Source organism: Carcharhinus amblyrhynchos, chromosome 4 (genome assembly GCF_965287045.1).
Source record: "Carcharhinus amblyrhynchos chromosome 4, sCarAmb.v2.hapA, whole genome shotgun sequence".
Taxonomy (NCBI): domain Eukaryota; kingdom Metazoa; phylum Chordata; class Chondrichthyes; order Carcharhiniformes; family Carcharhinidae; genus Carcharhinus; species Carcharhinus amblyrhynchos.
Genome location: NC_137327.1, coordinates 15,887,713 through 15,959,801, shown reverse-complemented (window position 1 = coordinate 15,959,801; position 72,089 = coordinate 15,887,713). Strand labels below are relative to the sequence as shown.

Genomic DNA, 72,089 nt, shown 5'->3' with positions numbered 1-72,089 from the left:
TTGTATACGTGGCATTGCCACCAACTGCAGTCTTCCCCTGAAGAAACATTTCAAAGCTCTTGGGGCAGGGGGTAACATATCAGCACAGATAGAAAATCATTTCCTGTTAGCTAGCCAGAACTGGCATAAATGGGCTTTTGACAGGTTGGCAGGATGTAACAAGTGATGTGCCATAGGGATCAATGCTGGGGACTCAACTTTTTACAATTTTACAAGATGATTCGGATGATGTGACCAGATGGTTGCTAAATTTACTGATGACAAAGATAGGTAGGGAAGTAAAAAATGTGAAGCGAACATAAAGAGGATACAAAGGAATATTAAATCAGTGAAGATCTGGCAAATAGAGTATATTTTCGGAAAATTAGAAATTCTCCACTTAGAAACACAAGTTTAATATTAAATGGCGAAAAGTTGCAGAGGCCAAAAATTCAGAGGGATCTACTGCATAAATAACAAAAAGGTTAGTATGTGAGGGGAAGTGATCACAAAAGTAGTGAAGTTATGCTTCAGTTGTACAGGGCATTGATGAGATCACATGTGGAGTACCGTGTACAGCACTGGTCTCCTTACTTAAAGGAAGGATATGAATCTCTTGGAAGCAGCTCAGGAAATGGTTTACTCGATTAGTACCTAAAATGGGAAGATTGTCCTATTGGGAAAAGTTGGACAGTCTAGTCTTGTGTCTGTTAGAGTTTAGAAGGGTGCGGTGGTGGATGTGGAGACGATATTTCCTCTGTTGGGAGAAGCTAAAACCAGGGGTCACTGTTTAAAAATAAGGGGTCACCCGTTTAGGACAGATTAGGAGAAATTTTCTCTGAGGGTTGTGGGTCTTTGGAAATCTTCCTCAAAAAGCAGCAGCAGAGCCTTTGAATATTTTTAAAGCCAAGTTAGATGAATTGATTGACAAGTTATCTGGTAAGCAGGAATGTGGGATCAAGATTACAGTCAGACCAGCCATAATCTAATTGAATGGTAGAGCAAACAAGAAGAGCCAAGTGGCCTACTCCTAATTCATGTGTACGTTCGTAACATGAAGGATAACTGCACCAGGTGTACAATGGAATTCAATCCCCATTTTGTCAGAAATAGCACAAGAGCCAATTTGGCCCATCACGTCGAGGTCCATTCTCTGGAGAGCAATCCAACCAGTCTTACTTACCCATCCTATTCGTGTAGTCCAGCAAGTTTATTTCACTCAAGTATCCAAGGTGTACTTTGACAACACCTTCCAAACCTAGGCCGCTACCTTTTAGAAGGCCATGTGCAGCTGATAAATGGGAACATCAACACCTGGAAACTTCCCTCCAAGCCATACACAATTCTGACTTGGAACTTTATTGCCATCCCTTCACCGTCACTGGATTAGAATCCTAGAACTCCAGTTTTAACAGCATTGTGGGTGTTTCTACAACATAGATTGCAGCTGTGCAAGAAGGCAACTCATCACCACCTTCTCAACAGCAATTACAGATGGGTAATGAATGCTGGCCTAGCCGGTGATGCCCACATCCTGTAAATGAATTTTTTAAATGATCCTTTTGAAATCATTCAGTCTTTACAGTTCCACCACTCCCAGGTCATTACCATCCACTGTGCAAAGATTACCCTCACATCTCAACTAAATCTGTGCCCCCTCGTCTTTGTAATATCAGCTAACAGGAACAGTCTTTCTTTGTCTACCTTATCAAAATCAGTCATCATTTTGTCCACTTTGATCAAATCTTTCCTTATTCTCCTTTCCTCCGCATAGAGCCAGCCCAGCTTCTACAACTTAATCTTGTAGCTAAAATGCCTCTTGGAATGCCTCTCCTTTGCACCCTCAAGCACCTTCACATCCTCCCTGAAAAGTTATGCAGGACTGGACACAATATTGTGGTAGAGTTCTAATCAGAGTCAGGTAACTTTGCTGCTTTTGTACTTAATAGCTCTATTCATGAAGAGCAAGATCCCATATGTTTTGCTACAACTTTCTCCACATGTTCTGCCACCTTCAAAGAACAATGCACATGAACCCCCACTCCCTGTCCATGATTTAGAATTGTGCCATTTAGTCAACACTGTCTTTCCCTATCCTTACAGGGATATAAAGATATATCCCTATCCTTCTGCCAAAGTACATCCCTTCACATTTCATCAGCTACTTGTCTGTTCACTCTTCTTGCCAAAGTCCTGCTGCAGTTGACTTTCAACCATACCTCCAAGTTTGGTGTTGTCAGAAAATTGAAATTTTGCTGTAATATATCCAAGTCATTTCTATCTAAAAAGGCAAAAGCTTCAAGGACTGAGAAATATCACCACTAACATCCTCCAGTCTGAAAAACAACCATTTACCACAACTATTTTTAGTTGTTAAACCATTTTTTAAAATCTAAACTAGCATTGTTCCTCCTCTGAGTCCTAATTTTGTTAACCAGCCTTTCACATGGTACTTTGTTAAAGGCTCTTAAAATCTATATAGACAACATCCAGTGCATTTTCTTCAACCACATTATGTTACTTCATCAAAAAAAAATTATACTAGTAAAGCACCATCCACTATTACAAATTCATGCTGGGTCTTAATTAATCGACCTTCTACAAGAACCTGTTGATCATTTTCCTGGATTAGTCAAACATTGCAAACATCTTTTCTTGAATTTCTTGTCACTTTACAATCCTCTGACATTTCCTCCAAACTAGGGGAGACTAGAGAATTATTCTGCTACTTCCTTTAGTGACCTGGGAAGTAAGCCATCTGGATCAGGTGAGTTATCCACTTAAACAGAGCCAGTTTTTCCATATATCCTTCATATCAATGTTTCACCTCCTCTGTTACTTCCACCATTTCCATTTTACTAATATTTTGTCCGCATCCTCTGTGTCTCTAAGCATAGATCATGCTCTCTGTTCCCAATAGGCCCTCACTCCATCTCTTACTATTGATATGCAAGGTGATTTTTAGGTTACCTTCATGTTAACCATCATTCTATTCTCATTTTTGACAGTGCCTTAATTTTCCTTCTTAATTTATTATATCCGATCTGGATCTTAGCTGAATTCATCAAACAACATGAACCATGCATTCTCTTTTTTTGTTTCATCATGTTCTCCATTTTGCTCATCATCCAAGGAGCCCTAGCATTGATTTCCTTGTTAGGGCCTATATAGCTTGTACCTGAAGTATCTCCTCTTTGAAGATCACCCATTGTCGCATCAGTTTTTCTCATCAATCTTTGGTTCAATTTTACCTGGCTTGATCCTTACTCATACCATTGAAATTAGCTTTCTTCCAATTAGAATAGATCATAGAATCATTACAGTGCAGTAGGAGGCCATTCGGCCCATCAAGCCTGCACCAACAACAATCCCACCCACACCCTATTTCCGTAACTCCATGTATTTATTCAGCTAGTCCCTGATACTGGGGGGCAAATTAGCATGGCTAATCCACCTAACCTGCACATCTTTGGACTGTGGGAGGAAACTGGAGAACCCAGAGGAAATCCACTCAGACATGGCAAAAATGTGCAAACTACGGACCCAAGACCGTAACTGAACCCGGGTCCCTGGCACTGTGAGGTGCAGTGCTAATCACTGAGAGGTGCAGTGCTAATCACTGTGCCACTGTGCTGCCCCAATGCCACCCGAATTGGGATGTTCTACTTTAGATTGCTCCTTGCTATTCTTCATTGGTAATCTCAATCTTATGATACGATGACCACAAGTTCAATTGTTTCCAAACAGGTATTGGTACTTAGCTGGATATAGTACAGAGAAATTTGATGGGCCATGTCTCCTCCCTGGTTAGGCCCAGATTAAGAAAGTTCTCTCTAAACTAATTTCACAACTTCCTCTCCCTTCACATATCACAATCAGTAAAGCTTACAAATGTCATAATTATAATTCTTGCACATTTGCTCCTCTTTGTCTAACTATTGGAGGATTATCGACTATCCCCAGTATGGTGATCATACCCTTTTTTGTTTCTCAGCTCTAACCAAACGGATTCTGTCTCTGTCCCCTCTAAGGACATCCTTAACTGTTGAACACCACACTTTCCCTAATGAGTACTGATAACTCCACCTCTCTTTTTCCTTCTTCCTTTTAATCACTTTGTAGTCTTGAATATTAGACACATTACTCACCAATTTCAAGCCACAATTTTATTATTGCCATGCATTCCATATGGCTATTTACCCATGTGGTTCACCAGCCTCATTCACCCACTTTGCACTTTTAGATACAGGCATAATAAAGTTCTGTAATCCTCTTGATGGGTGGCATGGTGGCACAGTTTTTAGCACTGCTGCCTCACAGCACCAGGGACCCGGGTTTGATTACCAGCTTGGGTTCTTGTCTGTGCAGCGTTTGGACATTTTCCCCGTGTCAGCGTGGGTTTTCCCCGGATGCTCCGGTTTCCTCCCACAGTCCGAAAGATGAGTTGGTTAGGTGCATTGGCTATGCTCCCTCAAAGTACCCAAACAGGTGCTGGAGTGTCACAATTCGGGGATTTTCACAGTAACTTCATTGCACTGTTAATGTAAGCCTACTTGGGACACTAATGAAATAAACTTTAAAAACTTTAAAACTTTGAGCTGCTCCTATGTAATATCACTGTTTCCTTCTCTAACACTATGCAATGTTTGCTCCTTCATGCAACTTTTTTTTCCTCTACTTCTACATGCTGTTGCTCATTCCAAGTCCCTACCAATTTAGTTTAAATCCTCCATAATCACACTTGGTGAACCTTGCCATGAGGACACTTAGTCCCACTCTTGTTGAGATGTGACATGTCCCTTCTGAATAGATGCCTCCTGCCCCAATTGCTAAGAATCTAAAGCCTTCCTTCCAGCAGCATGCAAACCATACATCAATCTTATTTATACTCTCACTAATTCTTCCTTAAAATATATTTCTATATTCATTCTAACACCTACATAAACATCTCATGTTGTAATTACGTCCTATCATTGATGGGTCAGTGTAATGCCTCCACAGCCATAAGGATATCCCTTACTGTATTGTTGCCTATTTTTCTCAGAACCCCTTGCTTCAATTCCTGCAATCAGGTTACGGTCCCTGCCATTTTCCATGTTCCATACATTCCATGTTGCTGTGGCAAATTTTCCTTTCTCACCCTTTTTGCTTATCTGCAACTTCTGGCACAGTTGACCATACCGTTTTTCTCCAGCTGAGCTGCACTCATCCAATTCCAGTTTTATCTAACTAGTCACAGACAGAGAATAACATGCAATGATTTTCCTTCCTGCCTGGTTGCCTTCAATATTCCTCAAGGATCTATCATTGGCTTTCACCTATTCCTCAACGACATGCTATCCTTTGGCAACATTATTTGAAGCGCCCAGTTCTACTTCACGATCATCACCCCTCCCTACCCTTCCATTGTTGCTATAGTATCGAGGGATTTTCTGCTCACAGCGCTGGATGTCTAAGTAAAATTGGGAAGAACAAAGCCACTGAGATTTTCGGTCTCCGCTCCAACCTCTGGTCCTAACCAGCAATTCTATCCCATTCCCTGGGAACAGTCTGAGATCAGCTGTTCAAAATCTTGGTGTCACATAAGACCCCAAAAGAACTCCTAACCTAATGTTCCTGCCATCACACCTGTTTCCACCTCTGTAACATTGCCTGGTTTTGCTCCGGCTCAGTTCACCTGCTGTAGAAGCCCTCATTCATGCCTTTGATACATCAACACTCTCTATTCCAGCATTCTCCTGACTGGTCACTCATATTCTACAATGGTGCTGGAGGGAGAGCATGTCGAAAGTAATGGATGGGGTGCCAATCGCTTGGATTGATTTGTCCTGGGTGGTACCAAGCTTCTGGGCGTTATTGGAGCTGCACTGATCCAGGAAACTGAAGGGCATTCCATCACAGTCTGGACTCACTGCATGTCCACTATCTACAAACATGAATTATTCTTCAGAATTTCCAGACTCTGATCTGCTCTTTAACCATGGTATTTATATGGTTGGTCCAGTTAAGTTCCAACTCAATAGTAACTTACAAGGTATTGGGGTGGGGATTCAGCAATGGTAATACCATTGAATGACAAGGGGCAATGATTAGATTCTCTCTCACTTTAGATGGCCCTGGCCTGACATTTATATGGTGCACTGCAGCAGGCGACGGTGCAGAGGGACCTCGGGGTCCTTGTGCATGAGTCGCAAAAACCCAGCCTGCAGGTGCTGCAGGTGGTCAGGAAGGCGAATGGGATGCTGGCCTTCACAGCGAGGGGGATTGAATATAAAAGTAGGGAGGTCTTGCTGCGGCTGTATAGGGCATTGGTGAGGCCGCAGCTGGAGTACTGTGTGCGGTTTTGGGCGCCGCACTTACGCAAGGATATTTTGGCCTTGGAGGGAGTGCAGAGGAGGTTTACTAGGCTGATACCGAAGTTGAGGGGGTTGAGCTATGAGGAGAGGCTGAATAAACTAGGCTTGTACTTGTTAGAGTTCAGAAGAATGAGGGGAGATCTCATTGAGACGTATAAGATGATGAATGGGATGGATAGGATAGAGGTGGAGAGACTCTTCCCGCTCAGAAAGGACAGTAGGACTAGGGGGCACAGCCTCAAGATAAAGGGGGGGCAGTTTAGAACGGAGTTGAGGAGGAACTTCTTCACCCAAAGGGTGGTGAATCTCTGGAATTCTCTGCCCGTTGAGGTGGTGGAGGCTGCCTCGCTAAATATTTTTAAGACGCGGATTGATGGGTTTTTGATAAGCGAGGGGATTAAGGGTTATGGGGAGAGGGCGGGAATGTGGAACTGAGCCACGACAGATCAGCCATGATCTTATTGAATGGCGGGGCTGACTCGAAAGGCTAGATGGCCTACTCCTACTCCTATTTCTTAAGTTCTTATGTTCAAATGTTGCTGGTTACTTCCCAGCTCTAGCCTGAATGAAGTCTTGCTGACTCTGAGGAATCACAAATGGTGCTGAACATTAATGTCAGACTTTATAATGGCGGGCAGGTCACTGATTAAATGGCTGACGATGGTTGGGGTTAAGACTCTATTCTGAGGAACTTCTGCAATGATATCCTGGAGCTGAGGAAATGTCCTCCACTTTCCTGGATCAGTGCAGCTCCAATAACACTCTGAAGCTTGATACCACCCAGGACAAATCAATCCAAGTGATTGGCACCCCATCCACTACTTTCAACATGTTCTCCCTCCAGCACCATTTGAGTGACCAGCCAGGAGAATGTTGAAATAGAGAGTGTTGACGTATCAAAGGCATGAATGAGGGCTTCTACAGCAGGTGAACTGAGCCGGGGCAAAATCAGGCAATGTTACAGAGGTGGAAACAGGTGTGATGGCAGGAACATTAGGTTCGGAGTTCTTTTGGGGTCTTACGTGACACCAAGGTTTTGAACAGCTAATCTCAGACTGTTCCCAGGGATTGACTGCCAACAACCACAATCATCTTCCTTTGCGAGAGGTTTGACTCCATCTTTGGAGAGTTTTCCCCCGATTCCCATTGACTTCAATTTTGCTAAGGCTTCCTTAACGCCACATTTGATCAAACGTCACCTTGATGTCAAAGACAATCACATTCTCATCATGGATTCAGCTCTTTTGTCTATGTTTTCCTTCACCATTAGTTTCAATTCTGTTCCCTGCAGATTGGATGTATATTTAGACCTGCCCACATGCAGGTAAACAACATTTAACAAACACTGATTAATGTCCCCAAACTCTTTTTTTGAGTTAAACAATTAAACTAAATTAAATAAACTGAGAAATAAAAGGGGCAGCCCCTTAAATGAGAACTGCCAGAAACAATAATAAATCACAAACAAAACTTAAAACATTAAACCAAAAAACGTAAAGAGCAAAGACCCCAACACTGGTTCCTGCAGGGAACCAATGATAATTGGTCAGAAGATAGATCCAAATATGTGAACAACTTTCTGCCTAAAGCCAATTCTTATTGCACTGCAGCAAATTCTTTTCAATTCTACAAAATCAATTTTGCAGACAATCACTTGTAAGAGTACTATATCAACAGGGATGAAGTAGAAAGATTGAGACCTTCAATTTTTTTTAGGTGTCCAGATCACCAACAGCCTGTCCTGGTTCCCCACACTGTCCCCCCCGCCATACCAACGCTATAGTTAAGAAAGCCCATCAACGCCTCTATTTTCTCAGAAGACTAAGGAAATTTGGTATGTCCGCTATGACTCTCACTAGCCTTTACAGATGCACCATAGAAAACATTCTTTCTGGCTGTGTCACATCATGGTGTGACTCCTGCTCTGCCCAAGACTGCAAGAAATTAAAAAGGTCGTGAATGCAGCCCAGTCCACCATGCAAACCAGCCTCCCATCCACTGACTGTCTACAATTCTCGCTGCCTTGAAAAAGCAGCCAGCATAATTAAGGGCACCGTGTACCACAGGCATTCTCTCCTCCACCTTCCTCCGTCAGGAAAAAGATACAAAAGTCTGAGGTCACGTACCAACTGGCTTAAGAACAGCTTCTTCCCTGCTGCCGTCAGACTTTTGAACAGACCCATCTTGCATTAAGTTGGTCTTTCTCTACACCCTAGTTATGACTGTAACACTATATTCTGCACTCTCTCATTTCCTTCTCTATGAACGGTATGCTTTATCTGTATAGCGTTCATGAAACAATACTTTTCACTGTATGTTAACATATGTGACAATAATAAACCAAATCAAAATTCTGAAAGTCCAGGCCAACAATGGCATCTTGTTTAGCCTCCGCCACTAATTTGCCATTTATAACTTCCTTTTCCAGAAGCTATCTACATCCAAGTGCGCATGTAGGCTATCTCGAGAAGATGCTGGAAAAGAGTTTACCCATTCCTGAAGTTATAGTTACTGGTTCTATAATTATATCGACATCCTACCAGTCTAACGAGATGAGTCTGGACTTCAACAAGCTATTGAAGACAAGGGTTCAACAAGATATTAAAGATGCAAGGCTCGCAAAGAATCGATCCCTTTCCTTGGGATCATTTCCTTGGGTGCATTTCTAGGCCAGCTCTCCTTATTCTTCCAAGATATCATTCTCTTCTATTTTGCTAATAATTTTACAGTTAACAGCATAACTTGCATCAGTCTTTATTCTTGAAGACAAAGTAATTATTTAGTATCTCAGCCATTGAATCCAAATTGTCCAAAAGAATCTTTCAGTAGCTGAAAAAGTGCTACAATTTTATTACACTTGTTTAATGATTTTCCAATTGCTGCTACAATTTGTCTGCTATCGTCTTCTAATAATTGTTTAGTTGATATAGCTTTATATATAGCTTTACATAGCTTTACATATAGCTTTACATAGCTGATATAGTTTTACATAGCTGATATAGTTTACAATATAGCCCAATGTCCCTGAGAATGATCCACTTTTAATTTATGAAATCTTTTCAAAAAGTCTTACTTGCTTTCAGTGTATGACCTTAGCTTATTATTGCCAAGCGTCCTTCTCTTAGGAGCATACATGTCTTCTTTATTTTTTAATTTGCTCTTTAAACATATGCTTTGAATATGCAAACATTACCTCCCATTCAGCAGGGTTAATCAGCTGAACTATTTTAAATATTCTACTATCTTACTGAACATGGCCATTTTAAAATCCAGAATTCTCTGTGATTTTCAGTTCTATTAACTAACTGAAACCTTACAAGGGTTATTGCTTTCATAGGCGATTCCCCATACACAAGTTTGGTACCAAGTTGTTTTTTCTGATAGCAAGCCTATTAAACAATTACTCTGGTTTCCTCATATGACCCTGAGTCTTATTTCAACAACTATTTTAGCTGCACTGCACACATCACATTTTGCTACTGAGTACTTGAAAATTAAAGTCACCCAAACAGATCACTTTGTCACCTTCAGGTGCCTGGTCTGGAAGGACAAACACACGGATTCAACCTATTGGTAGTAGTAATGAATGGTAGGTAGGATGCTGGGGAGTGCAGAAGACCAGAGGGACCTTGGGGTGCATGTCCAAAAATCCTTGACGGCAAAATAGGTAGATAAGAAGGCATATGGGATACTTGCCCTTATTAATCCAAGGCATAGAATAAGAGCAGTGGGTTTATGATGGGGCTATATACAACGCTCATTAGGCCACAGCTAGAGTAGTGTGTCTGCAGTTATGATTGCCACATTATAGGAAAGATGTGACTGCACTGGAAAGGATGCAGAGGAGATTTGCCAGAACGTTGCCTGGTTTGGAGCATTTCAACTATGTAGAGAAGCTGACTAGGCCAGGCTTGTTTTCATTAGAGTAGCCAAAGGCTGAAGGGGGACCTGATTGAGGTGTACAAAATTATGAAGGACACAGAAAAGAAAAAAACTTTTTCCCCTTAGTAGAGGGGACAATAAGTAGGGGGGCATAGATTTAAGGTAAGGAGCAGGAGATTTAGAGGGATTTGGGGAAATGCTTTTTCAATCAGTGAATAGTGGGAACCTGGAACTCACAGCCTGCAAAGATGGTAGAGGCGGGAACTCTCAAAATAATGTTCATATTTAGATGAGCACTGGAAACACCACAGCATACAAGGCTACAGGCCAAATGCAGGAAAATGGGATTAGAATGGATAGGTTTGATGGCTGGCATAGACACAATGGGCCAAAGGGCCTCTCTACGCTACAAAACTCATGTACCCAAAATTTCGTCAGGCAAAGTGATAAATGTTTAGATGATCTAGTCAAGCAGAATGGGACTTGTGTATGCTACATTACTATGATGCAATACCAAGTAGGTGAGCAAGTCATACACAAATATTAAAAGACCTCCTGTGTGATTTAAACTTCATTGGATGTGCAAGTCATTGGTTTTAAGATGCGTGGGAGGAGAAAAAAGGAGAAATAAACTTGCATTTATCAAATCAGTGAAGCAATTTTGAACTGCAATCAATACAATTTTCAGAAACTATAATGGGATAAATGACCGAAGAAAACTATTTTGGCTTTGCTCTTTGTTAATACTATACTAGTGGTGAGCCTCAGGGATCAGTGTTGGACCGCAACTGTTTACGATTTATATAGATGATTTGGAGTTGGGGGCCAAGTATAGTGTGTCAAAATTTGCAGATGACACTAAGATGGGTGGAAGAGCAAAGTGCGCAGAGAACACTGAAAATCTGCAAAGGAATATAGAAAATCTAACTGAGTGGGCGAGGTTCGGGCAGATGGAGTACAATGTTGGTAAATGTGACGTCATCCATTTTGGTAGGAATAATAGCAAAATGAACTATTATTTAAATGGTAAAAAATTGTAACATGCTGCTGTGCAGATGGACCTGGGTGAACTTTGTGCAGGAATCTCAAGACGTTGGTTTGCAGGTGCAGCAGATAATTAAAAAGGCAAATAGAATTTTGTCCTTCATTGCTAGAGGGATGGAGTTTAAAAACAATGAGATTATGTTGCAGCTGTATAAGGTACTGCTGAGGCTGTACCTGGATACTGTCTACAGTTTTGGTCTCCTTACTTGAGAAAGGATATACTGGCACGGGAGGGGGTGCAGAGAAGATTCACGAGGTTGATTCCAGATTGAGAGGGTTGGAATATGAGGAGAGACTGAGTAGACTGAGCTATACTCATTGGAATTCGGAAGAATGAGGGGAGGTCTTATCAAAATATATAAGATTATGAAGGGAATAGATAAAATAGAAGCAGGGAAGTTGTTTCCACTGGCAGGTGAAACTAGAACTAGGGGGCATATCCTCAAAACAAGAGGAAGCAGATTTAGGACTGAGTTGAGGAGGAACTTCTTCATACAAAGGGTTGTGAATCCGTGGAATTCCCTGCCCAGTGAAGCAGTTGAGGCTACCTCATTGAATGTTTTTAAGGCAAGGATAGATACATTTTTGAACAGTAAAGGAACTAAGAATTATGGTGAGCGAGCAGGTAAGTGGAGCTGAGTCCACAAAAAAGATCAGCCATGATCTTATTGAATGGCGGAGCAGGCTCAAGGGGCCAGACGGCCTACTTCTGCTCCTAGTTCTTATGTTTTTATACCTTATGTACACAAATAAGGGCACAGAAAATGCAAGAAGAGTTAAATGAATGAAATTGACAACAAACCTTGGAAAACAAATGAAGTCGTTCTTAATCTGTATTTCTAAATTTAAACAAAGTTGGAGTTAGGAGAACAATTATGCTAATCAGCAGAGGATTCATCGTGTAAGGTTGACTGCTGAGCACAAAGATACTGCAGTAGAGCACCAATATTCATTAAAATTCCAGCTGCCACACTTATTTGTAAATTCAAGCCTCAGTTTTTTCACCTTGAAGGCAGCGTGGGCTGTACAATTCAACCAATGTCTTCATGGGGCAGCATGGTGGCACAGTGGTTAGCACTGCTGCCTCATAGCACCAGGGACATGGGTTTGATTCCTGGCTTGGGTCTCTGAATGTGCAGAGTCTGCACGTTCTCCCCGTGGCACATGGGTTTCCTCCGGGTGCTCCAGTTCCCTCCCAGAGTCCGAAAAACATACTGGTTACGTGAATTGGACATGCAAAATTTTCCCTCAGTGTATCCGAACAGGCGAGTGTGGCGACTAGGGGATTTTCACAGTAACTTCATTGCAATGTTAATGTAAGCCTACTTGTGACACTAACAAACAAAATATACATCACGAACAGTGGAGAACAAATCAGCAGCTACCCAAATTGGACAGCAGCTATCCAAATTATACAGGATTCATCACTGAGACAAGAAGGAAGCCAAGTTAAGACTTGCACTTGCCAGAGATATCTTCCAGGAGCACAGATGTCCTCAGGAGTCGTCCAACTTTGCAGCATCATTGTCATTTGCACAACAGGGAAGGAGAATAAGAAATAATGAAAGGGAGCAGAGCTCTCCAACTGAGGCCTACCAGACGCTTTGAGTTGTAACAACTCAATGCTGCCAGAATGCAGGAATTTTCCTTTTCAGAAATAAAAGCTTTCCCTTGTTGAGCATAATTTAAAAAAGGAAGATTCTTTCTCTCCCTTCTGAACACTGAACACCAAACACCAACTAAGCAGCCCTTGCACAAAATTACAGGAAGCTAGCATGTTCCCCTTATTTGCATGCAGTTTATGCAGAGGAGAAAAGGGAAAGTGGGGGGATGGGCAGTTGGAGTGACACCCCTTGATCTGTACCTGCCCCAGCCCTGAAGGAGAAGGCTTACATCAAATTAAAAATTTATTTTAAAACCATTAAAGAGCACAAAGCTCAAGCTAATTGACTTCAACTAGCTGTCTCTCAGAATAAGCTTTCCTTTGTTCATGTCAAGAGTGTGACCAGATTTTGTCCATATTTACAGTGAGACAGAAACTGTATGCAAGGCAATGGCATATTGTTGCTCTTTCTATTAGTGAGACTGCAAATGCCTTTGAATAAAAAAAATCACCATTTATTTAAAAGTTCCCATATCAAATACAGGGAATGGTTTGAATTGTTGGCATTAATCAAGTATGAGATTATAGCTAAAAATACAAGTCACATCATGTTGGCTTTGTTCATGTCCAAAAACACGCAATGCGTTACAAATCACTGAATATTTAAAGTGCAGGAGGATGCTATCTGGCCTGTGTCACCTCTCTACAAGTTCCATTCCCTGCCTTTACCCTGCAACTTCTTCCCCTTCAGGTGGTCAATTCCATTTTGAAAGCAATGATTGGACCTGCTTCCACCACACCCCTTCAGGCAGTGCATTCTAACTCTAAACACCCACTGCATTAATAAGTTGTCCTGGTACATTTTTAGTTCTTTTGCCTAGCGCCTCAAATCAAAGTCTTCTCGTTCTTGTCCTTTCTGCCAATGGGAGCAGCTTCTCTCATACTGTACAGCGCCTTCATAATTTTGAATATCAAACCTCCCATCAAATCTCTCTTCTCCAAGGAGAACAACCTCAGCTTCTCCAATCTATACAATTAACAATGGCTCCACCTCCCCAAAACCACTCAAATCTTATCTGTACCCTCTCTCAAATTTGTCATTCCCTTCCTAACATGTGGCATCAAGAATTATCACAATGTTGCAGTTGAGGCCAAACTGGTGTTTAAAAAAGATTGATCGTAACTTCCTTCCTTTGTAACCAATGCTGCTAACTACAAAGCCCAGAATCCAAATAGCTTTTTAGAACCTTCAGTGACTCATGCACATGTACCCCAGTCTCTCCGTTTCTGCATCCTTATTAGAATTATAGCCTTTATGTTACATCATACCAGCCCTTCCTACCAAAATGTATCACATCCCATTTCTCTACATTAAATTTCATGTGTCCACTCATTCCATTAGACTGTCTTGTGCTCTCGGCATTTATCTCAGTTCACAATTACTCCAAGTTGTCATTTGCTTGTTTTAAAATGTCTCCTTGTACATCCAAGTCACTTAACAAGGCATCAATCCCAATTATTGATCTTTAAAACCCCCGCTGTATATCCTAACAGCCATTCTTTATACACATGCTGCCATCATCTCTTTTATTCCAATGCAAAGCTTTTGTGTGATACTTTATCAAATACTTTTGGAAAGTTCGTATATACCCCAACAATCCCATTATCCTGATCAACCGTCTGTTACCTTATCAAAAACTCAGATGAAGTTAGTTAAACATGATTTGCCTTTTAACAAATCTCTGCTGACTTTCCTTAATTAATCCATACTTGTATCTATTAATTTTGCCCTGACTTCTTGTTTCCAAAAGCTTTCCCACTGTTACGATTAATTGACTGGTTTGTTTTTGCTGTGTTTTTTTTTGGACAAGGGTACAATATGTGTAATTCTCCAATCCTCTGGCACCATCATGTATCCAAGGATTCTGGCCAGTGTCTCCGCAATTTCAACCCTGACTTCCCTCAATATTTTTGAATACCTACCATCCAAAGTTGGCCTCCCTCCAATTAAAGGTTTTCGCTCTTGATTGCTCCTTGTGTTTTCCACAACTAACTTAAACCTCATGATACTTTGATTGCTGTCTCCAGATGCTCCCCAACTGATCCACCTCATTTCAGGAACCAGATCCAGCAATGACTACTTCCTCGTTGGGCCAGAAATGCACCAAAGGAAATTCTCCTACTCACAATTCATAAACTCTTCCTCTCCACAGACCTCTGTTACACAACCTGGAGTTGCCTTTGATCTGATTGGCTTGCTAGGCAATTTCAGAAGGCAGTTAAGAGTCAACCACATTGCTGTGGGTCTAGAGTCACATGGGAGGGCAAGGATGGCAGATCTCTTTCCCCAAAAGGACATTAGTGAATCGTATGGGTTTTTACAACAATATACAATAGCTTTCACTATTAAGGAGACCAGCTTTTAATTGAATTTAAATTCCAGTCTTATCATGGTGGAATTTGAATCCACGCCCCAAGGCTATTAGCTTTGGAGTGACTAGCCCAGTGACATTAGCACTACGCCATCATATAATCATAGACTCCTACAGTGCAGAAGGAGGCCATTTGGCCCATCAAGTCTGCACTGACCACAATCCCACCGAGGCCCTATCCCCATAACTCCACGCATTTACCCTAGCCAGTCCCCCTGACACTAAGAGGCAATTTAGCACGACCAATGCACCTAACCCACACATCTTTGGACTGTGGGAGGAAACTGGAGCACCTAGAGGAAACCCACGCTGATATGGGGAGAATGTGCAAACCCCTCACAAACAGTGACCCAAGCTGGGAATCGAACCCAGGTCCCTGGTGCTGTGAGGTAGCAGTGCTAACCACTGTGCCACCGTGCCACCCACCTCCTCCTTATTTAGTATCAAGTCATGCCATTTTGAGCTGGGTCTCTGTTACGACTGTAAAGTCATATTCCCATGTGGCCATCTTTGCCTTCAGCTCACCAACCTTATTTACCACTTTCTGCATTGATATACATGCAGTGGTTTGACTTCCATTTCTCACTCATTGCAGTCATCTCTTCCAATCTTTTGTACAACTCATCTTTCCTTTCTAATATTATGTCCTGGTCCTTACTTCGCTGAAAAATTAGTTTAAACTTTTGCCAACAACACTAGCAATCCACTCTGTGGGATTTGTTCTCAGCAAGAAGTCTGACAACACCAGGTTTAAGTCCAACCAATTTATTTGATAGTAAACTCACAAGCTTTCAGGGTTTGTCCCTTCGTCAGGTGAATGAAGAGTTCTGGCCTCAGACAGAGCATATAACAGCACAGACAATTTACAGATTACTGATTAGAATGCGAGTCTTTGCAACTAACCTGCTATTCAAGTCTTAAAGATGCTGACAATGTGAGTGGAAAGAGCATTAGGCATAGGTTAAGGAGATGTGTATTGTCTTCAGGCAGTACAGTAAGTGAGGTTTTGCAAACCCATGCAAGTCATGGGGGTTACAGATAGTGCAACATGAACCCAAGATCCCGGTTGAGACCATCCTCATGTGTGTGGAACTTGGCTATCAGTCTCTGCTCAGTGACTCTGCGCTGTCGTGTGTCGTGAAGGCCGCTTTGGAGAATGCTCACCCGAAGGTCAGACCTTCAGCATTCTCCAAGGCGGCCTTCACGACACATGACGTTGCAGAGTTGCTGAGCAGAGACTGACAGCCAAGTTCCGCACGTGAGGACGGTCTCAACCGGGATCTTGGGTTCATGTTGCACTACCTGTAACCCCCATGACTTGCCTGGGTTTGCAAAACCTCACTTACTGTACTGTCTGAAGACAATACACATCTCCTTAACCTATGCCTAATGCCCTTTCCACTCACATTGTCAGCATCTTTAAGACTTGAATAGCAGGTTAGTTGTAAAGACTCGCAATCTAATCAGTAATCTGTGAACTGTCTGTGCTGTTATACGCTCTGTCTGAGGCCAGAACTCTCCATTCACCTGACAAAGGGGCAAACCCCGAAAGCTTGTGAGTTTACTATCAAATAAATTGGTTGGACTTTCTGGTGTTGTCAGACTTCTTATTGTGTTTACCCCAGTCGAACGCTGGCATCTCCACATCATGACTACATTTGTTCCCAGCAACAGTGAAGTCTCACTTTCCCAGAACCAATCACCATTTCCCAGGAATGAAAAACCTTTCCTTCTGTACCATCTCTCCAGCCTCACACTCATTTATCTGCTCCATCCTCCTACTTCTACACTCATTAGCGCACAACACCAGCAGCAATCTGGATTGCTAGCTTGGATGTCCTGTTTATTAGAGCTCTTCCTAGATGCCCAAGATTTGCTCGCAGCGCCTCTACCTATGTCATTGGTGTCAACATGAGCCACAGCCTCGGGCTGTTAACCCTTTCCCCTCAAGATATTCTGCCACTGCTTGGCAACATCGTTGACCCTAGCACTGGGGTGGGAGGGGGCAGGGGGAGAGGGCAGGGGGTTGGGGGGGTTATGTGGTGGTGGTTATGTGGTGGAGGAAGTGCAATCCCCATCAGAACCCTCTCAATACTGGTTAGAGAGTGAGATGCACTTGGGGGCCTCCTGCACCACCTAATTCAATTGTCCAGAGGTCGCCCTTTCCCTCTCTCCCTTCACAGAAAACTTGTGGGGTGACCACCTCTGGGAACATGCAATGCATGAATCTCAGTTAATGCTATGACTTGAGTCAGAAGAGGAGGGGGTAGAATGAGCGGGTGGACTAACCAATATAAAAGAATGGAATTAAATGGGCAATAGTTTTCCACCACCTATACTGATTTTTATTTAAAATCACTAAGCTGCTCTTGTGACACATTAACTGCTCAATGATGAGACATGCTTGTGGTCAGTGCTATTTTCTTTGATAAATTGACAATTCTTTATTCAAAATTTTCTTGGGCAACCATGTACTACACACTTTTAATCACATTAAGCACACTGTTTATATAATACACACTATAAATTCTTGATCTAATGCATGGGATAGCAATTGGAAGTCCACACAGCAAGCCAATCTCCAAAAGCGTTTTTTCAGATTATTAGATAGTGCAATAAATGTATTCTGAAGGTATATATTAATTCTCAGGGCAAATGATCAGTAACTTGGGTGTGCCTGCTTCCATGCAACCATGTTACTTAAAAAATATATCTATTTGTGTTAATCTGAACACAAGTATATAAGACGAGGTGATAAACATTCTATTTCTACCTCCAGTGGGTTACATTATAATGAAAGCTAATTATTATTCCTGTGGCATGCTATCCCACACACAAGATGCACAAGGGAGCAGGTTCTGATTCATTGGAGACTGTCTGCTAATGGAAACTGCCTTTCTTCCATGATACTAGTGCAGTGTTGGGAGAAAGTCTAAATCATAATAACACTTCTACAGCTGAGGATGGGCAACACCACAGAGGGCTTCTTTTTTTAAAAAAAGATTCACTATAGATGACCTTAACCCGCAGGCTGTCATGAATCACAAAATATTAAATTCCATTCATAATTACAGATATGATTTTTGAAGTAAGCAGTACAGTATTTATTACCAAAGTGATTTACTTACTTCCAATGCAGAGCATCCAGGCCATATATTACAAGTGAGAATTTATCCCTCACAAATTACCTCATCCCATATTTATAATAACAGCTTACTGAACAGCTTCAATTTAAAATTGAAGGAATCAAGCAAATTGATTAGCTGGAACCAAGATTTGCAAGGTATTCAAAATGTTTGACTTGATCAACATGCTCATTATACCAATGGTGAGGTCAGTGGGTTTTAGATGCAATATAATAGTACATTATACAGTATATTACGTATGCATTAAGTTCCACTATCATCCCCAAAGTAGGAAGAGACAGTTTGGCAAAACAGCAGAGTGCAGCTGTATTGGAATAGTCCAAATAATTTTCTGGGCTATTCCTTAGCAAATCCTTAATATTTTTATTGTAAACACAACTGCAGAATATTTCGCAATCAATTCTTTCCTGGCAACTACAAATGTTAGAGCATTGTCAATAATATATTGGCATTATGAAGGTTGCTTGCAAAGCCCTACCAGATTCTGGAATAAGCATGACTTTGAATAAAGTATTTTTTTTTAAATAACTGGAAACTAACTAAAAGCATTAGCCACGCCAATTAATAATCTCTCCAATTGTGAACACATCATTTGATTGATTAATGACCTACCTGTACTACTTCCTTTACCAAACTTTTATCAGTGCTGACTTTGGCTCTTTGCAGGACAGTGACTCCGTCTCCAATCCAGGTGATCAGAGCAAACTTAGCACGTTTGCTCATGGCGTCCCCAGTGATGATTCGATGAAACCCAAATAATATACGGTCATCTGCCAAAAGGAATGGCAGTAAATTAGAAGTAAATTCAATTTTGAACATAACCACTTGGGTCACTCAGCATCAACAAGGCTTCTCTCTATAGATTTCTAGCTCAGCTTTAGATTTCTAGTGCCTACGCTTTTTTAGAAAGATTTGGTCCCTATATATCATTGTTTCTGACCCAAATACAAAGTAATTATTTCAATTAATGACCAAAGTGAAGGAGGAGTCTTTTAAGCTGGGGGGTGGGGGGGGGTGGGAGCGAAGTACTAAAATGAGTATATGACAAGTTCAAGCTACGAGCAAGGCAGAATGTCAATGTGCAACAGTGGTAAGGCATTGAGCACATGAGCCAATGCCTGAAATGGAGAAGAAACTGGGCTTTTGTCCTGACTCACCTCTGGCTCAAAAAGCAACGGCACAATCTTACCTTTTCTCCTGACGGGTAAAACACAAGGAAAACCATGCACAAGCAAATAATCAAAATTCAAAATTTAAACATCACAACCGGCTTTTTGGTACAAGAGGAAGATTTAAAACCGACACGTCAGTTCTTCCAAAGAGTGGGAATGCATCCACCCTGAATCTCAAATACAAATATGGTTGGAATTTTGCAAATATTAATCATAGTCTTGAGATTAAGCACAAATGCTTTTATCAAAAACAGCCCCAAAGTTTTCTTTTAAAACAAAATGGTTCCCTTCTTTAGGTGATTGAAGTTGGCCAAGGACAACAGTCAAATCCTGCCTAACGTTTGCAGTACATTGCAGCTAAAGCATTTTAGACTGACAGCCAGTCAAATACTAAAATCCACACTTCGGAATGGGTAGTTTCAAAGCAAGCTGTTTTGATCAGTTGGGACATTTTTTTCCCCTTTATGTCTTAGCCAGATACCAGAGCGAGGGGCGACGTTTAGTATTTACAGAAATGGGGAACCAAAAGTAAGCTGTGAACAGTTCCCCCAGTTGAGTGCCACACCTTAAAAGTTACATTTTAATCGCAAGCATTAAGCTGGCAACACGATATAAGTGAGAGATTTTACAATAAAATGTACATTTCTGCTCAGATGTATTTTTTCCAATGGCGTGGCAGTGGATTGCCTTTCAAATTAGAAAATAATTGTGAAAATTTGTGGTCATGATTAAATGAGTCGTTTGCAACTCGCAGCTGGTGACATGACCAATCGCTTTTAAAATGCTGGGTTACTGCACTATCAATCTGCAAAGCTAAAGAGTCGTTCCAACTCACCTCCCAACCCCTAAAACAAAAGTATGTTAAAAGGGAAGTATAACCTAATTAAATAGTCAAGTTTCCTTTCGTTCGATTAATATTGCGGGGGGGGGGGGGGGGGAGAGAGCTATCGATTTGATCCATCGCAATATATCGACAACCAGGAGACTTTCTACAGGGAATGCAGTACTCCAGATGCAGTCTAAGCACAGCTAGCTTGCACCCTTTCCAGCGAGCTATCATCACATAACGAAGCGATCTCTCACACTGCAGGGGAGAGGATGGAGCGGGGGGCGGGGGGGGGCAGTGTATATGGGGTCTGGCAAGGCAGATTCCTTCCTTCCACTGTACACACCAAACAATAAATCAAAAAAAACAGTGACAGAAGCCCCAAATCTTACTTGTGCATTGAAGTTTAAATTCCTCGTAATCTGTGCCTTGTGAATCGGGAACAATAAGGTTTCCATCGTATTTAAAGATAACCCTGGAAAAGGAGAGAAAGAGACACACGCACACAATGTATGTACACAGTTAGGATCTAAAATGAGGTCGAAGTTGTCTTAATTATAAGAAAGTGGACGATTTGAGCTTAAACAAACCAGTTGATATCGCTGTTATCATCCCGGACCAGGTTATACGATTCCCTGCACGCCTCTTTATCAATCTTCGTGGCCATTTGAGCGATAGGTGAATCAGCTGGCGAACTTCTGTACAATAAATCCCTGCTCCCGAGTATCAAATTGGGCTAATAGGATGAGGCGAGGGGTGGCCGCGGGGGGGGTGGTGTGGGGGGGGATGTGTAAACAAAAGACCAGAAAATAAAATAAGCTCCTGCAGCTGGCCAGAGGGCTGCAGTGGGTGCTTGATTTCAGGTTGGATTGCAAGGCTCCACGATATCTACCAAGAGGTCTCAGACATAGGTTAGGAAGCACCCGCTATGAGGCTGCAGATAAATGACAGCAGCTTTAGCGGATGCATTTCAGCCCCTTTTTACCGGCTCTGGGCGTTGGTGATGTCGTATTTCCGTCTGTCACCATCTATTCACTTTGCCCTCAAGACTGCTCGGAGTGACCGCTCCACACGCTTGTCTCCCCCTGTTGGAATTTGACAGAGACAATGCGGGTTTTTTACTGAGCTGTGGTCCTGTAATCACATCTATAAAGGCTGCAGGGTGATGGCCCAGCTGACATTTTTTTCTTTGCCCCGTTTCCTCGGGCGTTTTCCTCTGTCCTACCTCCAAACCAACTCATGCTTGGGCATCATCGAATCCCTACAGTGCAGAAGAGGCCATTCAGCCCATCGAGTCTGCACCCAATTTTCTCGTCTCACCCAATATGGGAATGGTAGCAGGCGGGACACTGTCCCACGCAAAGGTCCGTTGACCTCAGGTGGGATTTTCAGAGCAAGCGCTGTGGGAGAATACATAGAACATAGAACACTACAGCACAAACAGGCCCTTCGGCCCACAAGTTGCGCCGATCATATCCATCCCTACCAGACCTATAACTCTCAATCCCAGGAAATCCCATGTACTCATCCAAAAGTCTCTTAAAAGACCCCAAAGAGTTTGCCTATACCACCACTGACGGCAGCCGATTCCACTCACTCACGACCCTCTGAGTGAAAAACTTATCCCTGATACAGCTCAGACTATCTTACCCAGGCCCTCTACACTACATTATCCCTGTAACCCCACATGGCTAATCCACCCAAAATCTTTGGACATTAAGGAGCAAGTTAGCATGGTCAGTCTGCCTAATATGCACATCTTTGGAAGAAACTAGAGCACCCAGAGGAAACCCACACAGACACGGGAGAACATGCAAACTCCACACATTTACCCGAGGCCGGAATCGGTCCCTGGTGCTGTGAGGTAACAGTCTTAATCACTGTGCTACCATGCATGGATGACAAACAACAAAGATGGTGCCTCATGGCAATTGCCATGCATGAACACCTGGATGGGGCAGGAATATACCACTCGGTCCCTCCAACCATGAGATCATGGCTTGATCTGTATGGGATTCTCCTTTACAGGCCTTGGTTTCACAGCTCTCGGTATCCTTACATAACACAAATATATCAGTCTCAGGTTCAATTGACCTTGACTCAATGGCTCTCTAGCAAAGAATTCACTTGATTTGAAAACATTCTTGTGGACATTACTTACTGAATGGCCTAGCTCTGGGTTTACAGTTAAAATCACTGTTCCGGATCTCTCCCATCAATGGAAATAATTTTAAGGCAAAAAAACCCCATGAAAATGGGAGTCCTCCACGTTGATCTTTTGGGCATGCTTGGCACTGCAACCTACCAACATGCTGTCAATTGTTTTGACAGCTGGGAGCTTTATGCTGGTACAGGGGGAGGTGGAGTCTAAGTGGGCTGGTGAAGCCAGCTTCAGAGCACTCGGGCACCATTGCGCAGGGCACCCGATCTGCTAATGAACCGGAAGACCTCCTCCAGCACGCCCCCATCCCCTATAAACATTGGGCCTTCCCACCATCATTGGTGGCATCATCACCCCCTCAGCCTCCCCCCAACACCAACATGGGTCGTCAGCATTGGGGCATCAGGATCCTCCCAATGAGTCCCATGGCAGACCCCCAACATGCCCCCTTCCCCTATCAAGGCCCCTTCTGTGGCCCATACCTGCAGGTGCCCCCCATCCCCCACACAACCAGCCCCCCCGCACAATCACCCATCTTGCAGAGCTCCCTCTTTACCAACCACCTCCCTTGCAGAGCTCCCTCCTTGCCAACCACTGTCCCCTTGCAGAGTTCCTGCCTTGCAGAGCTCCCTCCTGCATAAGCCCCTCCCCACTGTCATAGCCCCACAGAGACCCCACCCCGTTTAGGCCCCACCTCCTTGGTCCCATCCCCTTGGCACTGCCCCTGGCACACCTATGGTGCCCAACCAGGCACAGCGGGTGTTCACTAGACTGATGCCAAGTTTGGTAGGACTGTCCAATGCAGAGGGATTGGTTTGACGGGGCTTGTATTCATTAGCGTTTAGAAGGATGTGAAGATTTGATTGAAACTTATAAAATTCTAACAGGGCTGGACTGACTAGATGCAGAAGGGGTGTTTTTCCCTTGTTGGGGAATCTAGAACAAGGGAACATAGTTTCAGGATATGGAATAGACAATTTAGGACTAAGATGAAGAAAAAGTTCTTAACTCAAAGGATAGTGAATGTGTGGAATTTTTTACCACAGAAGGTTGTGATGATCAAGTCACTGAATGTATTCAAGGGGTGTGGAGATGTTGGCATTGGACTGGGGTAAACACAGTAAGAAGTCTCACAACACCAGGTTAGAGTCCAACAGGTTTATTGTTATTTACTCACCTGATGAAGAACATAACAACATAAGAACATAAGAAATAGGAGCAGGAGTAGGCCATCTAGCCCTTCGAGCCTGCCCCGCCATTCAATAAGATCATGGCTGATCTGAAGTGGTTCAGTTCCACCTTCCCGCTTTCCCCCCATAACCCTTAATCCCCTTGCCTACCAAAAACCTATCTACCCGCGTCAAATATATTTAGCAAGTAGCCTCCACCACTTCAACGGGCAGAGAATTCCAGAGATTCACCACCCTTTGAGTGAAGAAGTCCCTCCTCAACTCTGTTCTAAACCGCACCCCCCCCCCCCTTATCTTGAGGCTGTGCCCTCTAGTCCTGCTGTCCTTTCTCAGCGGAAAGAACCTCTCCACCTCTACCCTATCCATCCCTTTCATCATCTTATACGTCTCAATAAGATCCCCCCCTCATCCTTCTAAACTCTAACAAGAGCCCCAAAAGCTAGTGGTCTTTGCTACCAAATAATCCTGTTGGACTTTAACCTGGTGTTGTGATACTTCTTACTGTATTCAAGGGGTACACTGAGAAACGGGAATATGACATTGAGATTGAGAATCAGCCATAATCATATTGAATGGTGGAGTAGGTTCAAGGGGCTGAATGGCCTACGCTTGCTCTTAGTTTCTATGTGTTTATATAAGAACATAAGAACATAAGAAATAGGAGCAGGAGTAGGCCATCTAGCCCTTTGAGCCTGGCCCGCCATTCAATAAGATCACGGCTGATCTGTCGTGGCTCAGTTCCACATTCCCGCCCTCTCCCCATAACCCTTAATCCCTTCTCTTATCAAAAACCCATCAACCTGCGTCTTAAAAATATTTAGCGAGGTAGCCTCCACCACTTCAACGGGCAGAGAATTCCAGAGATTCACCACATCATCATAAAAGCATATATTAGATCATCATTTAATCTTCAATAAGCCAATACATGCCTAATCTATGCAATTCATCTTATAGTGCAACCATTTTAGCCCTGGTACAATCCTTGTGATTCTGAACTGCACACTGCACTCTCAACACCTACCCCCACTACCACCCCACAACCAGTACATCCTTCTTGAGATAAACTGCTTATAACTGAATAACAGTACTCCAGGCATTGTCTAATCGGAGTATTATACAACTATGTTATTTATTTTTCATGGAAGCTAAGAGATGCAAGTTATCTTACCATGGAAAAACATTACAATCTAGCCCAAACACAGCATCACTGATTATCTGAAAATGCGTACTTCCCAGCAGGGGTCACTATATATCAATTAGCCTGGCGTTCTGATGAAAGGTCGTTGCTCTGAAACGTTAACTATTTCTCCCTCCACCGATACTGCTAGATGTTGATCAGTTGCAACACTTTTGCATATGGTCAATATGAAGGAGTCAGTGAGAATTAATAAGTCCCAAATGATTGGGACCAAGTGCCTATTTCCGAGACACAGACATTCCTTTTAAAAATGCTGGCTGGCCAGTGTTTATTGCCCATCCCTAATTACCCATGAGAAGGTGGTAGTGAGCCGCCTTCTTGAATCGCTGTAGTCCTGGAAGTGTAGCTACACCCATTGTGCTGTTAGGGAGGGAGTCCCAGGATTTTGACCCAGCAACAGTGAAGGAAACAGCGATATATTTCCAAGTCGGGATGGTGTGTGACCTAGAGGAGAACTTGCAGGTGGTGGTGTTCCCAGAAATCTGGTGCCCTTGTCCTTCTGGGCGGTAGTTGGCATGGTTTTGGAGAGTGCTGCCTAAGGAATCAAGCCATAAGGTTTTAAGGGTTATGGTGACCGGGTGGGTAAGTGGAGTTGAGTCCACAAAAAGATCAGCCATGATCTTACTGAATGGTGGAGCAGGCTCGAGGGGCCAGATGGCCTACTCCTGCTCCTAGTCCTTATGTTCTTATGTTCTTATGAACCTTGGTGGGTTCCTGCAGTGCACCTTGCACTACCACTGTAGTGGTTGGATCTCAAACAATGATGAGATAGAGTGCAGAAATGAGATTGATAATCTGCTGAACTGGTGCAATGAAAATAACCTCTCCCTCAATGTCAACACGATGAAGGAGATTGTCATTGAATTCAGGAAGCGTAGTGAAGAACATGTTCCTGTCTACATCAACAGGGACAAAGTAGAGATGGTTGAAAGCTTCAAGTTTTTAGTGTCCAGATCACCAACAATCTGTTCTGATCCCCTCATGTTGATACTATAGTTAAGAAAGCCCACCAATGCCTCTATTTTCTCAGAAGACCAAGGAAATTTGGCATGTCAGCTACGACTCTCATCAACTTTTACAAATGCACCATAGAAAGCATTCTTCCTGCTGGTATCACAGCTTGGTATGGGCTCCTGCTCTGCCCAAGTCCGCAAGGAATTACAAAAGGTCGTGAATGTAGCCCAATCCGTCACACAAACCAGCCTTCCATCCATTGACTCTATCTACACTTCCCACTGCCTTGGCAAAGCAACCAGCGTAATTAAGGACCCCAAGCACCCTGGACGTTCTCTCTTCCACCTTCTTCATTTGGGAAAAAGATACAAGTCTGAGGTCACGTACCAACCGACTCAAGAACAGCTTCTTCCCTGCTGCCATCCCAATGGACCTACCTTGCATTAAGTTGATCTTTCTCTACATCCTAGCTGTGACTGTAACATTACATTCTGCACTCTCTCATTTCCTCCTTTATGAACGATATGCTTTGTTTGTATAACGCGCAAGAAACAATACTTTTCACCTGTATACTAATACACGTGACAATAATAAATCAAATAAAATCAAATCAAAATTTGAAGTTTGAGAATAATTGGGTTTTACTGCACTAAAGTTAGTTATGTCTTGAAGATAACATAGCCTAAAGAAAGAGCGTATTCTATCCTGAAAGAGTACCTACTGGAAGTCATTCATGCACAATTTAAGGTTATTTAATAGCCAACTTTAGTGCAGTAAAACCCAATTATACTCAAACTTGCATTGTCCTACATCTTTTATTAAGTATGCTGTAGAGCAACATCAACCCTATCCTAGTAAGGCAACAGACGTTTGAGCTTTTCTCTTGTACTTTGTAAAATCATTTCAATAAATTGAGAGTTAAAAGGTTTGTAATGTCAAACCATTTTACAAACCAGACTTACAAAGGTCATCAGAGCTAAGGTCTTTGTATACCTGATGATTAGTAAGAACTCTGGTCAAGATGCATCGCATTGCCCCTCCCATCCTGGGAGTCGAGGGATTGAATGTTTGTGAAAAGGGGTGGCAACCAAGTGGGCTGCTTTGTCCTGAATGATGTTGAGCTCCTTGAGTGTTGTTGAAGCTGCACTCATCCAGGCAAATGGAGAGTATTCTGTCACCTTCTTGACTTGTGCCTTGTAGATGGTGAACAGGCTTGCAGAGTCAGGAGGTGAGTTACTCGCTGTAAGATTCCTATCCTTTGACCTGCTCTGGTACCCATAGTATTTATATGTCTGATCCAGTTCAGTTTCTGGCCAGTGGTAACCCACTGGATATTGATAATGCGGGATTCAGTGGTGGCAATGCCATTGAATGTCAGTACAAGATGAAATAAGACTTGGAATTATAGTATGAAAGTAGCCGTTCAGCCTATTGCACCTATTCCAGCCCTTTGGTAGACGTATCAAATGAATCCTACAGCTATGTCATTTTTTTTCCTGTTCAAATATTTATCCAATGTCATTTTGAATATTTTTATTGATTTGTTAATGGAATGGAGACGTCACTGGCTAAACCAACATTTTTTGCTAATCCCTAATCGCTCCTGAGAAGAAGTTGGTAAGCCACCTTCTTGAACCTCTACACTCCAAATGCACTCTCCTTATGGCACCCTGCTCTGTCTCAATCCTGTACAAACTTTCCCAACTCTTGTGCTTTTTTTCTTAGACCCATATTCTCTCAGGAAAGGCAAAATATAGTGGATGCTGGAATCTCAGCAGGTCTGAGAGCATCTGTGGAGAGAGAATAGAGCCAACATTTTGAGTCAAGAGAACGCTTCATCAGAGTCCCATACTCTCCCTGGGCTTCAGCACCGGTAATTCACATTCCTTATGCCCGTGATTAAGTCCAAGTCTGGTTGCTTCCTGTTCTTCCTCATGCTTTTCTACACTCCTTTGGTCATTCATGGTGATCTTGGGTTTGAGCTTTTGTTCTAGAGATGGACAGTGTGTTCTCAATCTCCTGCCTATTAGTAACTCTGATGTGAGAAACCATTTTGTAGCAGTGACAAACAATAACTCAGAAGAGCCAGATTAAGGTTATTGTTTTTTAAAATAAATCCTTGATGATTTATATCCCTGTCTCAGCTTTTCTATTCACTTGAGAATTGCAAGGTGAACTGGTTACGTGAACAAAACTATATTTATTTGCAAAATTGTGGAATAATTCACCCATTTTCAGATATTATGAATTTCAGGATATCATGTATTGTTTAAATTCTCTCAAGGGATCGCACGACTACTTCTGCTGTGATACTTAGCAATCAGTTTACCTCTTTCACAGGTTGTCAATGTTTTTGAGTGACAGACAGTTTTGAAGTGAACAATTGTGGCACTCTGCCCCTCAACTTGGATATTCTTCTTGCTTGTGCAGTTAGTTCCCACCACTGAAGACACTTCACAGTGGCAGTGGGTGCCCTTTTCCCTATTTATAGAGACTCCAGCTTTGCATGCTTATACTTTTATGACTGACAAACAGAAGATTATCACTCAATCTTTTCCATGGGACCTCTCCTTCCCATATCATGGTTCAGGTCAGAAACTCCAAAGTGTTTTATGAGGCCTGCCTGGAATTTGGCTAGGATAAGCTTGATATATTTCACCTCAGGTATGATTCAAATGGCCCACGAGGGAGTATTTGTCAAACAAAGTTTATTTAAGAATATAGTTGACATGTATAGTAAGAAAATTAGCAATAACTTTTGTCAATTACAAACAAAACAACCATGATAATATATAACTCTTAACAAAGATGTCGAAGATGTTCTAATCAAATCAATCCCACAAACAAAAAAACCTTCCACAGGTTTAACGCATCAAAGACTAGCGCTTAATATAAAAAAGGATAGCAAGAGTTTTTATAAATATATAAAAAGGAAGAGGCTGGCTAGGGTGAATGTTGGTCCTTTAGAGGATGAGAAAGGGGACCTAGTGGTAGGGGATGGGGATATGGCTAAGGTATTGAATAACTTTTTTGTTTCTGTCTTCACGGAGGAGGACGTGAATAATTTGCCGGGTGTGAACGATGGAAAGGTGGTAGGACTGGAGGGTCTTAATGACATTACTGTTACTAGAGAGGCAGTGCTTGACAGACTGGAGGGGCTGATTGTGGACAAGTCCCCAGGACCGGATGGAATGCATCCGAGGGTTCTGAAAGAAATGGCGGAGGTGATAGTGGATGCCTTGGTGGTTATTTTCCTGACGTCGCTGGATTCCGGGGAAGTGCCGGATGATTGGAAAATGGCTAATGTTACGCCGTTGTTTAAGAAGGGTGCCAGGCAAAAGGCGGGGAATTATAGGCCGGTTAGTTTAACGTCTGTGGAAGGTAAAATGTTAGAATCTGTCATTAAGGAGGAAATTGCGAGGCATCTTGAAGGGAATTGCTTGATAGAGCAGATGCAGCACAGTTTCATCAAAGGGAAGTCGTGTCTGACAAATTTACTGGAGTTCTATGAGGATGTGTCTAGGGCGGTGGATAGAGGAGAGCCGGTGGATGTGGTCTTTCTAGATTTTCAGAAGGCGTTTGACAAAGTGCCTCACAAGAGGTTATTGCAGAAGGTCGAGGGACATGGAGTTGGGGGTAGGATGTTAGCGTGGATAGAGGATTGGTTGTCAAATAGGAGGCAGAGAATGGGGGTCAACGGGTGCTATTTGGATTGGCGGATGGTGACTAGTGGAGTGCCCCAGGGGTCGGTGCTGGGGCCTCAGCTTTTTACCATTTATATAGATGATCTGGAGGAGGGAACCGAGTGTAGAGTGTCGAAATTTGCTGATGACACCAAGATTGGGGGAACGGCAAATTGTGCGGAGGGTGTGGAGAGTCTACAGAAGGATCTAGATAGGCTGGGCGAATGGGCCAGGAAATGGCAAATGGAATTTAATGTTGGCAAGTGTGAGGTGGTCCACTTTGGTAGGAAGAATGGTAGGAAGGACTATTACTTACGGGGCGAAAAACTGCAGCAGGCGACGGTGCAGAGGGACCTCGGGGTCCTTGTGCATGAGTCGCAAAAACCCAGCTTGCAGGTGCAGCAGGTGGTCAGGAAGGCGAATGGGATGCTGGCCTTCATAGCAAGGGGGATTGAATATAAAAGTAGGGAGGTCTTGCTGCAGCTGTATAGGGCATTGGTGAGGCCGCAGCTGGAGTACTGTGTGCAGTTTTGGGCGCCGCACCTGCGCAAAGATATTTTGGCCTTGGAGGGAGTGCAGAGGAGGTTTACTAGGCTGATACCGGAGTTGAGGGGGTTGAGCTATGAGGAGAGGCTGAATAAACTGGGCTTGTACTCGTTAGAGTTTAGAAGAATGAGGGGAGATCTCATTGAGACGTATAAGATGATGAATGGGATGGATAGGATAGAGGTGGAAAGACTCTTCCCGCTCAAAAAAGACAGTAGGACTAGGGGGCACAGCCTCAAGATAAAAGGGGGGCGGTTTAGAACGGAGTTGAGGAGGAACTTCTTCACTCAAAGGGTGGTGAATCTCTGGAATTCTCTGCCCGTTGAAGTGGTGGAGGCTGCCTCGTTAAATATTTTTAAGACACGGGTTGATGGGTTTTTGATAAGAGAGGGGATTAAGGGTTATGGGGAGAGGGCAGGAAAGTGGAACTGAGCAGCGACAGATCAGCCATGATCTTATTGAATGGCGGGGCAGGCTCAAAGGGCTGGATGGCCTACTCCTGCTCCTATTTCCTATTTCTTATGTTCTAAGACTAATGCTCACATGATACTGGAACTGATCCTTTGGATGAACGCTGCAGTTCTCCTGACAGTCTGAAGTCAGAACAACTTTCCAAAACACCAGGGAGAGATTCTGGTCAAACCACAAACAATAGATTTTCTACTATAGAAAGGCTTTCGGCTAACCAGCAGAATTTCCCAAAACTAAGGTGGGGGTGGGGGGTGGGGTGGTGGGGATGGTGGGGAGGGTAGAGAGAGAGGAAGAGACACTGCTTTCATTGATGACAACTTTCTTCTAAAACTAAAATCTGCAGATCACAACTGAAAATGGAACAGCTCCTGTTATCTGACTGCAAACATTCTTCCTCTTGACAATACAGTGTCATAAAACTAATTCCTAAAATAAAAATAAACAACCCCCATTTAAACCACTGAAGGAGCAATAAAAGGACTCCTTGTAGACAGCATGGCAACAATGGCATCAGTCAAGGCTGTGAGCAACAGAGAGCATGATTTTAAAACACTCTTACAGGTGCACTAACATCACACCGTGAACAAACATCCTAATCTGTTTCTTAAGTTCTCATTGCCTCCCAATTTTCACCGCTTTTACTAATGTTAAATAATTAGAATTATAGAATTCATAGAATTCCTATAGTGCAGAAGGAGGCCATTCGGCCCATTAAGGTTTCATGAACTCCCCAACAGAGCATTTCACTCAGGCCCTACCCCCGTAACCCCACGTACTGACCTCCCTAATCTCCCTAACAAACATACCTTGGGATATTAATGGGTAATTCAGATGGCCAATCCACCTAACCTGCACAACTTTGGACTGTAGATGGAAGCCAGAGCACCCAGAGAAAACTCATGCAGTCACGGGGAGAGCATGCAAATTTCACACAGGCAGTCACCCAAGGCCACAATTGAAACCAAGTCCATGGCACTGAGGCAGCAGCGCTAACCACTGTGCCACTATGCCACCCCATCTGTAGGAGATCTCATAATACTTTGTCTAGGACCCCGACTACAATCGTATCATGAATCCTTTAAGATCCCATAATTGTAGTTCCCTGCCAGATTATAGAGACCATTGATGAACAAATTCATGCTTGCACCTGGTTTTTCCTTCCTTTTATTAAATTTATCCCTCTATTATTAAATTCTGACAGATGCTGCAATAAGTGCCAAAAACCTGCAGGATTTCATGGTCAGAAGTTAAAGTCTCACCAATCCACTGCCTTGCTATTGCCTGGTTAGCGTTAGGTCCAGCTGCTTAACGTAGTTTACCGACCTGGTCTTTTTTTGATCTTTTTTGTGTAATCCTGAAGCAATTCTGTAACATGTGCACCTTTTTCTACAATTGTCCCAGTCCTGGGCCTCTTGTGAGACTTCTGCACTCTAAAATGGTGCTGGGAGTGGGTTCTCTGATTGCCTGATTTGTTCTTGACTCTATGCTGCTGCTTTCTGGGTCTGTGGCCACTGTTGCCTGTCTGGATCTCTGTCTCAGCCTACATCCATTGCTTCTGCAGTCTTCTGACGTCTTAATTTTTTTCTTTTATCTTTCCATCATTGATCTCTTACCAGTCCTGTACCATTTGGTTGAGGTTCCCTGGGTGTTCTATGCTCTGCTACCATATTTAGTTGTGTGGTTGGAGCCTAGATGAGGATTTGGGGGATTGTCTAATATTTCAAAGTATGTTGCTCAAGTCTGTAGTTTATCAAAGCCATCCTTCTTTATTTACAGAAAGTAATTACACAGTTGGACCTCGTCACAAGCTTGGATGTTCTCATCCCTCTAAAATCTATCTTTGTTCTCAGTCTTGAGGTTTGATATCAGAATTATGTATGCTTCTGAGTTAATGCTTTATGCTACAAATGCTACCATTGAACCTGTTCCCACCAGCTTTTCAGGCATTGCATTCCATTTTCACAACAACTTAATAAATAAATAAAAAGCGCTCATCCCATCTCTTCTGCAAAATACTTCAGCAAAGATTTAACATTTATATCCATTGTTTACTGACTCATCTGCCATAGGAAAGATGCAAGTGAAAAAGGAGGGGGTGTTAAAGGTGACAAAAAAGAGGTTGAGGGTATCACAGATGTAATGGTCCCTTCAGAATGCTGAAAGGAGTGGGGTGGGTTTGGGGGGGCGTTGTGAAGGAGAAAATATATTTGATGGCAGCATCATCATAAAATTTAAAAAGATGGAGGTTTTGTTCACTTCTTATAAAAAATTTTGAAAACGGGTTTTTAAAAAAGGCTGTTGACAGTCAAGCATCATCTAATTCGTTATGACGGTTGTACTTTCCAGTTTGCGTAGCATGTCACAAGGCTGGATATGTTGGCTGACTAATGGCTGAAATGTGAGGCAAGTCCTGTGATGAAACCTCCAGGAATACATATAAGCACATTAACAAAATAGTGAGAATCATTGAAACACTACAGTGCAGAAGGAGGCCATAGGGCCCATCGAGTCTTCACCAACTTTCTGACAGAGCATCTTACCTAGACCCTATCCCCGTAACCACACACATTTACCCTGCTAATCCCCTTAACCTGCACGTCTTGGAATACTAAGAGACAATTTAGCATGGTCAATCCATCAAAGCTGCATATCTTTGAATTTTGGGAGGTAACCAAAGCAAAGAACAAAGAACAATACAGCATAGGAAAAGGCCCTTCAGTCCACCAAGCCTGGGTCAATACATGGTTTTTAACCCTCTGATCGTCTCCCATTCATGTGGCTATCAAGATACGCTTTGAACATTGCTAATGTGCCTGCTTCCACCACCTACACTGGCAGTGCGTTCCAGGCATTCACCACCCTCTGTGTGAAAAACTTTCCCAAAACATCTCCCCTAAGATTACCACCTCTTACCTTAAACCTGTGCCCTCTTGTAATTGACCCTTTCACCCTGGTAGAAAACTTCTGACTATCCACCCTATCTATGCGTTTCATAATTTTGTAGACTTCTATCAGGTTACCACTCAGCCTCCATCTTTCTAGTGAAAACAACCTGAGTTTATCCAATCTCTACTCATACCTAAAACCCTCCAGATCAGGCAACATCCTGGTGAACCTTCTTGGCACTCTCCCCAAAGCATGCACTTCCTTTTGGTGGCGTGGTGACCAGAACTGCAGATAATATTCCAAATGTGGCCAAGCTGAAGTTTTATACTGCTGTAACATAACTTGTCAACGTTTATACTCGATGCCCCAGCCGATGAAGGCAAGCATGCTATATGCCTTCTTGACCACCTTATCCAGCTGTGTTGCCACTTTCAGGGATCGGTGGGCCTACATGCCCAGATCCCTCTGTATGCCAATGCTCCGAAGGGAGCTATGCACATACTGTACATCTCGCATCTGAATTTGACCTTCCAAAATGCATCACCTCGCATTTGTCTAGATTAAGCTCCATCTGCCATTTCTCTGCCCAAGTTTGCAATCCAACCATATCTTTTGACAATCCTTGTCACGATCTGCAACTCTATCAATTTTTATGTCATCTGCAAACTTACTAATCAGACCACCCACATTCTCCTCCAGATCATTTGTTTATATTACAAACAACAAAGGTTCCAGCCCTGATCCCTGTGGAACACCACTGGTTACTGAGCTCCATTTTGAAAAGCACCTGTCCACCACTACTCTCTGTCTTCTATGACCAAGCCAGTTCTGCTTCCATCTAACCAGCACACCCTAGAACCCATGAGACTTTACCTTTTGAACCAACCTGCCATGAGGAACCATGTCAAATGCCTTATTAAAGTCCATGTAGACAATATTCACAGACTTTCCCTCATCAACCATTCTCATCAGCATCTCAAAAAACTCAATCAAGTCGATGAGACATGACCTTCCCGGGCAGCACAGTGGTTAACACTCCTGCCCAACACCTGGGACCTGGGTTCAATTCCGGCCTCAGGTCATTGTCTGTGTGGACTTTGCACATTCTCCCCACTTTGGCATGGGTTCCTTTTGGGTGCTCCAATTTCCTCCCCACTCCGAAGATGTGCAGGTTAGGTGAATTGGCTATGCTCAATTGCCCCTTCGTGTCAGGGGGACTAGCAGGCTAAAGATGTGGGGTTACGGAGATTGGGTCTGGGTGGGATTGTTGTTGGTGCAGGATCGATGGGCTGAATGTCCTCCTTCTGCACTGTAGGGATTCTATGATTCCCCCCAAAAAAACCATGCTGCCTATCACTAACAAATCCATTCACTTCCAAATGCGAATAAACTCTGTCTACCAGAATCAAAGGCAACAGCTTCCTCATCACTAACGTCAGGCTCATTGGCCTGTAATTACCTGCTAAACCTTGTTAAATAAAGGAACAACATTGGCCATTTTCCAATCATCTGGAACCTTGCCTGTGGCCAAAGAGGATACAAAGATATCAGTAAGACCCCAGCTAATTCCTCCCTTGCCTCACACAGTATTCTGGGATCGATCCCATCCGGCCCTGGGGACTTGTCTACCTTGATGCCATAAGACTATAAGACATAAGAACAAAATTAGGCCACTCGGCCCATCAAGTCTGCTCCCCCACTCAATCATGGCTGATTTTTTTCTTATCCCCATTCTCCTGCCTTTTCCCCATAACCCCTGATCCCCTTATCAATCAAGAACCTATTGATCACTGTCTTAAAAACACTCAATGACCTTACCTCCACAACCTTCTATGGCAAAGAGTTCCACAGAATCACCACACTCTGGCTAAAGAAATTCATCCTCATCTCTGGATTTTAAGACACCCCACAACTCTTCCTTCATTATATTGACCTGCCTGATACATTGGGATTGTCTTTAACCCTGCTGGCCAAAGACATTTCCTAGCCTCTTTTAGCCCTCCTAATTCCCCATTTGACCTCCTTCCCACTTTCTCGATATTCTGTTTTTAGTTGCCTAGATTATACGTTTTTTTTCTTGATTAAGCTGACAATTTCCCCTGCCATCCAAGGTTCCCAAATCTTGCCATTTCTGTCCTTCACTTTCAAAGGAACATGTCTGACCTGTAATCTGATCAACCGGTCTTTAAAAGACTCCCACATGTCAGATGTGGATTTACCCTCAAACAACCGCTTCCAATCTACATTCTCCAATTCTTGCTGAATTTGATTATAGTTGGACTTCCCACATTTTAACATCTTCACCTCAGGACCACTCGTGTCTTTATCCATAAGTATCTGAAAACCTACAGAATTACGATCACTATTTCCAAGATGCTCCCACCCTGAAACTTCGATCATCTGGCAGGGCTCATTCTCCAATACCAGATTCAAATGGCCCCTTCTCTCGTTGGATTATCCACATACTGCTTCAAAAGCCCTTCCTGGCCACACCTAACAAATTGCTCCCAAGGGAATCCACGCAGACACGGGGAGTACGTGCAAACTCCATGCAGTCAATCAAGGTTGGAATTGAACCCAGATTCCTGTGAGGCAGCAATGTTAACCACTGTGCCAATGTGCCGTCCAGCTGAGAATTAAGACTTAGGTGAGTGATCTCACGGACAGCTGGCACAAACATAATGCGACAAATGGTGTTATTAATTTACAGTGACCAGTCTCCCAATTCCATGATTCTATCATGTGTCCTGGAGTGACCTTTGACTCAAGTTAAGCCCAAAGTCCTGGTGAGGCCATTCCTGCTTTACTCGCTGTGAGCAACAGGTAAAGATGCTGTTAACACATATATCTGTACACCATAGAAAAATAGCATAAAGTTAGGTAGACTGGATATAGTCAGGCACATTGATAACCCACATTATGGAAACAACTGTGATTTTAGTCACAAACATAGGGCATAAAATTCGCTGCTGCCAACAGAGCAATAGTCAGGGACAATAAAAAGACTGCCTGTGGTGTAGGAATAACACCAGATGTGTGGGTCCAAATTATAAAGAGCAAATGGTATACAAGATGTGTTGTTTCTACAACTAAGCATAAAAGGGGGAGAAAGGTCACTGAGATAGTCGGGACAGCAGTGATTAAGTTGGCAAAGGATTGATTACCGCCAATCTGAACTGGACATGTAACAGTGTTGGATAAGATGGATGAGTTTACTAATGCACTCTTGTGATAACAGGAGACATTGTTAGATGGGGAGTAGAGGGGATGGAAACTTGGGGCACCTCGAGCCAATAGGGGAATGACAACACATAGATGGAACAGGCACCACCAATTATGGGAGAACAACAGATTGCAAAGCCATTACAACGCTTGTAAAAAAGTATAAAAATGTGCTGCAAAGCGATGTAAGGTGTGCCTATTTTATTGGACACCCGGTCTTGCAACAACGTTAAATAAAATATCTTGCTCCTTCAGAACTTGACTTGACTAAATTGTTTGACTGTGAGCTGCGTTTCTCGCACTCGCCTAGTTTATAGTTTTGTTTAACTATTCCCTTCGCTGATAGCATTCCTGCACTCATCCCAATGTCTTTATATTTAAAATATCTTCTTGAAATTCAATAAGTTCTGATCTTCACTGAGCAGGGCCTGGTTTCAGAGGGGCGCGGTTGCAGCTTGAGCGTTGCGATGGTAACTGGAGGCGGGTCCCTGTCGTGACCAGGTGGCGGCTGACTGGTCGGACTGTCCGTCCCTGCGGCAGGAACGCGGAATCCTATTGGTCCCCCGTCGCGCCAATCAAGTGACGTCACCGGCCTTCCGCTGAGAGCCGCCGCAGAGGAGCCGGTAAAGAAATGCCGGTCGCCAACAGCGGGCAAGCGGCCCTGAGAGTGTGTGAGAGCCAGTGCTCGCAGATAGGATCAGCCAGCTACTCTAGCCCGGTAAATGGCAGACCCCGTGTGATGTGATAGAGGCGGACAGTGTCGGGGCCGAGAAACGGCCGGTGGGGGGAGGGGTGATGCGAAGAGAAATCCTGGCCGCCAAGGTTGCGAGGCGCATGCGCTGGTTCTGCGCTAGTGGTGGAGGTGCGCAAGTTCACCCGCCCCCGCCCCTCCCCCCGACCCCGCTCCTCCCCGACCCCGCGCCTCCCCTCCCCCCGACCCCGCGCCTCTCCTTCCCCCCGCCCCAGCTGCGCGCAGCGCCGCCCCGCCCCCGTGCCGCCCCCTCCCCCCCCCCCCCCCGCGGCCCCCCTTCCTCCCCCCGCGCCCCCCCTTCCTCCGGCCGTATCTCCATATCGCACCGCCCATCTCCCCCCCCCACGCCGGCACCTTTTCCCACCGTCGGGCTGGCCCAATCCCCACACCAACTCTAGCTGCCGTCCGGACCCCCAGCCGCTCAACCCCACACCCGGCCACTACTCCACCCCACCGCCACTCCCTGCCCGGCCACCCCCACCACCAGCACCACTCCCCTGCCGGACCCCCGCCCGTTCCCCTTGTCCACCCCCCCACCCCAGTGGCATCCTCCTCCCTCCCTACCCCCGACCCAGGTGGTGCTGCCTCCTCCTCCCTCCCTACCCCCGACCCAGGTGGTGCTGCCTCCTCCTCCCTCCCTACCCCCGACCCAGGTGGTGCTGCCTCCTCCTCCCTCCCTACCCCCGACCCAGGTGGTGCTGCCTCCTCCTCCCTCCCTACCCCCGACCCAGGTGCTGCCTCCTCCTCCCTCTCTACCCCTGACCCAGGTGCTGCCTCCTCCTCCCTCCCTACCCCCGACCCAGGTGCTGCCCCCTCCTCCCTCCCTACCCCCAAGCCATGGCGCTGCCCCCTTCTTCCCTCCCTACCCCCAAGCCATGGCGCTGCCCCCTTCTTCCCTCCCTACCCCCAAGCCATGGCGCTGTCCCCCCTCCTGGTGCTGATCACCATGGTAACCCACCATTCACTGTCTTGTCATTGAAAAAAAAGCGTGTTTACTCCTACTATAAGTTCCCTGTCAGCCAACCAGGAAACACATCCCATGCACTTTCATTTAACATGCTAATCTCTCATGTGGGACTTCGTCGAAAACCTTCTGAAATCCCAAATAAACCACATTTACTGGCTCACCATTGTCAACCCCACTTGTTACATCATTGAAGAATTCCAGCAGCTTTTTCAAGCATGATTTCTCTTCCATAAATCCATCCTGCAATCCACCCCTCCACATTCACACTGTCTTTCCACACTCCCCCATTCAGACTGCCCACCCCACATCCCCTCTCCTGTTCACACAGCCCTCCCTACACCCCTTCCCCAATCCACACAAGCCTTTGCCCCACCATCCACACTGGAATCAACATGAGCATTCCCCACTGGCACCCCCCCCCCCCCCCCAATCCACACAGGTCCTCCCCCCACTGCCTCCTCATCTGCAAAGACCCCCCCCCCCCATTCCTGTAAGGATGGGGGAGGGGATACGAGTCTGTTCAAATGCCAGTAGTAATGTGAAATCTGACTTTGAAAAGTACTTTAGGCTGATTGAAACTCCTGTTAAGCTTACAGAATATCGATTTAGATATTTAACAATAAGATGCTGTGTCTGCAATCTGTCGAAAGTAAAATTCAATGGTTATTTCCTAGTGCAGAATTGATAATGTGGGCAGATGTATCAGCCATTTTCTACACAGCAAAAACCTGCAGATTACAGTAAGATTTATTTTTTCTCAAAGGTGTTAGTTGAAAGATTATTGGCCAGGATTCTTTACTCCTCTTGGGATAGGTGGGGTTGTGATGTATCAGAAAACGGATGTTTCTGACTCCTCCATTTCAGTACAGCTCCAGCCCAGGACCGAGGTTTTAACCCAAATTCTTTTGACACAGCTGAGTGTGCCAGTAGCAGAGTCTGACACTAGTGGTACGGTACCTTCACAATGACCGAATGTTTTTAGTTGAGGAAATAAAGGAAGTACTTCCTCTAGTACGAGTTGCCTGTGGGGCTATTGTACCAGAAAATCTCTTGTTATTGAGAATAAATGGATTTCACCAATGGACCCTGTGAACACCATTTAGATGGAAGTTGTCCTACAATGGTGTCCATCTCACTGTTAAATTTTGTACACTTATACCTTTGCCTTCACAAGAATCTAGCGACCATCCCTGACCATGTTAGTAGCTACCTGCCAGAGTTGGCAGCCTCCAGGCTTTCGTCTCCAGGCCTAATGCTTTGGTGTTCTGGTCACGTCTTTACTGAATGCCTCCTGGTAAATCAGTGGAGTAATTCGAATCCAATTACCTTTGTTATTTTGATGAAATGTGCAAGTGGATGCCAAGGACATAAAGAATTAAAGCCAGCTCCTAGGGACATTGAGGTCTGTTGCTGCACTGTATGAGATTGACTAATTCGAGTCCTACCATGTGGCACTTGCCAACAGATCTGGTGAAACAAAAACAATGCTGCAAGCACTGGAAATTGAAAATGGATAGAGAAAATGCTGGAAATGCCCAGCAGGTCAGGCAGCATCTTTAAAGAGAGCCAGAGAGTTTATATTTCAGGTTGATGACCTGTAAATGGTTCTGGCAAAAGCTAATCGATCTGGAACATTAACTCTATCTTCATATATGCTGTAAAACCAGCATTTACAGAACTTTTGGTTTGGGGCCAGCATAGAAAGTTGAAACCAAACGATCTTTGAAATAGTTCCAGGTATTTGGTTAGGTTAATTACACCAATTGGAGTCCACTTCCCGGTGAAACATTGTAATCTTCTCATCAATGTCCTGATGAACCAAAGATGAAAAGCTTCAACGTGTCTCTTTTTTTCAGCAATACATCCGAACAATGCTTTTATGTTGTTCTTTGACCAGCTGCTCCTATAGATGGCCATGGTAAAGCAGATTTGTTTGTCACAATGTCTTAATCCCACTAGCAGTCCATGTCAAAATGCAGCTCAACCTGGACAATGTCCAGGCTTGGGCTGACAAGTGTCAAGTAATTTTTGTGTCACAGAAGTGCCAGGCAATGATCAATCCAACAAGAGAGAATATAACTATCGCTCCCTTGACGTTGGCTGGCATTACCATTGCTGAATCCCTCACTACCAACGTCCTGGGGTTTTACCATTGACCAGGAACTCATGGTCTAGCCATATAAATGCTGTGGCAACAAGAGCAGGCCAGAGGTGCAGAATCCTGAGGTGAATAACTCACCTCTCACACCCCAAAGCCTGTCCACCATCTACAAGGCACAAGTCAGGAGTGTAATGGAATGCTCTCCACTTGCCTGGATGAGTGCAGGTCTACCAACGCCCAAGAAGCTTAACATCATCCAGGACAAAGCAGGCAGTTGATTTTGCACCCCCTCCACAAACATTCATTCCCTCCAGCATAGATGAGCAGTGGCAACAGTTTGTACCATCTGCAAGATTTACTGCAGGAACTCACCTAGGTTCCTCAGGCAGGACTTTCCAAACGCATGACTGCTACCATTTAGAAGTTTGAGGACAGCAGCATGCAGGAAAACCACCTTCACTGGCACTGAGTTAGAATTCTGGAACTCTCTCCCCAATAGCACTGTGGACATACCTACACTCAGAAACTGCAGCGGTTCAAAAAGGTAGCCCAACATCACATTCTTGAGGCCAATTAGGAATAGGCAATAAATACTGGCCTAGCCAGTGTCACTGTCATCATCTAAATTCATTTAGAAATGAAAAATAGTTATTGCACACGTTTTTAAAATTATTATAGAATGGTCGCATGATTATTACTGCCACTGAAATTACCACTTGTTACTTGATCCACTGTTTTGTTAAGTAAATGCTGTTTGAATCCTGGGTTTAAACATCTCTCAATGCCAATCATTCTTTGTGGGATAATTGGTAGAATTGAAGCATTTGAAGTAGAAAACTAAGGATGCGATGTGATCTATCACTTTGTGCAAAATAAATTACTTTTTTAATTCTAGTTATAATATTGTTTCCCATTGGTCAGTTTTATTTCTATGTATCATTGTAGCTCATTTTGCTCATCCAAATTATGCCACAGAATTAAGCAGATACAGAATAGCAGCAGGAGTAGACCACAGGACCCGTTAAGCTTGCTCTGCAATTCAGTACGGTCATGGCTGATCTTCAGCTTCAACTCCACTTTCCCACCTACTCCCCATATCGCTTGGTTTGTTGAGAGACCAAATATCTGTCCATCTTAGCCTTTAAATCCATTGGATGATGGAGCATCCACAACTCTCTGGCATAGAGAATTCCAAAGGCTCAGAATTGGGTGAAGAAATTTCTCCTTGCTTCAGTCCTAAAACGATTGGCAAGTTATTCTGAAACTATGTCCCTGTGTTGTAGATTTTTGCAGTCAAGGAAAGCAACAAATCTCTGTCCACCCTGCCACCCCTTCAGAATGCTGTTCCGTAGACGTGGTGTTAAACCGACACAGAAGATTCTACTGAAGTATTCCAAGAAGAGCGTGGAGTTTTCCTAGTGTCCTGATCATCTTCGCCCTCTGCCCTTCACCGCAACAAATTTTTTGTTTATTGATCCCTTTACATTTTGCCCCACATTGTTCTGGTCTTATTTGGCTAACACTTGGTTCTTCCACATAACACAAGCCACTCCTACCTGCTATCAAGATGGAAAGGTTGAGTATCTTACTGGAATTACTGATTCCGTAACAGTGCGGCAGTTTTGGGCAGTAAAGATTTGATTGCTGAAGTTACAAGGAGTGGCCAGCAGGTGGCTGAAATACAAACTGCTTTGAAATCTCTTGTACAGTATTTTGTTTCAAAACAGCATGTAATCATCAAGGAGAAACTTGACAATACTAAAATTTGACCATTTATTGATTTACTTTTGCTCAGGTGTCAGCAGGAAAGTTACAATGGAGGGGACAAAACAGTCAAGGGTGTCTCGTCCACACAAGATCAGCGAATCGTCAAAGGTTAGTGTAAGCTCAAACTCATTAAACACATCTTGCTTAATTAACTTATCTTGCTTAATTACCATTTGATGAGAGAAATCTTTCAATTGCACTTCAGTACAGCTGCTAAAGATATTTCCTCAAATAAATAGCTCCCAGCAAGAGGTACAAACCATTTTATGATTCATTTGGTTACTTACAGAAGCTACCTCAGGAGGAAATGGATGATCTGCCTTTACTTGTAGCATAACAAAGAAACTTGAAGCAGGAGCAGGCCATTTGGCCCTTCGAGCCTGCTCCACCATTCATTTTGATCAAGGCTGACCACTGAATTATCAATACAGAAGTTTAAAAAAGTAAATAAACTCTGATTCTACTGCTGTGAGATAAAAATTAACTTCAGTTTTTTAAAAAGAATCAAGAATTAATTCTTCACATAGGTTAGTTATCTTAAGTTCCAACTGGGGTACACTGCTTACTTAGGTAGATAAAGTTATACTATCTGTGGTGGGGGTTTCTATGTTGGTGGCCTGATTCTCTTGAAATCTTAAGAAAACCAGGAATTAAATTCGCAAAGGCAAGATCTTATCACGAGGCGTAATTAAAATTTATTGAAAAACATGAAAAAATAATTTACAGGATAAACATTAACCTCAGCTGTGGGAGGCCTTTGGATGGTCACACAGCTCAAGTTAGTGCTAAAGACCCCTCCAAAAATCTGAAGCACTAAGCCAAAATCCATTATAATTACACCTTTCTGATATCTAAGGTACCCCTTCTAATTAGTTTAGACTTGATTTCATTTCACGTGAACATGTTAGTCTAAACATGACAAGTTACCTTAGTCAATTGCGATGCACTACTTGACTTAATGATCTTTCAATTGCCAGTCCAAAAACTGGATTTCCTCCCCTGGCATGGTTCACTTCCTTGTTGCTATGCCTCTCTAAGAACGCTACCATCTGAATACCTTTTCCATCAGCACATTGCCAAAATAATTGATAGCATCAGTTCTGGGCCCTAGAATTGACACTTTCCATGTCTGGACAATAGGGCCTTTTACGTTTTGATATTAAATGTTTCAGAATCTGTCCCAAACTTGAAACTACATTGAGTTTCTGCTGACTAAGTGGCTTTTAGCTGCTGAACTCTTGAGCTTCCACAGTCTACAGTGTTCGCATTTTGACTTAAGGTGAACAGATATTTCAATATATTATTATTTAATATATACGTATAGATAGGTGATATTAAAATCATCTCTCATTCATTTTAATAGTGTTTAGCATGCATGTATGAGCAAACTGTTAACAATATCTCGTTAGGTGAAAATCATCTTGCCTCTTTTCTTTCCAGCTCTTGCTAAAACTAAGAATCTGCCTGCGGCTGTGCTCGTTAACTTAGAACTCCCTTCCACACTATTGCACGTTTACATTTTTTTCATTTACTCTCTTCTTCCCTTGTCGAACCAAATTTCACTGGTAATGCACTATGCAGTATAAATGTAGTCTGCCTCAATATCACAGATTGTCATCCCCAGGTGTCTATTCCTCGTTAACCCACTATAGACTGAGGACACTGAATATTGCAGATTCTTATTTCCTTATGAGCATCTTGTGATGCTCATAGACAAATAATTTTTTTAAAAACTCATAACTTTAAATGCATTTTACCCACACTATTCTTACACTAAATCTTTGCTCCCTTTTGTCTCTCTTCTTTCCTGTATACCTCCCAGCCTATATGCCTTGAAGATCATCAACAAATCATCAGCTGGAGTACTGTGTGCAGTTTTGGGCGCCGCACCTGCGCAAGGATATTTTGGCCCTGGAGGGAGTGCAGAGGAGGTTTACTAGGCTGATACCGGAGTTGAGGGGATTGAGCTATGAGGAGAGGCTGAATAAACTAGGCTTGTACTCGTTAGAGTTTAGAAGAATGAGGGGAGATCTCATTGAGACGTATAAGATGATGAATGGGATGGATAGGATAGAGGTGGAGAGACTCTTCCCGCTCAAAAAAGACAGTAGGACTAGGGGGCACAGCCTCAAGATAAAGGGGAGGCGGTTTAGAACGGAGTTGAGGAGGAACTTCTTCACTCAAAGGGTGGTGAATCTCTGGAATTCTCTGCCCGTTGAAGTGGTGGAGGCTGCCTCGCTAAATATTTTTAAGAAGCGGGTTGATAGGTTCTTGATAAGAGAGGGGATTAAGGGTTATGGGGAGAGGGCGGGAAAGTGGAACTGAGCCACAACAGATCAGCCATGATCTTATTGAATGGCGGGGCAGGCTCGAAGGGCTAGATGGCCTACTCCTGCTCCTATTTCTTATGTTCTTAAATGAATCTGCATTAACAGTTTCTCACAGATGCTAAATTATTTAATATTTCCAGTCATTCTCAATTGCTGAAGATTCCGTAGATGCACTTGGAGGGAATTGCTCCACATGCATCATTGTGCTGCAGGCATAGCATTTTCTTCGCTACAGACACAGCAATGGACATTTGAGCTCCTTCATGGTTAAAATAAGGTTTTTTGCAAGTATAATTCAAATCAAAGCCAGTGAATACATGATTCATTATTGAGGATGGCAGGACAGGTTGAGAGAATAGTTAATAACTATAAATGCATCTCATCCTTACTGCCTGTCTTGCATACTTCCCATTTACTTTAACAATTTTTTCTCTCTCGCTCCTTCCTTGCATATCTCTCAGCCTTTAAGCCTTAAACATAGGTTGGATTTTTCTGGCTATTCACGGTCCGCCTCCACTGAAAGCAAGGACGGAGAATTTTACACTCAGCCAAATCTCTGTTCATTGCAGCAGGGCAAGAGAATCCTGCTGGCATTAACTGCCAGAAAATTCCAACTATAGTCAACAAAAGAATCCAAAGTAACAGCTCTTCACAGATACTAAATAGTCGTTAATAATGCATAAGGGACCTTGGGCTTTATAACTATTGGTATAGAGGCAGAAGCAAAGAAGTTAAATTGAACCTGTATAAAACATTGGTTCAACCTAATCTGAAATATCCCATCCAGTTTTGGGCACCACACTTCAGGAAGCAAAGGAAATGAAAGCATTGGAGATGATGCAGAAAAGGTTCCACGGAGAGGAACTTCAGTTATGAAGATAGAAGTTAAGACTGAAACTTAAGAGGTGGAGGTATTCAAAGTCATGAGGAGTTTGGATGATGTAGATAGGGAGAAACTGTTCCCATTGGTGGAAGGATCAAGGACAAGAGCACATAGATATAAGGTAATTGGCAGTAAAGAAGCATTGGAAACATGAGGAAAATGTTATGCAACAAGTGGTGAGAACCTCAAATGCACTGCCTGAGGGTGTGGTGGAAGCAGATTCAATCATGGCATTCAAAAGTGAATTATCTGAAAGGGAATCAGTATCTGAAAAAAAAATATTTAGGGCAACAAGGAGAAGGCAGCGGACCGGCACTAGATGAATTACTTATTTGGGGCAAGCAGACTTCTGTGCTGCAGCGATTCTATAATACTACACCCTGATATCAAACAAAGTACAATGGACCCAGGGTCTCCAATAGTGGCAAAGGCTGGGAACGCAAATATATTCTACAAAGTGCAAATATCTACGTGAACAGCATTAGGTGTGTGTTATGTGGTTATGATGCACCAGCTACTAACAATGAAATAAGCATTGGGTAGCATTATCAATGGCAGTATTCAGACGATTTTAAAAATTATATTGTGAAGTCTTCGACGGTTTGACTGGTTAAGCAAGTTGCTAACTGAGCTGTGCAAATCAGGACGATCCCAGGCTTGATTCAATGTTATGAGTTAGTCGTGTTTGCAGGCCATACAGAACTAAGTAGGTGGATGGTAATGTATGTGGTTAGAAGGAAGAATGTATATGGTAAGAGGAACATAGACATGATTGGGGAGTGAGCAAGAATGTGGCAAATGGAACATGTTGGCCAATTTTGCTGTCAGTGATGCACAGGAGGTGTACACCACTGACGGCATCTTGCCTTTACCGTAGACTGCAGTGGAAACTTGCTGCCCAGCTGCAGCATGGATCCATTGGCGCTGTGAGTGGGGAAACCTAGTGATGAGCTGCAGTACCAGCAAAGTCTTTTGATACCACAAGCTGACTACGTGCCCCGTTTGAGGTCTGCCTTGAGGTTCAATGACATGTGCTGTTAGTCTTGTTTTAATCTTTTTTTAATTCCAGATTCCACCATTCTTCCTTCCCCACGCCATCTTCTCTATCTCTCTTTTCCTCCTCCTCCTCCTTCCCTTCCCAAATCACTGTGTTCTGTTACCCTGCAACTTGACACCAACAGCTGCAACCTTCCTTCCTTCCTGGCACCACTGGCTCTGCTCTGACATCCATGGGACAAAGGAGCCATAAGGGTGGGCGCAGTTGGGGGAAAGTAGTGGGAAAACAGAATCGGTATTACAGGAGGGGAGATTCAGAGTTTGGTGCGTGTTTTGTTTGATGTGAGTTGATGGTGAACAGAACTGAATGGGCAGGAGTATTTTGACACTCCAATTGATTTAAAGGATTGCACTCTTGAGCAGGGAGGTGGTGACGCAGTAGCATTGTTATTGGTAATCTAGAGACCCAGGATAAAGTTCTGGGAACCTAGGTTCAAATCCTACCACAGCAGATGGTGAAATTTGAATTCAATAAAAAATTGTATTTAAAAGTCAAATGGTCACCACGAAACCCTTGTTGATTGTCATAAAAACCCAACTGATTCACTAATGTCCTTTACGGAAGGAAATATGGCCTACACGTGATTCCAGACCCAGAACAATGTAGTTAACTCTTAAATGCACACCGCAATGGCCAAGCAAGCCACTCAGTTCAAGGACAATTTGGGGTGGGCAATAAATGATGGTATCAAAATGTGAAGTTATCCACTTGGTAGGAAAGATTTAAAAAGCAGAACTTATTTTTGCAATAGTAAAAGACTGGAAAATATGTGCATTCAGACAGACCGCCCTTATACATGAATCACAAAGTTAAGAAGGCAAATGTTGCGTTAACTTACATGGCAGAAAGATTGGAATAGAAGAGTAAAGAAGTCTTCCTACACTTGTTCAAGTTATGGGTAAGGCCACACTTGATGTACTGTGAGCAGTTTTGGTCTTCTGCCCTAGAGGTAATGCAATGAAGATGCATTAGACTTGTTCCTGAGCTAAAGGGATGAGGAGCAATTGGAGACTAGGTTTATATTCTCTGGAGTTTAGGAATTTGAGAGATGATCTGATTGAAACATGTAAAATTGAGAAGTGGCTTGTTAAGAAAATGTTTTCCCAAGCTGAGGAACTTAGAACGTAAGGTCACAGTCTCAGAATCAGGGGTCATTTAGGAATATAATGAAAAGAAATTTTTTGACTCAGTTATTAATCTTTGGAATTCTCTATTGCAGAGAGCTATGGATGCTCAGTCATTGAATATATTCAGGGCAGAGGTTGATAGTTATTTGGGTATTAAGGGATGTGGGGATAGTACAGGAAGGTGGAAGATGAAGGAGAGGATCAATTATAAATTGAATGAGGGAACAAGCTGGAGGGACGGAATGACCTAGTCTGGTATTTATATCTTATCATTTCAGTGGTATAATCAAGGGTCAGTTAGCTGAGTTGCCTGAACAGCTAGTTCATGATGCAAAGCAATGCCAACAGCATGGGTGCAATTCCCATACTGGCTGAGGTTATTCATGAAGGTCCCGCCTTCTCAACTTTGCCTTTTGCCTGAGGTGTGATGATCCTCAGGTTAAAATCACCACCAGTCAGCTCTCCCCCCTCAAAAGTGAGGGCAGCCAAAGGCCATCTGGGACTATGATGACTTTATTTTTTGCTTTATTTTATAATTGGGTGTTGGGTCCTGGACTCAGCAGGGTGGAGGTGGTGGCACTGGAATCATCCATTGTTACCTATCACCTAATAGCTTTACTGAAAATGTTGTTGATGGAGAGCAGAATGTTGTGATAGTTGAATAACTGATTACAAAAGGAAGAGGAAAGCAAATTGTATGTCACTAATACTATTTTCTCCTTTGTTTCCTGGGCCAAGTGCAACCAGGAATTTGATCGCCCTTCTGTCACTATTGCTCAGTGGTGTTGATGCTCTTGGGCATTAACAGCTTTAGCGTGTGTCCATAGCACCGTTGTGCATTGCAAATCATTTGATGTGTGATGTTTATTAGTATGGATGTTGTGTAAAAGTAGATTAAGAGTGTTTACATATTCAGGTTCATGCTCATAATTACTTCTGCAAGGAGTTTGAGTTAAACTTGATTGCAAACAACTTGTAAGCTTTCTCTGATAAAGGCACAATGTAAATATTGAGTTGTTGCTGTGTAGACACATTCTGGCCAAAAGGGCCAGAATGAAAATGATTGCAAGTCATTGCATGCAGCATGTTATGTAACTCTAGTGGCCAGTTTCGGTGGTGGTGGCGGCAAAGACCTAGTGATGCGTTGAAATATTCTGAAACTCCTTCCTTCGCTTACCTGTCTCAACCCCTTCACTGTTGGTGATTTTTCATGTTGCTTGTCTGACATCTAGTATTTGATGAGCAATGATTTCCTTCAATTAAATATTGGAAAGACCAGTATTTGGTCCACTGCCACAAACTTCATTCTGTAGCCACCCTCTACATCGCCACCATTTCAAACGAAACCAGACTGTTTGTAAATAGTAGTATCCTATTTCACCTTGAGAGCTTCCGAACCTATATTCTCTCTATCACCAAGACTCCTACTTCTACCTCCAAAACATCACTCAGCTCCAATCTATTTTAAGCTCATCTGCTGCTGAAATACTGATCCATACTGAAGTTACTTCTATATTCAACGATGCCAAAGTTCTTGCCAGCTTGTCACATTGTATACTTGAGTTCATCCAAATCTTTTCTGCTCTTCTGCTAGCAGATACCGAATAATGGTCTACATTACCACCTAGTCCAGCAATACCTCATCCTTATTTCAGACTCCTTCATGGCCTCACTGCACCCGGTGTATCTGTAGAATTTGCTTTCAGAAGTTGGATTAAAAACTGATGAGACGCAGGTTTCTCCACAAACCTTCTTTATTGCATCGGAGGAGAGGTCGCTGTCAAGCATGGGTTCGTGAGTCTCTGTCTGGCTTACAAAACAGTTTCAGTTATATACGACAGAGATACATCCACATACCTCTGTTAGCCAATAAGGGCATTAGCTGTATTGTTACATTTTGATTAGATTACTTTCAAGAACAAAAGCCGATAGCCACGTAAGGATATGGCTATTAAAGTTTCTGATTACATTACTTTCAAGAACAAAAGGCCAATCGATAAGGACCTGCCCTCTGAAACCAGAACCACAGTTACCTATTAGCAGTTTCTTTAACATGGTCATTAGTTTCAGTGAGCCTTGTCGCCCTTGCTTCAGGCTCTTTCCATAACCAGTTTATCCCTCAACTGATTTCTGGTTGCGCATCCCAATTTTAACGCTTTCCTCTTCTCAATCTACCTTATACACATTCTCATATCTAGCCTCTTACAACTATTGGTGATCTCTGTACTGCACCAATTCTAGCCTCCTGCACATCTTCCATTTAAAGTTCTTCCACCCTTGAGCAACCATGCCTTCAGCAGCCCAGGCCTTAAACTCTGGAATTTCTTCCCTAAGTCTCTTCATTTCTCTCTCTTGAAGGTATTCCTTAAAACCTTTGACCTGCCCTAATATTACTTTATGTAATTTGATGACATGCATGTGCAACATCTTGAAATGTATTACTACATTGGTAAAAATAAATGTAACTTTTGTTGTTGAAAGTGGTTAGCACATTTGAGTGAGCCAGCAATGTTTGAAGCAGAAATGTGTGATATTTCCTCAAACATCAATTTGATTTGTGTTCATAATTCAAATAGTACTTGCTGAAATTATTAGCAGCCCTTAACATACTCTGTGGCAGACAATTTTGAGGATAAAACTTCCCATGCACCATAACAAAGTAATTGTTTTTTTTTTAAACCCTTTTATTCCTGCCCCAGTAGCCTTGCTGAGCCTTTTCAGGGCCATGCTCAAGAAGCTTTCAACGTTTGTGAATCTAGGTGGTGGGTGTCAAAGGGCATTTGACCTGTGCAAGGATAGAAGAAGATTAAAGACCAGCCTAACCTGCCCTCACTGGAGATCCAAATATACCTGTCCAAAAGAGGATACTGTCCATCTGTAGAGAAAATAATTCTATAGAAAAAGATTCATGAAGGCTTCGCTACCTGACTTAATCTTACCACTCATGAATTTTTTCTTTTTTATATAACTTCAGCATCACAAAACAAAAAAAAACTACATAAAAATGTGAATTTAGGAACTCCAGTCAGATGCATTCTCTAATTGTAATATGCACAACTAAGACAATTGAAAAAATATTTTCTTGAATTTTTCAAACTCTGAACAAAAGGAAATTTAAAATTGTGACCATAGAGTAATGGTGATTGGTTGGATCTTCTTCTTCTACACCCCCCCTTCCCTGACCTGACAAACTGGATTCAGAATGGCGGCAGCAGTGAAGGCACAATCTTTCACGTTGTACTGCTGGCTACTGGCAACAGTGTTGTGTGGATTCCAAAAGATTGAGCAAATATGCGGTAAATCCAATTCACCCCTTCCATAGTAATTACCCTGAATCTTCTGGCTGATGGATCACACTGAGGTGGTATCCACACTAAACCCGACATCCCAGCCCCCAACCTTACAACCGATTTGTCGTGGATTCAGACATGATGGAAAAATAATTGCCTGAAAGATATAAGCTGCTTCCTGGAACTGAATTGAGAAATTCTGCCAGATCTGATTCCGCTTTTACAGTACTTGTTAATGCTGCAAGCTAACATGCACCAATCTAACTTCTAAAGTTTATGGTAATGCAGTCAAACGATCTTGTTAAACATCAGTGTTATTACAGAAGTTTTTATATTAGTGTCACAGCTAGGCTTATTTTAACACTGCAATGAAGTTACTGTGAAAATCCCGAGTCGCCACATTCCGCCTGTTAGTATGGCTAATACATCTAAACAGCACACCTATCAGACTGCGGGAGGAAACTGGACCAGCCAGAGGAAACCCATGCAGATACAGGGAGAACGTGCAGACTCTGCACAGACAGTGACCCAAGCTGGAAACCGAACCCAGGTCCCTGGCACTGTGAGGCAGCAATGCTAACCACCATGAGGCATCCACGTTAATTAAAAAGCCATAACATAGACCAGTTTTGGTCTCCTTATTTGTGGGAGAATGTGGTAGCATTGGAAGCAGTTCAGAGGAGTTTCACCAGATTGATTCTGGGGGTGAAGGTGTTGATGCATGAGGAGAGATTAAACAGTTTGTACTTACTGCAGTTTAGAAAGATGAGAGGGGATTTGATAGAGGTATATGAAATTTTAAAAGGGATTGATAAAGTAAATGGAGTCCAAATTTTTCCTCTTATGCGGCAATCTAGAACAAGAGGTCACAGGTATAGACTGAGAGGTGGTAGATTTAAAACTGAGATGAGGAGGAATTACTTCTCGCAGAGGGTGGTGAATTTGTGAAACTTGCTGTCCCGTAGCACAGTGGAGTCTGAATCATTGAATAGTTTCAAAATGGAGATAGATATATTTCTAATAGTAAAAAAAAGGGAAACGGGAATATGGGGAACAGTTAGGGAGGTGGATTTGAGACCAGGGAGAGTTCAGCCACGATCTGATCGAATGGTGGAGCAGGCTCAAGGGGCTGAATTTGCCTACTTCTGTTCCTAATTCATACGTTCTAGCCAGCCCAAGCATCTTTTGTCCTGTAAATGTCAATCTTACTCTGTATTTATCCTTCATTTATTTCATGTCACTCATATCTGCAGTAAATGCAACTAATTAATCAAACTGGGCAAATTTCATCCCAAAGCTCATTTAGTCAAGAAACGTCTCTATTGTTGTCAACTCATCACTGAGTGCAATTCATTTTTACAGAATTATATCAAACTGGAGGAAGTAACACGAGCAAGCTGCCAATTTTCTAGGTTCTGATGAAGGGTCATTGATCTGAAATGTTAACTATTTCTATCCACAAATGCTGCCTGACCAGTGAGCATTTCCAGCATTTTCTGTTTTTATTTCAGTTTTTCAACATTTGCAGAATGTTGCTTTAATTCCATCAATATTCTATTTTTGTTACATTTATCGAAATTCTCTTTGAATAAAATTTACAGAGTAATAAAGTAATTTCAAACTTCACAGATGAAGGAAGTGGGTTATTATTAAAGTGCAAGCTGCCGGTGAATATTGATATATTGTATTGCAGAGCCCCATAATTATCATTTCCTTAGATGTGCATATTACAATGAGAGGTTGAATCAGACTCTCGAGTTCCTAAACTCGCGTTCTTAAGAGTTTCTTTTGTTTTGTGATTCTGAAGTTTATGTAAAGTGGGAGGATTAAGAATGTAGCAAAATCAGCATGGATCTTTTTCCATAAACTTCTCTTCCCACCAGCCTGCCTGAGTTTCTAATGTAGTTTATATAGATTTACAGGTGCAGTCACACTCTGCAACCACACAGAAGTAGCCATCGTCATGTCTTGACAGTATCAACCGGCTATTGAACCAGTGGCTTGGAAGAAATGGTAAGCAGTAGATATGTCGCTCGAGAACACTTTCAAAGAACAAAGAAAATTACAGTACAGGAACAGGCCCTTCAGCCCTCCGAGCCTGCATTGACTATGTTGCCTGACTGAACTAAAACCCCCTTCCAGCCACTATATCCCTTTATTCCTACCCTACATGTGTATTGTTCAGATGCCCTTTAAAAGTCACTATCGTTTTTGCTTCCACAACCTCCCCCAGCAGTGAGTTCCAGGCACACACCACCTCAGTTTTAAAAAAAACTTGCCTCATACATCTCATTTAAACCTTGCCCCTCGCATCTTAAACCTATGCCCCCTAGTAATTGACCCTTCCATCCTGGGGAAAAGCTTCTGACTATCCAATGACAATACTCCACACTACATTGCTGTAACATTCACTGTACATATTTATTTATTCCAAAGACATCATTTGAAAACCATCAGGAGCGAAAACGTTGGCTCCCTTCTTTTCTCCTCCTTTGCAGTGTCATTAGGAAGCTGCTCATTGATTTTACACTGCTTATTAATGATTAAGGAATATAAAAATACACAAATTCTGTACAAAAGGGAGGTATTGGCAAATGGGTAAGCGAGTTTTTAGGTTTGAATAACGAAGGGAAAAATGGTATAATGTAACACATTATTGCACTCTGTTGCAAACTGGGGTTGGTCCAACCCCATGGACCAACTGGGGTTGGAAATAAGAGAATAAAACGTTCATGATGTTTCCATGAACGTTTTATTCTCTTATTTCCATGTGGTTGAGCACTGTCATTATTCAGGAAATATTAAAAGTGGTACTTCTAATAAACAGGGTGGTACAAAATCCCAAATTATTTAAATATATGGGGCTGTGCTTCTTGTTAAGAGTAACGTATAAGAAAATTGAGCCTCAGTTTGAAACCAAAATAAATGATTGTTATTCTGAGTTGGTAGGCTGATCTGCTGAGTTGAGATTAAATATTGTTTCCAAATTGTGCGAATTTGAGATTTTTTTTGTGTTCCAAGTGAATATTGACTTGTACAGGCAAACCCATGTTCCCTTTGAACTAACACTTGACCTTTGTGTGCAAAGTAACTGCTGTTAGTGTGCCTGGGTCAGTCAGTAACTGTTTAATGTCACTTTTATATGTAGTAACTCCTGAACCCTCTGACTAACAGGCAAGTCACATTCTGTTAGTCTCGTACCTTGGGTTGCATCTACTAAAATCAACAAAAGCAAATGTAAAAAACATCCAGTTGATGCCACCATCAAACACATCGTCCCCTCACCTTACTTACCAGCATTCCAAAGGGACTGTTCCCTCTGTGATACCCTGGCCTACTTGATGCCCCCCCACCACAGTACCTCTCCCCTTCCCCCAACACCTTTTCATGCAGTCACAGTTAGTGTAACACCTGCACATTTACCTTCTTCCTCACCATCAGAGGCCCCAAACATTCCTTCCAAGTGTAGCAGATATTTACTTGCACTTTTTTCAATTTACTCTATTGTATTCACTGCTCACAATGCAATCTCCTCTACATTGTGGAGACAGAAGTAGGCCATTCAGCCCCTTGGGCCTGTTCTATCATTCAATTAGATAATGCCTGAATTATATACTGGCCATTTACCCACTTTTATTCCATATCCCATGACACTCTTGCCTAACAAAAATCTATTAATCTTAGTCTTCAAATTTTTAGTTGACCCAGCATTTCACCACCTTTTGAGGGGAGCGAGTTACAAATTATCACTTGATTTTATGTAAAAATGTGCGTCTGAATTTCACTCCTTAATGGCCTAGCTCTAATTTTAAGATCACGTTGTCTTGGTATGGATTCTCCTACCGCAGGTATTGATGTTTCAGCTCAATCGAATCCCTTCATCATTTTAAATGCTTCAGTTAGATCACAGTCATTGAACAAACTGGAGGTAACACAAATTTATGCAGCCCGTGCCCCCTCAATACAACTAACCCTTTCATCTTCAGTATTGTTCTGGTGAATCTGCACTGCATTCCTCCTGTGGCCAAAAGACCTTGTTTAAGGTCATATTCAACTGAACCAAAACTTCCATTTTTTGAATTCCAAGCCCTGGAAATAAAGACCGACATTCCATTACCCTTTTTGATTAATTTTGTGGTTTGTATTCTGCTACGCAGTGGCTTCTGCTGAAACACAGGGATGTACGTACGTCAAGAAAGGACAGGGTCAGGCTCTGTTGTGATATCAGTGAGCTTGCTGATCAGGACCGCCTATCAGAAGTTGCTTTTGCATTTAGGAGATGAATGCTTGCCTACAGCTGTACAACTGCAGCCAGCCTGAATCAGTGTTTCCAAGAGAATAAAGTAAAAGTTTAGGGACAGACTAGAAATTGAGTAGTTAAGTGGAGTGAAAACGTCAAGGTAATGGAATGTTGAAAATATTCAGTGCACACAAATATATAAAATCATTTGATATTCTAGGCTGGAAAGTGACCATTTATAGCAAATTAATGAACAATCTTACATGAGATTTTCCTTTCTTTACACCTAGGTATCCTGAATTCACCAAAAACCTGAATATTAGGCAGAGAGGAGCACGTGACCACAATGAAGTGTGGTTGGCTCCAATATATTAATTGAAGTTGACAGAAAAATGCAAAGGTTCCATTGCAGCCATTCATTCCTTCCTACCCAATTTTCTGGTATTTGCTGTGGAAAAAATGGAAAATCTATATATTGATGTCCTTGACTATCACTGTCCAGTGTCCTGCAGAACTATTTTTTTAATCTTTGTAATTGGCATCAATCAATTCCCATGGTAAAAGAGCAAAAGCAGTTTATGGTACTTGACAGCATGTAAAATCTTGAATTTTTATGCTCCCAAGTGGCAAAATGTGAGATGAATAAAGTCATCTTCCCCCAACCTCCGCCCCCATTTAGTGAAGGTGAGGGAAAACTTCCACAGACCAGCAACTAAAGAAGGTAGAAAAAACTGAAATCAGACAACACTTTCTAACCAATTTAGATAACCTGTGTGGAGAAATATATTGTACGTATATGGAAGCGAATCTGCAAGGCAACCGTAAGCCAGGTTGAGTGCTCAAACCCCATGAACATTGTCATCGTTTAACAACAACCACCCCACTTCATTGGATTAATCTATGCAAACTCCCATTTTAATGTATTTACTTTGTATGGACTACGTCACCAGGAGTTAGGTAAATACCTGTATCCCCAGTATTTATGTTTTTGACATTTTATCAGGTACTGAAACAGCTTTTGGATTCTTGAAAAATCCTACATTTGTGCAAGCTGATGAACTATTTAACTACTGTATTAGCAGAGTATAATACTTTTACTGTATTTGAAAACAGCTATTTCATCACAAAATCACTAGTGTATATTGCAATGATTTCTGGTTTCAATTATTCAATTGCATTGTAAAAGAAAGCAATATAGTATTTATATTTGACTACATATTTATTTATGCCATCACAAAAATGCTATAATACATTGTTTTGGTTGCTGGAGTTGCAGTAATAAATCCTTAAAATTGTGCTGCATTTAATTAAAATTATACTGGCACAAACAAATTAAGTTTCAGTGTTTGAGAACACAGCTGGTTTAAATCTACTGGTTGTGTAACTACTTTTGGCCAGGAGCAAAATGCCTTTTTAGAATTGTTTACGTCACCACTGCATACAAGTTAAAGTTTGGAAAATAATAAAAAGTAAAGGTAGAAAGGATTTTGGAGTAATTGCTGGTCACAATAACAAAGCTGAATTCCAGTGCAGCTCTTGTCAAGCTCATTGCTAGGATGTCTCATTTCAAGGAGGAATGAGATATGGCTCTAAGGGCTAAAGGGATCAAGGGATATGGGGAGGAAGGGGACATCAGGATATTGAATTTGATGATCAACCATGATCAAAATGAATTGGTGGAACAGGCTCAAAAGGCCACATAGCTTACTCCTGCTACTGGTTTCTATGTCTTGTGGGTAGTAGCCTGTGTCCAAATGACTTATCCAACCTGATGTAAGTTATTGAGACTACACTGGATTTATTATACTTTTCTACACTATAGTCTGTGTGCTGTTAAGTGAATACTTCAAAATATGCAATGATGTGCCATTAACAAATGTATAACCTTTTGTACCTCAAACACAGGTCCTAGGATGACTTATGCACTCATTTCGATTAAAAATGCTAAATAAAAGAAAGTACAGTAACCTTAAAAGTGAATTGTCTTTCAGGTTTACAGGTGGGCAGATCATTCTAGTGAAATCCTTCAGGGACTAAATGAGCAGAGACAGAGGGGACTGTTCTGTGACATTGTGCTTGTGGCAGATGAACAGAAAGTGTCAGCCCACAGGAACCTATTGGCTGTTTACAGTGACTATTTTAATTCAATGTTTACAATTGGAATGAGGGAAGCTTATCAGGAAGAAGTTGAGTTGGTTGGAGCCTCCTACATAGGTCTGAAAGCTGTGATTGACTTTCTCTACAGCAGCGAGCTCCCTTTAGATGGTGGAAATATTGACTATGTGCTGGAAACTGCACATCTTCTACAAATTTGGAAGGTGGTAGATTTTTGTTGCGAGTACCTGGAGAATGAAGTTAGTGAAGAAAACTACCTTTATCTTCAAGAACTGGCCTCAATTTATGACCTGGAACGATTGGACTGTTATATTGATAGCTTTATTCTGCGTGACTTTGGTACCCTTTCCTTTACTCCAGAATTTTTGCAGAACATCTCTGTGCAAAAACTTTGCCTTTATTTGGAGAGCAACAATGTACAACATGAATGTGAACATGATTTGTTGCAGGCTGCACTGCAGTGGGTGACACAGAGTCCTGAGAGAGTGCAGGATGCACGGCTTGTCCTCAGAAACATTCATTTCCCACTTATACCTAAAAGTGATCTGTTACATCGTGTTAAACCTGCAGTATGCTCCCTACTTCCCAAAGAAGCAAATTGTGAAATCTTCTTGGAAGAAGCAATATATTATCACAATAACATCGCAAAGCAGCCAATACTTCAGAACAAGCGTACCTCCCTTCGCTCAGATATTGAGAGGCTATTATTTATTGGTGGGGAAGTGTCAGAACGTGGAGAAGAGCTAAGTGATGATATGTGCTTCTTTGATGCGGCAAAAGAGCAATGGTTTTCCGAAACAATGCTGCCGGCGAGACGCAGCCATCACTGTGTAACTGTGTTTGGAGGATTTATCTTTATGGCAGGCGGAAGCTCATCTCGTGACAATGGTGGTGACGCAGCTTCAAACGTCCTTTATAGATATGATCCTAGATGTAATCAATGGTTCAAGGTAAATTTCTTCTCTTCTATAACTTGACAACGCTTCTATTTGAGCATCAAAAATGAACCTGTGTATCAACATTTCACGGTAATGTTTCCAGGCCTCTTCTGTTATCATTATCTATCTGCTATAAAGGAATCAGTAGCTTCCATGACTGGTTGCTATGTAAATGGATTCAAGAAACTAGTTACCCTTTTCTTAGAGAAATAGAAGAAATGTTACTCTAGAGCTATGAGAAATATTAGGGAATTTCATATAGGGTGCACATTTAAATTGTAAACTCCAAACTGAATTTATAACTCCACCATGCACCAAAATCCTAATCAAATTGGATTTATTTCATGTAACATTTACACTTTTCTCTCTGCTCATTTGAGAAATTGGGACAAAGAGAGACTCACTTGTTGCATGCATTGACACTAGTCCTTTTACAATAACAGAAACAACTTGAGTAAGTGCAACATTAAAGGAGTCAACTAGTAAGTTCCAATAATTTAAATAACCTTGTACATTCCAATAATCCTATTAAATGCAAACTGTTAACAACGAATAACCTTTATCTCCACAGTGGGGACATAGAAGGCAATTAGTTCACTGACATTTAAGAAATAAGGCAAAATATTTACAGGTAGGACAGTGGGTGTGAAAAGTGGGTTGTGTACCATATGGATTGTTCTTAATGGTCCATCGGCGACTTTCACCAGCTTTTTTTTATTGGCCACATTGGTGTACCCCATGGATCCTCCAGGACCACGCAAGAAGTCAAAATCAACATCCTAAAGTTGTTGATGCTGATAGATTTTGGTTTCCTAATACAGGATTTATTCAGCAAAAACCAACAGTGCTTGGAGAAGCAGAGTAAATCTTACAGTGGCAATTTGTGAAACAGGGCATAGTCAATCAGAATCTATGTGTGAGCACCAGACAAGGACCAGTTTTCTGTAAAAGTTCAAATGGTTTACTAATAAAATTCAGAGAAGGCACCCTGATCCTCCTATCTGGTTTGGCCTGCGTACTGCTCTGTTTCTCATTGTGACATTCTGAAACCAGTTGCACTGAGTGTGTTGTTCAATGGCCCAGAATTTGCTGAGTTGAGCAACATGCATACCTGATTAGTTGTACTTTGTCTCCTCGCTCTTAAGTTTGAAAACTGTTTTGCCCTATAGAAGCCTTGCCATCAACATTCATGTCCCATTAAATAAAAAAAAATTGGTAGAAAAGTGAGCTAGTAATGGCACGCTGAGGACATCTGGGACTTGGGGAGAATAGTTCATTTCCTTCATCGTTAAGATTTAACGGTTCTACAAAAATGGAGAAAGAGTTTGAATTTGAGTCATATTAGGGCTAGAAATGAGAGGAGGGAGAAGATGAATTGACCTGTACTTGGCCTTTTTTTTTGTCTCCATGCTGCCTCTTGGAACCATTCGAAGGAACAGCATTAGTTTTCATAGGCATGCAGACCACACCCAACTCTATCTCACCACCACCTCTCTCGATTCCTCTGTTGCTGATAAATTACCAGATTGCTTAGCCGACATTCAGTATTGAATGAGTAGCAATTCCCTCCAATTAAATATTGAGAAGACTGAAGCTATCGTTGTCAGACTCCATTCACCAGCTAATGACTCCGTTCCTCACCCTAACAACAGGCTGAAATTAAGAAACTCATCCAGCAATCATGGCAATTTGCAATTCCAGAGGGTATTTCATATTAGCAACTGTATATGTATTAAATGTGCCACCTATTTGGCAACAATTTCTAGACAATAGGTGTTGTCAGTATTATCAACATCACAAGAGCAAATGTTCAAAAATCAAAACCCGTTTTTGTTTTCCGTAAGGAAATCATTTAAAAGGAATGATGGGTTGGGATGTTTTTGCAAAGGGGCAAAGCCAAACTATCAATGTTCATGCAATGATGGAGGAGATAAATGTTTCTACATTTAATTGAACATGAACATTGCAGTGAATTGTGTTACTGGTTGGAGTGTAATAGGGGGCTGTTGCATAATGACAGTAGATGGTATAAAGATATTGAGTGAGGTGGTTTGTCAATTATGGATTGCTCTTTTAAGGAATGATGTAATTGTGGAATGTCTTGAAAGGCACTTAGATGTACTCTTGGTGCAGTCTTCATTGCTGCATTATTAATAGTGTTATTATTTCCTCAATTGAATTTTTATTCTCTAGCATCTCATCCTTCTCACCTGCATACTGGAACTTGCCAAGGCAAAGGTTATGGAGCATGTTGCAGAGAAGAGGTGTTCTGGAACTGTGGGGGAGCGGAGGGGTAGTGGTTTGCACTGTCGGGCTGTTGAGCAGCAATGCTAATTTTGAAGGTCCCTCTGGTTTGCATGTGAATCTTACATTTTATGCTAAAGCCATTGTGAAGGTGACACCCAATGTTATCAATCCTGTTGCAAAACCTCGCTACGTCTCTAAGGGAGAGGTAGAATGAAAGACAAAGTACAGTGCTCTGGTCAAACAGGCTGAAAGAATAGAGGGATTATTTGGCCTTGGTGAGGGAAGGGGAGAAGGGATTCACGGGGAAGAGAAGAGGTTAAGTTTAAATTTATTTATTAGTGTCACAATTAGGCTTACATTTACATTTAACGAGGTTACTATGGAAAATTCCCTATTCGCCACAGTCCGGCACCTATTCGGGTATAGTGAGGAAGAATTTAGCATGGCCAATGCACGTAGCCAGCATATTTTTTGGACTGTTAGAACACCCAGAGGAAACCCACATAGACACAGGGAGAACTCACAGACTCCGCACAGTGACACAAGCTGAGAATTGAATCTAGGTCCCTGGTGCTATGATGCACCAGTGGGTTGGTGGGTAGAGTGAGGAGACAAAGGATGGAAAAAGTGCATTGGGAAGGGGAGAAACAGACATGGAGAAGTAAGAGCTGGAGAGAAGAGCAAGACTAAAGACAAGCAGGAAGAAATGGAGAATGGGGAGGAGCAGATGCAGTGAAAATGGAGTGGCAAGTTCTGTGAACATGCGTCTGGAGAAGTAGGAAGATAGCAAAAGAGCCTTCTTCAAATTAGACTCATAAATAGATAGTGAATAACATTTTAAAATTCAATGAACTAGAAGTAAATACAATAATTTTACATATACGTGGTTTCTTAGATGTTCTAGGTTTATTTTTCAGGTTGCTCCCATGAATCAGAGACGAGTGGATTTTTACTTGGATGCCTTTGCAAATTTTCTGATAGCTGTTGGAGGAAGGAATGAAAATGGTGCTTTATCCTCTGTTGAAATATATGACCCCAATAATGATTCCTGGTCCTATGTTGCTGGTTTACCAAGGTACTGCAGTAAATTTTCATACCATGAATATTGCTTGAATCTATGGATCTCTTTCATGTACTTACTGCAGAGTCTGGAATGAATTATCCGTATCGTAAATCAATGAAAAGCTGCTGTTGTTGAAAAGTTTATTTAATGCTGGAAGTGGTGGAAGCACACATTAGATATGACCAGAATAACAGAGTTTAGAATATATTCAACCATTTAAATGGTTTTTAATGTTGTCCAAATGTGAGACAAATTTTGAGTCATGGGTTAGAAAGAGATAAAGTAGGAAACTGTGTGACAAACAACAATTTTAACAAAGGATAGACAGAAAATAGCATTTTCAGCACTGTCCTGTTGCCATGAGCTTGATGCTATGGAATCAAAGTGAACATTTAATTGTGTATATACACACATATGTACAATACATTACCTATTTTGCACACAAACGCTTGACCTTATGCATTCTCCTATTCCTTTGGTAAAATCTAATGCCGTGTACCTCCAAACAAATTATCATAACCTTCTATTATCTAGATTTCTTTCAAATCATTCCTTTGTGCTGCACTTGACAACTCATCAATGATCATAAACTCTTGCCTCCTCAGTACAATAGCTGAATTGCTCCATGCCTTGCACTGGGTATTGAAATACCTACTCCACTGTTGTTCAACTATGCAATTTAGCAAAGTCTAACCAACAACTACCATCTTATTTCTTTTGCCAAAATGCTTCGCTTCCTGCTTCCAACTGTTACCTCTGGTGTCCCCTAAGGATCTGTCCTTTGACTTCCAAATAAGGAATGTTTGCCCATTCCTTTTTTTTTTCTTGCCATTGCTACCTCCTATCACCTCAAAAGGGACTTTTATATCTCTTCCATTGCTAAAGCTGTCTTCGAGAAGCTTGGCTTTCTTTTCTGTGTATAACACTTCTTTCACCTTTTTATTAACTGTAACAAGAAAGAGGGTGTAGGAGAAGGACAGAATTGTTACGTTCTCGGACTGTCTCATCTTTTGCCTCCAATCATTCATTGTCAGTGCTTGTGCTGTATCAGCCCAATAATCATGCCCCACTGATATGCCTTTCTATTCCATCTAACCTCTGAAATTGGCTGTTTACCCTCTCTATTATCTTACTTTGTTAACTAATGTTTGTCACGCTATTTCCTACTCTCTCATTTTAACCCATGACTCAAAACTTGTCTCTCTCTCTGGATTTTTTAATAATATAAAAAGTTATTTAATTTAAACAGTGGAATATAATGCAACACCTTTTTTATACCAAACCTCCAATTGTTATTCTGGTTACATCTGATGTGTGCTTGCACTCTTTCCTCGTATTGCTCTGTCATGGATTCTGTGTCTGGGTAAGGAATAGTTTGCCATGTGCAATGCACTCTAATGAAGTAAGCTTTTTATGGAAAAAAAAGAATCCGCAAATCATAAATTCTTGTGTTCGTTATCACCTCTCAAGTCTATGCCACGTTCCAGCAATCTCTCTCATCAGATTTCTGGCCACTGCCCCAGCATTGAAACAACCCTCATCAAAGTCACAAATCACATTCTCTGATACTATGTCTAGGGTGCATGGTTATACCTTCTTGATGTTTGCCGCTTGAACATATTGTCTTCCTCCAGTGCCTCTCCTCCATTGTCCATTTGAGTGGAATTACCCTCACCTGATTCTACTCTTAACCATAATAACCAGAGAATTTCCTCCAAAGGCTTCTCTTCCTATTTCCAACTGTTACCTCTGGTGTTCCCTAAAGATCTGTCCTCGATCACTTCTAGCAATGCTTGAAAGTATGAAAATAGATAAGTCCCCTGGGCCGGATGGGATTTATCCTAGGATTCTCTGGGAGGCTAGGAAGGAGATTGCAGAGCCTTTGGCTTTGATCTTTGTCATCATTGGCTACAGGTATAGTGCTGGAAGACTGGAGGATAGCAAATGTTGTCCCCTTGTTCAAGAAGGGGAGTAGAGAGCATCCTGGAAATTATAGACCAGTGAGCCTTACTTCTGTTGTGGGCAAAGTTTTGGAAAGGATTATAAGAGATAGGATTTATAATCAGCTAGAGGGAAATAATTTGATTAGGGATAGTCAACACGGTTTTGTGAAGGGTAGGTCGTGCCTCACAAACCTTATTGAGTTCTTTGAGAAGGTGACCAAAGAGGTGGATAAGGGTAAAGCAGTTGACGTGGCGTTTTTGGATTTTAGCAAAGCATTTGATAAGGTTCTCCGTGGTAAGCTACTGCAGAAAATACAGATGCATGGGATTGAGAGTGATTTAGCAGTTTGGATCAGGAATTGGCTAGCTGATAGAAGACAGAGGGTGGTGGTTGATGGGAAATATTCAACCTGGAGTTCAGTTACAAGTGGTGTACCACAGGGATCTGTTTTGGGGCCACTGCTGTTTGTCATTTTTATAAATGACCTAGGTGAGGGTGTAGAAGGATGGGTTAGTAAATTTGCACTTGACACTAAAGTCGGAGGAGTTGTAGACTGAGATTGGATGTTACAGTTTGCAGAGGGACATAGATAAGCTGCAGAGCTGGGCTGAGAGGTGGCAAATGGAGTTTAATGCAGAAAAGTGTGAGGTGATTCACTTTGGAAAGAGTAACAGGATTACAGAATATAGGGCTAATGGAAGGACTCTTGGTAGTGTGGATGAGCAGAGAGATCTCGGTGTACATGTGCATAGATCCCTGAAAGTTGGCACCCAGGATGATAAGGTTGTTAAGAAGGCGTACGGTGTGTTAGCTTTTATTGGTAGAGGGATTGAATTTCGGAGCCGTGAGGTCGTGTTGCAGCTGTATAAATCTCTGGTGCGGCCGCACTTGGAGTATTGTGTACAGTTCTGGTCGCCGCATTATAAGAAGGATGTGGAAGCATTGGAAAAGGTGCAGAGGAGGTTGACCAGGATGTTGCCTGATATGCTGGGAAGGTCTTATGAGGAAAGGCTGAGGAACTTGAGGTTGTTTTCATTAGAGAGAAGGTTAAGAGGTGACCTAATTGAGGTATACAAGATGAACAGAGGATTAGATAGGGTGGACGGTGAGAGCCTTTTTCCTTGGATGGCGATGGCTAACACGAGGGGACATAGCTTTAAATTGAGGGGTGATAATTATAGGACGGATGTCAGATGTAGGTTCTTTACTCAGAGGGTAGTAAGGGCATGGAATGCCCTGCCTGCAGCAGTTGTGGACTCGCCAACTTTAAGGGCATTCAAATGGCCATTGGATAGGCATATGGATAATAGTTTAGGTTAGAGGGTCATTAGATTGGTTCCACTGGTGGGTGCAACATCGAGGGCCAAAGGGCCTGTACTGCGCTGTTATGTTCTATGTTCTAATTCTCATCTACATGTTGTCCTTCAGCAATGTCATCTGAAAAGACATCAGGTTCTGTATTTATGTTAATGACGCTTAGCTCTACATAACCACCACCTCTCTTGATTCCCTCCATTGCCTCTCTATTGTCAGACTGCTTGTCTGTCATTCAGAATCTCCTCCTCTTAACAAACTTCTTAAATCTTTGTCCAAGCCTTTTGTTACTTTCTCTGGCTGTGTCACTGCAAACATTCCTATGTCTTACTTTGGGGTGTTTACTGTGTAGAACCACTGCATGAATGCAAATTACTGCATATCTCACAACAAATGTAGCATTTGAATAAAATGCTGCAAAATGGCACAGTGATTTTTTTTCACATCATTGAAGCACTTTTCTCCTTACATATTCCATGCAATGTGGTTGTTGTGACTGTTCCATTAATAAGATCTTTGTCTTTCTTTCATAGGTTTACGTATGGCCATGCTGGTTCAATATATGAAGAATTAGTGTACATCTCAGGAGGTCACGATTACCAAATCGGACCCTATAGAAAGAACCTTCTTTGCTATGACTATCGAACTGATGTTTGGGAAGAAAAAAGACCAATGATAACTGCGCGAGGATGGCACTGTATGTGCACATTACAGGATCATATCTATGCTATAGGTGGCAGTGATGATCACATTGAATCTATGGAGAGATTTGATATTTTAAGCGTGGAATGTTACAGCCCACAGTATAACCAATGGACCCGAGTTTCCCCTCTATTGCAGGCCAACAGTGAGTCAGGAGTGGCAGTTCTGAGTGGAAAAATTTACATTCTCGGTGGCTACAGCTGGGAGAATACAGTGTTTTCAAAATCTGTACAGATATATAACAGAGTTGAGAATAAGTGGCACCGCGGCACAGACCTCCCAAAACTAATTGCAGGAGTGTCAGCTTGTAGTTGTGTGTTAAAGCCTCGATCTCCAGAGATGAAGCTGAAGACTAAACACCAGGACTGCAGTAGTTAATAACCAGTTCAAAAAGGCATAACCTCAGGATGTCTATTAGTTAGTTTTAGTTCATAGTGATATAGAAAAAGCATGTAGCAATCCTCACTAATGTTCGGTTTCTGACATTTAACAAATATTGTTTGAAAACAGCCACCTTTATTCATGATAAGATCTGTGTAATGCTCTGTTTGTGCATAATACTCTGCCCATTCGTTGCATGTAGAAACCAAAATCATTGTGAGTGACCCTGAAATGTGAAACTTGTTTTTTGTATATTGCGAAAAACTATCCTAAAGGGAGTTGGAGATAGATAAACACATGTTTATTACATTCAACCAAAGTCAGCTTTATGATGTTAATTATAAGTTTACTTGGGGGGAAATAGAGTTCATTTAAAAAGATGCATTCAATCTTAAGTTATTTGTGCATGCGTTTGAGTAAGTGGCTCACCCACAGGGGGTTCTGAGCAATCTAGTCCTATTTTACCTGTTTAATGACTACCAGACCAAATGTGATTAAATTTGTTGGTTTTGCTAAAATACAGGGTAAGTTGAAATGGCCAAACTATACGAGGTAAGCAGTGTTAAAATCAATATATGACCTGAAAGGCTGAAGTTAGACGTTTAATACAGTATGATAACCTAATGTCTGGCAAGTCAAACTAGCAAGTTTGGTACTAATGTCGGCTATTTTACAGATCAATAAGTTCAATGAAAAAATAGAATAATCTCGCAATTTTAAAGTAATTAATTTGGCTCTTTCAGCTGTCTTGTTGCAGTGTTTGGTGGTTACATAATCACCAATATGAAAAGTTCTAAACTATATTGAAGTAGGTTTGCGTACTCCTTTCCCCCAGTTTTTGTTAAATGCTGTGTTTCTTTTGGTACTGCCCTACATCTCTGCCAGTTTTTTATTTCAGTAGGCTGGGCAGCATGGTATCACAGTGGTTAGCACTGCTGCCTCACAGCATCAGGAACTCAAGTTCGATTCCCGGCTTGGATCACTGTCTGTGCGGAGTCTGCACGTTCTCCCTGTGTCTGAATGGGTTTCCTCCGGGTGCTACGGTTTCCTCCCACAGTCCAAAAGATGTAAATTGGCCATGCTAAATTCTCCCTCAGTGTACCTGAATAGGTGCCAGAGTGTGGCGACTAGGGGATTTTCACAGTAACTTCATTGCAGTGTTAATGTAAGCTGACTTGTGACTAATGAATAATAAATAAATAGAACTGCAGAATCTCCAGTGCTGCATTAGCACAACTAAAAGTCAAAACCTCCCCATGTTCATGGGGATGAAGTTACATCACTGAAGTGTTAATGGTCTGCAGATTATGTTTTAGTACATTTTAAAATGCTGTTTGCCACAAGGGTCAAATTCGTTTTTAAAAATGCTTATTTAAGGTTAGTTAATTTCTTGATCCTTGCACATTCTTTTGAAGCGGGAGGATTACTATTATTTCTCATGAGACTTTGTAAAATAATTGAGAAATGATGACCAGTTTCAGAACATAATGGACACATTCTAACAGTGTTCAAGCACAAAAGTCTAGAGTCAAAATATGAGGCCAGGAGTTTTATTTTGTGTTTTTAAAATATAAAGCACATTTGTTTTAAAATTTTTGTAACCAAGCTGAAAAATTCTGAAATATGGCAATAACATACATGTAAGGCTTTTAGATTTCTAAGAATTTTTAAATTTTTAACTATTTGCATTTATAACTCATCTGAGAATGCAAGTACTACAATGTCCCTTTCAGTGTACCTTTTTAATAGACTTGTACTTAAAATCTATAAGCCCTTGGGCAACTCTTTCTATTCCTGCCCCACCCTCACCCCTCCCACCATCAAAGCAATTCAAAGGAATGATTGCAAAATGTTTGGATTATTAATAATGGAATAATGGAAGTAGAATTTTATATGTTGTCATAGTTACTGATTTTACCATTAAAAATATGTCCTAGGTTTGACTTTATATTAAAATGGCTTTTTGAAAAAAGAATGAAGCACACTTACTGTGTTTTGAGCTAAGTGCATGTATAGGATCTGGGACTACATTTTCAAAAGATCTCCATTACATGCATGGTGATTTCATGTGCAGTACTTGACTTGTTTTATCTGACTCAGCTACCTTTTAGAAGAACACATGCATTGATGAGAACTATCTGCCCTGAGGTGGGAGTTTTCACATTTCTGTGCTAATTTCTGTATTTTAAAAAGATAACAAATGGAAAGCCTTTCACTTCTTAATTTTGTTTTAAATAAATTCTTTCCTAGGCAAAATTTTAACTGTTGGCAAAAACAGAGGACATGGAGCACTAAACACCAGCAGAAGTCCTCAATGGAATAGGTGATATGGTGAATTTTATGTCTCAAAGTAGCTATTTCACTGATGTTTAGAAAACAGAAGGTGCTTGAAATGCTCAGCAGGTCTGGCAGCATCTGTGGAGAGAGAGAAACTGAGCTAATGTTCCAGGTTGATGACCTATCGTCAGAACTGAGGCAATGAGTTAACTTCAGGAAGGGCTTATAAGATGTGCTAAAAGTGCACTTTGCAATGAGCAGAGGAACAAATAGGTTCAGGGTAAATATATTTAGATACGTGTCAAAATAAATCTTTGTGGGAAGTTGGCTGGGAAGATTACAAGGACCAATATTTTACTCCTGCCAGAAATTAATAAGTTACCAGGAGTTCATAGCTGAATTCTGTTCCCTTTTTTTCATCTTTGTCTGTAAATATAATCGATACTACCACACTCCCAATGCTGTTTGCAGGTCTCAACTGCTTGACTAGAACCAGATTAGTTGCCGTTAACTACAAATACGTAGAGAATTCAGAGTCATTGTCATTCTTTTCTTACCGTGTGGTAATATATTTCCATCTGAATTATAATTGAAAATGGAGAAAAGGTTCCCGCAGCGGTACAGTGGTCAGCACTGCTGCCTCAGCGCCAGGAACCCGGGTTCAATTCTGGTCTCAGGTAACTGTCTGTGTGGAGCTTGCACATTCTCCCCGTGTCTGCATGGGTTTCCTCCAGGTACACCAGTTTCCTCCAACAGTCCAGAAATGTACAGGTTAGGTTGATTGTCCGTGCTCAATTGGCTCTTAGTGTCAGGGAGATTAGCAGGGTAAATATGTGGGGTTACGGGGATGGAATTATGAGTGCAGTGTCAATGGACTGAACGGTCTCCTTATGCAGATTCTATGATTCTGTTCTATGAGTTTTCAATTTAATTGTTACAATAGCCATTACATCTTGGGACATTTACACTAGAAAGCTTTAGGTGCCTATACTATTCTAAATTTCAAAAACAGTAGTAAAATCCAATAATAGGATAGTGTAGATTTGCCAGTTATTTTATTTACTTTGTGTAAAGCAATTGTTCTGCAGTGCAGGTACCATAAATTGTAAATACCATGTGTATATGTGAGTAAAGCAACTGTATATAATGAAAACAATATACATATTCAACTGTGTATTCATATGTTTGGTCCTACCAACCAAAATGTACAGTGTTTCCTTGTACAAAATAGCATCTATTTATTTTGATAGTAAACTGCCTCTTGGAGGTTTTATTTACCTAATGAGAATGCTTGCATGTGCTGCATTTTAAATAAGTTCTTTTGTTTTTAGAGAAATGTTTTTAAGTGTCTGTGTGTTATGTGTGTATATATGCATTGGAGGAATTAATGGTATTTAAAAACAGTTTGCTTTTTAAACAAAGATGTGAGGCAGCCAACAGTTGAAATTAAATTTTGTGGTGAATGTCTGTCAGTGTTTTCTGTAATTGCGGATTTATCCTGTTTTTGCTGCAATGTTAACAGAGCTGAAGCATATGTACAGCTTTTGAAATGAAATGCTCTTTGCAAACTGCATGAGTATCGGTATTGTAAAAATTATTATTATACCATTTTACATTGGCATTTTGGAATTCTAGAATAGACAATCTGTACCCTATTCATTCCTCAACTGAATATTATATATTAGAACCCACCTCGTCATCATGAACGTACATTAAGCTGAATTTATAACCCCACAAATTTGTATAGGTACAGATTCCTACTAACATTGCAGCATTTTTCGATGGGCACAAAATTGCAGAAATATTTACCAGCATAACAAAATATCCATTATAGAGGACCCCTTATTTACCTGACGTTTTATAATGCTGATGACAAAATCTGCTAACTAATTTACTGGGTCACACCATAGAAAGCAATGGTTTATTCAGTTCCCTGTTTAGCCATCAAGACCGTTAAAACTGACAAATTTTGGAAGCTATGCAAACATTATTTTGCAAGCTGGCTGCTTTTTGAAAGTCTAGTTTTCAAAGAAGAACAAAGAAAATTACAGCACAGGAATAGGCCCTCCAAGCCTGCACCGACCATGCTGACCGACTGAACCACAAGCCCCCTACCGTTTCGGGGACCATATCCCCTTCCATGGAGTTGACACACACTGATAAAATTGTCAAATTCTATTTGTGGCAGACATTCTGGTGTTTTCTGGCCTTGTGCAAGTCAGATGTTGAGAAATTCTAGCCTTTAGTACCACAAGAGGTATTGACAAGTTTAATTTTGATGCTGTGTGGCATGACACCAATGGAGAAAGAAAATGTTTATTGGAGTACATTTTTCAACTCAAGCCTTGGATGTTAAACTTCTGCTGCGGAACAGCTGATTGTTGGAAGAATTACCTGATTTTCATTGATTTCAATGGAATTGAAAATCAGGCTGTTTCCATCATGGGTGGCTGATTCGCAATACTGGTTTAACACAGCAGCAAGTTTCATTAACTGCCCTTACGTGACCAGTAATGTTAAATTGCAGCGACTCGTGATTGTTTAAAATCGTTCATTCTCACATTAATCAAATAGATTTTTTTTTCTCTAGTTCTGCACTCTTTCCCTATTTCACTCCTTTATATTTATTTTTCAGTTGTTAAAAATGTTGCTTTGTAGAACTGGATTTGACTTGACTAAAACCATTAATAAACTCAGTTCAACAAAAAAAAACTGCTTTTACTTTGTCGTCAACATTTGCTCATCATGCTGACTTGGAAATATATCACCCTTCCTTCAAAGTTGCTGAGTTAAAATCCTGGAATTCTCTCCATAACGGTGTTGTGGCTCAACCCACAGCATGTGAACTGCAGCCAACGAAGAAGGCAGCTCACCACCATCTTCTCCAGTGCAACTAGGGATGGGCAGTAATTGCTGTCGAGTCAGCTACGCTCATGCCCTATGAATGAATAGTAAAATAAAATCTGTCGCAGACTTTTGCATGCAAATTCATAAAATATCTATGCACTCATACTATCTTTGAATGACAAGGAGCTTGGTTATTGGCAATTTAGAAAGTAACTTGTACTGGCTTTAAAATACTGGGCAGAATTTTCCCCCAAAAATTCTAAGTGTTAAATTCTTGGGAAAATGGAGTAATTCACACTGGTTTTTTATCAGTGGAAGTTCACACTGGAATCAGCCACTGTGCACTGCCAAGGTCATTCCAGGGCAGAACCTATTCCCACCCGGGAGGCTGAGAGCAGTAGGTCTCTTGTGCATATCAGCCTTCCGTTTGCTGGCTAGCTTAATCGCTGGCCAGCCTGGGTCATCTGCGATGCTGCCCCTCAAGCCCACCCCCCACGGTCCGGTTGCACCCCCTGACTCCCACCCCCCACTGATCACCCACTTGGCACAGTCTGATGCTGGATGGGCAGTGCTGGGGACACCCTCCTGGCCCCCTGGGGGGACCTAATTGCTCCCCTTCAGTCCTGCGGGCTCAGGCTACTATCTCCCCGAAAGTGGGGAGCTAGTGTAATCTCCACTGGAGTGAAACAGCCTGATGGGGTGGGAGAGGCTAGCGGGCCCAGAGAATTAAGTCCTGGGCTCGCTAATGTTTAAATGATATTATTTACAAATCGTAGACAGCGCAGGAAATTTGGCACTGCGCGATGCTAGTGGGGTGTGAACGCTTGTGGGAATCCTGCGAATCGCCCGCTGCACGATTCTGCCTGTCTACTGCGCTAAAAAAATTAGCGCAACGGCACGGGAGAATTGCCCCCGCTGAGTTTGGAATTTGCCAGAAGCAATTGATATGGCAGATTGGTGGCACTCTGTATTAATCTCCTTAACAACAAATTTGTTT

The 72,089-nt window shown here is 42.1% G+C and overlaps 2 protein-coding genes across 3 annotated transcripts in view; one reads left to right on the top strand and one right to left on the bottom strand.

Annotated features, from left to right (window-relative positions):
* cotl1 (coactosin-like F-actin binding protein 1) overlaps window positions 1-21,209 on the bottom strand; it is a 28,336-nt gene extending 7,127 nt beyond the window's left edge. Inside the window, exons 1-3 of the mRNA XM_080186737.1 lie at window positions 21,031-21,209; window positions 20,833-20,915; window positions 19,055-19,212 (exon numbers count right to left, since the gene is read on the bottom strand). Of these exons, the coding sequence (XP_080042863.1) occupies window positions 19,055-19,212; window positions 20,833-20,915; window positions 21,031-21,107 (318 nt within the window). The 5' untranslated portion in view covers window positions 21,108-21,209. The remainder of the gene's footprint in view (window positions 1-19,054; window positions 19,213-20,832; window positions 20,916-21,030) is intronic.
* A 16,137-nt stretch (window positions 21,210-37,346) lies between these two features.
* On the top strand, window positions 37,347-70,921 carry klhl36 (kelch-like family member 36). 2 transcript variants are annotated; one of them, XM_080186734.1, is made up of 5 exons: window positions 37,347-37,469; window positions 42,366-42,445; window positions 57,256-58,329; window positions 61,482-61,639; window positions 65,419-70,921. In XM_080186734.1, the coding sequence occupies exons 2-5, from the start codon at window positions 42,386-42,388 to the stop codon at window positions 65,963-65,965; spliced, it is 1,839 nt and encodes a 612-aa protein (XP_080042860.1). In that variant the 5' UTR covers window positions 37,347-37,469; window positions 42,366-42,385; the 3' UTR covers window positions 65,966-70,921. The 2 variants fall into 2 exon arrangements, with proteins under 2 accessions (XP_080042860.1, XP_080042862.1); XM_080186736.1 differs by lacking the exon at window positions 37,347-37,469 and adding an exon at window positions 52,939-53,037 and having other exon boundaries at window positions 42,397-42,445.
* The last annotated feature ends 1,168 nt before the right edge of the window (window positions 70,922-72,089 follow it).

What these genes read in the sequence shown, in the direction of transcription:
- klhl36 (XM_080186734.1), top strand. Translation starts at nt 42,386, where the DNA reads ATGGAGGGGACAAAACAGTCAAGGGTGTCTCGTCCACACAAGATCAGC. An exon ending in AGATCAGCGAATCGTCAAAG is followed by an intron (nt 42,446 to 57,255) that starts GTTAGTGTAAGC and finishes ATTGTCTTTCAG; the next exon opens with GTTTACAGGTGGGCAGATCA. An exon ending in TATGTTGCTGGTTTACCAAG is followed by an intron (nt 61,640 to 65,418) that starts GTACTGCAGTAA and finishes TTTCTTTCATAG; the next exon opens with GTTTACGTATGGCCATGCTG.